The sequence below is a fragment of the Ochotona curzoniae genome, unplaced genomic scaffold, assembly GCF_017591425.1.
Source record: "Ochotona curzoniae isolate NIBS_2020 unplaced genomic scaffold, NIBS_Ocur_1.0 contig_3819, whole genome shotgun sequence".
Classification (NCBI taxonomy): domain Eukaryota; kingdom Metazoa; phylum Chordata; class Mammalia; order Lagomorpha; family Ochotonidae; genus Ochotona; species Ochotona curzoniae.
Genome location: NW_024466004.1, coordinates 55,961,779 through 56,032,116, shown reverse-complemented (window position 1 = coordinate 56,032,116; position 70,338 = coordinate 55,961,779). Strand labels below are relative to the sequence as shown.

Genomic DNA, 70,338 nt, shown 5'->3' with positions numbered 1-70,338 from the left:
TTCCCATCCAGCTCCCTGCCTGTGGTCCAGGAAAGCAGTCGAGGCAGCCCAAAGCCTTGGGACCTTACATCTGCATGGGAGACCCAGAAGAAGCTCCTGGCTCCTGGCTTCAGAAAGGCTCATGTGTGACCATTGTGACCACTTGGGGAGTGAATCAGCAGATGGAAGATCTTTCTGCCTATCTCACCTTCTCTGTAAACCTGCCTTTCCAATAAAAAAGAATAGATCTTAAAAAATATATTACCTGCCTACCTTATTCCTCACAAAAATAAACCAGGAAATTGAGAAAAATAATTTTGTTCTTAGGATACCATTTTTTGCAAATCGAACCTAGCATAAGTGCAATTTGCCATATTCCCCTCTTGTTTAAGGAATCAGACCTGACTTGAGGCCAGGAATGTCAGCCTGGAAGTACACAAGGATTTAGGAGATGCTCTTTCCAGATGTGTAGGAGTGAGTGAGCAGCGATAGCTGGTGCTACATCTGGCTACAGTGCAGTATACACAGGGGAAGATAGAGGGCAGCTCTTAGCTCCAGCCTGGTCTTGCTTAGGACATTGCGCAAGTGTGCCTGGGCCTGATAAATGGGAGTGCAGGGAGAGCCTGGGATTCGGATGCAGAGAAGGGGATGGTCATTGGAAGTGAATGCTTCCTGTTGCGGCTTCTGCACGTAAAGCACTCAAGAGCTGGCACTCTTGCCCCTGAAGAGCCAAAAGGTGGACAGGCCACATCAATGACTATTGGGCCCATTGGAGAATTAAAGTTTGTAGGGTCAAAGCATCCCCAAGTTTTGGAGACAGTGCCAACATGGATTAGCAAGAATGAAAGTTACCGGAGCTATTAAACCTGTTCATGGAAATGTGAATGAGTTGCTGGAGGATTGCAGCCTTAGGGCAGACCCTGTGTTCATGGCCTCTGTTCCAACACGAGAGCCTCACTGTGAAATCCAGGAAAAGGGAATCAGATGATTAAACTTTGTGAAGTAACAGCTAGAAAGCTTCTTAGCCAGAAAGACCTACTGCCGGATGAAAGCTTATACAAGTTGGGAGCTGGTCACTTTTTTTAAAAAAGATTTATTTTTATTGAAAAGGCAGATTTACAGAAAGAAGGAGACAGAGGAAGATATTCCATCTGCTGGTTCACTCCCCAAGTGGTAGCAACAGCCAAAGCTGGGCTGATCCGAAACCAGGAGCTTCTTCCAGGTCTCCCACGCAGGTGCATGGTCCCAGGGCTTTGGGCCATCCTCACCTGCTTTACCAGACCACAAGCAGGTAGCTGGAAGGGAAACAGAGAAGTCAGGACATGAACTGGCACCCATATGGGATCCTAGTGTGTGCAAGGTGAGGATTTAGCTACTGAGCTGTTGTGCCAGGTCCAGCTGGTCATTCTTGCTATTCTAGCCTTCCCTGCTGCTTGCCTTCATATCATGCCCTAGAAAGAGAAGCAGTCAACAGTGGTCAGGCCTTGGAAGAGATAGGTCAGAAATGTAGGAGCCAGGAGCCACACTGTGGGGGGAGCACCTGTGATGATCACAGCCCTACAGGAATGCAGGCCTACAGGGGCCTGCCTGTCCCCTGCCTTGATACCCATCTGGTGGACTCCAGTGCGGGTCATGTGGATAATGGTTGAAGGCTCCTTTGAGGAGGAGTCCTTTGGGAAAGCCAAGGTTAAGAGAGGGGCAAAAAGGAACAAGAGGGGAAGCCCCTGGTATCCATGCCCCCCAGAAGGAGCACCAGCAATGTCCACAGTGTCACCCAGTGACATCTTTGGCTTGCCCCATTAACATGATGACTCAAGAGCAAGAAAAGACAGTGTGAAGAGGTAAAGCAATCAGAAGTAGAGTCGGCTGTGTCTCCACTTGGAATTACCAAAGTTGGGGTGGCACGGTGTAATGAGTAAAGCTGCTGCCCCATTTCATACTGGAGTGCCTGGGCTTGAGTTCCACCACCTCTTGTGCCCAGCTTCCTGCTACTGTACCCTGGGAGGCAGCAGGTGATGGTCCTAGCACTTGGGGTTCTGGTACTCATGTGGGGAGACCTGGAGTTCTTGGCTGCTGACTTTGGCCTGGCCCAGCCCTGGCTCTCGCCAGCCATTTGGAGAGAGAACCAGTGGCTGGAAGATCCTTCTGTGGGTCTTGTTCTTTACTTTTCAGATAACCAAATGAATCATACATGTCCGAGGTTCTGATGGGGGTACAGGGCAGTAAGCAGGCATCTTACAGGATGATTGATTGGCCACTTGGCATGCCTGCTTCCCATTGTAGAGTGCCTGGGATTGAGGCCTGGCTCTGCTCTTCCTTCATGCTTCCTGCAAATTCACACCTAAGGGGGCAGCTGTGACAGTTCAGGTATTTGGTTCCTGCCAGCCACATGGGAGACCTGGATAAGATTCCAGGCCCCAGGCTTCAGCCTAGCCCAGCTCTAACTGTGGGCATTTGGGGAGTGAACCACTGGATGAGCAATCTTTGTTTTTATCTGTATCCTTCTATTTTCAAGTAAGTAAAATTAATTTCTAAGAAAAAAAAAAGATTGCTATTTGGACCTGGTGCGGTAGCCTAGTAGCTAAAGTCCTCACCTTGCACGTGCTGAGATTCCATATAGGGGCCAGCTCATGTTCTTTCTGGCTGCCCCACTTCCCATCCAGCTCCCTACTTGTGGCCTGGGAAAGCAGCCAGGGATGGCCCAAAGCCTTGGGAGCCTGTACCCAGGAGACACAGAAGAAACTCCTGGCTCCTGGCTCTGGATCAGCTCAGCTCTGGCTGTTGTGACCGCTTGGAGAGAATCAGCATGTGGAAGATCTTTCTCTTTGTCTTCCCTCCTCTCTGTATATCTGACTTTCCAATTAGAAATAAATAAGATTGCTATTAAAAAGGTGCAGTTTGCAAGAAGAGATGGTTATACAGGGGCATAGATAGTCTCACAAGGAAATTCTCAGAATCCAAAAGGACATAATAAAAATCAAATCCCAAAAGTAGGAGTGACAAAAGATTGCAAGGGACTCGGGGAGAGCGGACATGCTTTAGTAAAAGTGAGTGTGAAGATAGGTCAATAGGAACTTCCTACGTTGAGCTGCAAAGAGAAAAATAATAAATACCCAAAGACAAATTGTTTTACAGGTGTAGCATACATGTAACTAATACTGCAATAAATTGGTTTTTCATCTATTTGAAAAAGAGAGAGAGGAAGAGACAGAATCCATCTGCTAATTCATTACCTAAACAGTTGTAACAGCCAGAGCTGGGCAAGGCAGAAGGCAGAGCTCCATCCAGATCTCCCCGTGTGGGGTACAGAGCCCCAAACACGTGCGCTGCCATCTGCTGTTTTCCCAGGCACATGAGCAGGGAGCTGGCTTGGAAGAGGAGCAGCCAGGACCCATATGGGATGGTGGCATGTCAGGCAGCGGCTTTATGGCTTTATGCACTGCACCAGAGCACTGCTTCCTCTTGTGTAATTTTGCGTGTTTCAGGTTTTAAGAATTTGATACCCAAATAGAGATCTTTGGTACAACAACAACAACAACAAAAGAGGTGAAGGTGCCTTGGTGTGACAATCCGCCTTATGGGAAGCAGGTTATGGGTGTTTGAGAGGAAGAGAAACCGAGGCTGAGGTTTCAACCGTGGCCCTTCACCTGTGCTAATATCGCACTGACTTCTCAGAGTAACACTACTTGAAGGATATTTTCCTTTTTTGACTAAGACAGGAACTGGGTCAGAGTTTGGCACACCCGAGGTCACCGCCAATAAACATGAAAAGAGGTTTCAAACCCAAGTCTTTGTGCTAATAAAAGCTGCAGGTGTTCCCCGGATGCTGCCCCTTCACCACCACCATTAGGGATGCAGGCTGCACGACAGGTTGGCCAACAGCCCTGGGGAGCAGGGCTGGGCCAAGGACAAGCAAATGATGCAGAGAAGTTGCTGTAAGGTTGGATGGGGGTGCAAACACTGAAGCTTTGTCCGCCCACATCCTGACCCTTTCATGCAGGTGCTTGGGCCTTAGCGAGTCCTAGCCATGCTGAACCGGTTGGTTTGCTCGTGGGCGTGGGTAAGGGGGAAGGAGAGTTGGGTGCGGTTGAGCTGCACTGCGGGATTTGCTCTCCTTCCTGAGGCTGTGATCCAGACCCCCCAGGAGCACAGCAGAGAGGGTTGACCCTTTGTGTGCCGTGCCACACACACTGCCTCCGGAGTCTCCTCTTGGGGGCAGTAGGTGTAGCTGTCAGGAAGCGTTTTGCAGTTCCGCTGTCACTGTCTGGTTGCTTGGTTCCTGCTAGACTGCCTGCCTGGTCCCTGTGGCCTGACACGTCAGGGTTCTGTGACAGCATTCCGGAGGGGATTGTCCAAAAGTGGCGTGCTAGACCACAGGTCCTCAGGGATATTGTCTGGCAACAACATGAATGGTGCAACTTCCCTGGGAGATGACTGAACACAACAAAACCATGCAGTCAGCAAAGCCTGTGGTACTGGCATCCCACACAGGCCCCTGCTGGAGTCCCAGCTGCTCCACTTCTGATCCAGCTCCCTGCTGATGCACCTGGGAAAACAGCAAAAAATGGCCCCAAGGCCTTGGGACCCTGCACCCATGTGGGAGACCCGGAAAAAGCTCCTGACTCCTGGCTTCAGCCTGGCCTGGCCCAGCCCTGCCTGTTGCAGCCATCTGGGGAGTGAACAAGCAGGTGTAAGAGCTTTCTCTTTCATCTATCTCTCTAAATCTGTCTTTTAAATAAATAAAAAGTCTTTTTTAATCTTTAAAGGAAAGAAGAGAGTTAAAAAAATTAGAATGCTCAGAATAGTAGTTTTGCTTTGTTCTAAGTCTGCTCTTTCAATGTATATTTACCTCCTGTAGAGGAGGAGAGACAGAGAGGAAGATCTTCCATCTGATGATTCACTCCCCAAGTGACCACAACGGCCGTTGCTGCGCCGGTCCAAAGCCCGGAGGGGTCCCAAGGTGAGGCTGTCCTCACCTGCTTTCCCAGGCCACAAGCAGGGAGCTGGATGGGAGGTGGAGCAGCCAGGATATGAACTGGGGCCCATGTGGGATCCTGGTTGCATGCAAGGCAAGAACTTTAGCCACTAGGCTACCATGCTGGGCCCAAAAAGAGGATTCTGCTTCCTTTTCTCATTCCAACAACATATTCACATACTATGTACATAGTATTTATATAGTTATTATAGATTTAATATATATCAACATGTTATATATGTATGAATGTATAATGTTAACAGTATGAATATATTTATTATATGATGTATAAAATGTGGTATATATAATTAATATACATTTGTATGTTAGGCAACCGGTGCCGCAGGATCACCGACAAGGGCTACAAGCACAAAACTGACTCCCTTTCAGAGTATTATCCACATTCTTGGGATTCCAGGAGACAGGAGCTAACCACTCACATTGTGTAATTAGAGGAGAGTTCAGGAAAAAATTGTCTGCAAAGACAAGGGCAAGACATGCAGAAGCTACAAGACATGCAGAAGCTACAAGGACTGGCCCTGATGCTTGGTTCAGGGGAGCTGTGGCTACCTGCTGGCTGGACGTGCGGCTCCTGGGAGAAGACACTCCAATGGGAGCTGTGGCTTGGACTGGAGATAGACTCTGTGCAAAGAAGAGCTGACTTCACAGCCCCCTTTCCTGCCAGTCTCCTGGATTCCCTTATGGTTACGCCTATGGAAAGCCTGGAGAACCCATGGGTGCCATCGGCAGGGGTCATGGTTGATTCAGTGGGGACAGGACACCTGTCCTGATTATGGGTGGGGCCCACTGACAAGTGAGAATCTGCCCTTTCAGAAAAGATTAATTTATTGGAAAGGCAGAGTTACAGAAAGAAGGGGAGAGAGGCAGAGAGGGTCTTTCATTAAGATTTTTTAATTGGAAAAGCAGATATATAGGGAGAAGGAGATACAGAAAGATCTTCTGTTTGCTGGTTCACTCCTCAAGCGGTTCCTGGCCAGAGCTGAGTCTATCTGAAGCCAGGAGCTTTTTTTTGGGTCTCTCATGTAGGTGCAGGGTCCCAAGGCTTTCACTGTTTTCCCAGGTGACACATAGGGAGCTGGATCAGAAGTGGGATAGCCAGGACATAACCGGCACCCATATGGGATGCTGACAAATGTAAAGTGAAGATTTAGCCACTAGGCTATTGCACGGGTCCCAGATAGGTTCTTCTAACCATTCTTCACTCCCCAAATGACTGCACCGGCCAAGGCTGGGTCAGGCCCAAACCAGAAGCTTCTTTCAGGTCTCCCACATGGGTGCAGGAGTCTAAGTATGTGAGTCACACCATTAGAAAGCAGTAGAAAATGGTCCAAAGGTTTGGGCCACCTGCATGGAAGATCAGGATGAAGCTCCTGGCTCCAGGTTTCAGTCTGGCCAAGCCCTGGTCATTGTAGCCATTGCAGAGTGTAGTGGTAGATGGAAGATTGTGTGTGTGTGTGTGTGTGTGTTTGTCTCTATCCCTCTCTGTAACTGTCAATAAATCTTAAAAAAATAATAATTAAGAAACGGGCTATGTGGTGGCACAGTGGGTTGAGTTGTTGCTTTGCAATGATGGTATTCAGCTTTTCTAATTCTGATCCAGCTTTTCTACTTCTGATCCAGCTTCTCTACTTCTGATCCAGCTCCCTGCTAAGACACCTGGGAAAAAGCGAAAGATGGCCCAAGTGCTTGGGCCTTGCACCATGTGGGAGACCTGGATGGAGTTCCTGGATCCTGGTTTTATTCCAGCCCATTCTCAACTATTGTGACCATTTGGGGAGTGAACTAGTGGATGGGAGGTCTCTGTCTCTCCCTCTCTCCATAATTCTGTTTTTTAAGTAAATTTAAAAAAATAAACAGTATAAATGTAGATGGGGAATCAAGATGGCAGAATATGGTGACGATAAGTTTAAAGAGACAGAGAAGAATTCAAAACAGTTGTTATAAAGCTTCCTTATAACAATGAGAAGCATGTAATGCAGGAGTTCAAGGAATTTAAGGAATATGTCACACAGGAAATGAATCAAATGAAAGCTGATATATCAGGCCCAGCGCAGTGGCGCAAGTGGTTAAGGTCCTTGCCTTGCACGCCCGAGATCCCATGTGGGCGCCAGTTCTATCCCCGGCAGCCCCACTTCCCTTCCAGCTCCCTGCCTGTGGCCCGGGAAAGCAGTCGAGGACGGCCCAAAGCTTTGGGACCCTGCACCCGCGTGGGAGACCCGGAAGAGGCTCCTGGCTTCGGATCGGCATAGCATCAGCCGTTGCGCTCATTGGGGAGTGAATCATCGGACGGAAGATCTTCCTCTCTGTCTCTCCTCTCTGTATATCCGCCTTTCCAATGAAAAAATAATAAAAATAAATCTTTAAAAAAAAAAAAGAAAACTGATATATCAGAAATGAAGAATACAGTGGAACAAATTAAAAGTACAGTGGAGAATCTCCATAACAGAATGAAGGAGGCAGAAGAAAGAATCTCAAAATTGAAATATATTTCCTGTCACTAGGAGGAAACAAACAAAAAACTGGAGGGCTTGGAGGGCTGGTTGTGTAAACAGGATCCCTCACCCCATTAGCCACTTCTGGCTTGGGGGGCGTGGCCTAACCTGGCTGATTTGGAGCAGCTTTGGCCATCTTGACTTGGGCAGTCAGAATGCCAGTCAGCACTGGGCTTCACCCGCTGGCCTGGGTGAAGCTCTGGGGGACTTGAGGGTGACGAATTACTACCTAGGCACATCCATGGATAAAGCCACAGTACATGTAGATGAGGAGTGAATCCTGAGGGACGCCCAACAACAGGGCAGCTGTACTTGCAGGTAAGCAAGGGGATTGAGACCTGGTGGTTTGGAGGGTAGAGACTAGAAGATCTGTATGGGTCAGACTGACTCACCAGCCCACATGGGAGTCCTGAGATGGGCTTGTTAGCTCAGAGCATCTCTACATGACTCCATGCGAAAGCTAAGGCTGGGAGCCTGTCTAGCCGAGCTAGACCCCAGTACCTGAGTGTCGGAACAGGGGATGGGTCACATCAGACAGGGCCATGACACTAACCAGCACATGAGAGAACTAGGTCTGGGGGTAGATTCCATGGGGGATAAGTGGGCCCAATCCTGTGGGCCAACAAGTCTCACTGGTTAACTCAAGAGTTGGGGTGGTGATGGGCTGAACTAGGTATGAACATAGAACCTGCTGACACATGTACTGGGCCGAGAATAGGCTGGGCAGGTCCAAGCTGCAGCACCTGAATGTGCATCCTAAAACAGGGTATGGGGTGGGCTGACCCACAACATCCACCGGCTCATCCAAAGGCCAACAAGGAGGAGGCAGGCTAAGGTGGACAAGAGCCTAGCACCTGCTGACACATATGAGATCTATCTGGGAGTCAAATGGGGGAACCTAGAAAACTCCCCTATTGGGCCATAGCTCCTATTGGTGAGCACATGGTCCAGACCTAGGGGTCAAGCCAGATAGGCAAGGTAGCCCATCTATTGGCAAGTGTGTTGGTTGGTTTTGGATGGGAGTGGACCGGGCAGAGCTGAGCAATCTTAGCCCACTGGCGTGGGCAGAAACCAGGCTGGAGTGCAGGTCATGCCAGGGTATGGATCAGGCTTGGCTGGGCTGCAGCGCCCAACAACAAGAACTGGAATGGGTGAGGGCCAGTCGGGAAAGGCCACTGTTCCTGTGGGACAGGAGGTGGAGTAAGCAGGGCTGGCCTATGGACCCACTGGTGTGTGTGAGATCTGGCATTGGGAGAGGTTCTGATGAAGGAGCTTGGGAAACTCCTCTGTTGGGACATAGTCCCTGCAGGTGAGTGCAAGAACCAAGAAAGGGAGCAGGCCAGACCAGGCCAAAATATGGTACCCACCTACATATATATGGCACAGATTGGGGGCAGACAAGGCTGGGTCAGTTCATATCACCCACTGGCAAATCTGAGTGCCATAATGGAGTGTTGGTTGGTCCAGGTCAGGGCTCAATACCAGCCAGTCCACATGAGGGTCAGGACTGGGGGCTGGCAAAGCTGGGCTAGGCTGTAGCCCCCACCAACATGAGCTGGAATTGGGGGTGGACCAGGCTCAGCCAGGCTACAGCACCCACTGGCAAATGCCTAGGTGAAGCAGGTTGTACCAGCCTGGGCTGCAGCACCCAACCACCACATGCGGTAGGATGGACCCAGTAGTGGGGCTGCAGGGGTCCCTACTGGGCCACTACTCCCACTGGTGAGCATGCGAGCTGGGATGAGAGGAGACAAGGCTGGGCAGGGCCACAGCATCTGATGGCCTACATCTGAGCTTGATCAGGGAAAAGCCAGGTTGGGCTGACTGTACCTTCTTGTATATACATAACCCAGAGTAGGTGTGGGTGGGTTGGGCTTTGCTGCAGCATCAACTGGCATATGCTGGCATGGGGGACAAATTCTGTCAGGTGCAGACATGGCTAGACAGATGATGGCACCCGCTGGCACCAGTGTGGACTGGATAGTGCGACTGGTTGGGATGAACTGTGTTTCAATGCCCATTGACATGCACGAGAGCTGATTGGGATACGGGACAGACAGGACCAGTCTGCTGTACATACTGGCAAGCATGGGAACCAGGGTAGGGGGTGGGCCTGGTGGGAGTAGTATGGATCACTCCAACTAGGCTGCATCTCCCACTAGTTTATGTGAAGTCTGACTATGTGGTGGGCAGGATTGAGCTGGACTCCAACACCAATTGGCTTGCGTAAAACACGGGGCTGGAGACAGAACTGATGCAGCGATTGCAACTACCAGTGTGTGCATAGGCTGATTTGGGTGATGGACTGTACCAGATCATATATTGGCAAACACACAAAAATAATGTCTGGGATGGCCTCAGATGAGACTTTGGTGATTCCCGACCAACTGAACTGCTGGACTCAGAACCCCAACCATGGAGAAAATTGCAGGTTCCTTGGTCTAACTGTGGAGTACATGTGTCAGAGCTTGGCCTTCTCAGTGGCTCAGACGGAGCAGTGGACAGCATATCCAGATGCACATAGAGGATATGGCAGCACGTTGGAGCCTCCAGAGCACACCTGGTACCCTGACAGAGGATGGAGGACAGAACAAATTGGTCAACTACTCCAACCAAGTATTGACAGTGAATATCTGGGGATATGGAGACTCTAAGGTGGACCATAGCAGCCAGTGGATTTGGGAGAGATTTCATTGCGATTGGAGTGGCAGGCTCGCCAGCAATTCGGGACTGTTGAACTATCAAAACCTCTTGAGAACTTCATATCATTATAAAATTTCTATTTTTTTTCCTGCTGTTGATTTTGTACTGTGGCTTTTCATTTAAGGGGATGTATAGTAACTGTATAATGGAGATTATCATACACAGATGTGAGGGTACAATGCAGTATGCATCTCTACTTCCAGATCAAAGATGGACTCCCAGTGAAACCATTAACTATATCTTGACAATAAAATGCTGGACTCTGCCATTGTCCATGCCCACAATGATGGACATATGACTGTGTATGAAGAACTATACTATAGTAATAATATAGGGGAACTCAGTGGTGGGGGAAGAAACTTGAGGAAGGGGCAAGCGAAATCCCAGGGCCTATGGGACTGTATCATAAATTGAATACAATAATAATAAAAAATCAAAAAAGGCAAAACTGTAAAGAGTTGTGTTAGAAGGGTGGTCTGTGGGTATTTTATTCTGCCTCCAGATTTTCTTAGTGTTATACCTAAAAGATTGGGACACCCACATGCCAGGTCAATGAGCCTGGCTTCAGGTCTTGGCTCTGTTCTTAATTCCAACTTCCTACTAGTGCATGCCCTGGGAGCAAGCAGGTGACAAGCAGTTGTGACCCTGCCGCCCAGGGAGGGAGAACCAAGTTGAGCTGTGGGCTCCTGGCCAGGGCTTGGCTCAGTCCAGTGGGCATTTAGGGAAAGAACTGGCTGCCTTTCAAACAAAAATGGAAATTTCTTTTGATAGTGTGATAATATCATATTTCCAATAACACAGCTATTCGCTCATCCCCTGCTCTATGTTCCACGTATCCACAAACAGAAAATATTGCCCAGGTCTTGCATACGTCAGAGTCCTGGAATGGAAGCTCAACCTTGACCAAGGTCACTGTTGGTGCACAGCTGCCTGCAGCTAAGGGTCCTGGGCAGCCAGGCTGGCAGGCCTTGCTGTGGGCATGGTTATTGTTGATGAGGGTCAAGTGGTCGCTAACCAAGCTGGGTGGGAATGCATCGCTGCTTAGGTAGGTCTGAACAGCTTCAACCCCATTTCTGGACTGAAGATGATCCATACTCACCGCCCACCCCTACGTGACCTCTCTCAGGCTGCACAGGATAGTGGGTCCTCTGGGGGCCAGCCTTCAGGATAGGGACCCCTCGGGCTAGCTGCATCCCCTAGGGGAGCGCCTGGGTTTCCCATGTTGCTGTGTGTTCTATTCTGCACATGCTGGGTGAGAGGCAGTTGTTATGGCTCTGATGCCTGGTCTTCCACCTCCTATGTGGGAATCCCTGGTGCAGCTGCTGGCTGCGTTCTCTGACATAGGAACCAGTGGCTGGGAGATCAGTCTCTGTATGTGTCTGTCTCTGCATTTCACATTAAAAAGGAGCAGAATCCTCTCATCATTCTCCATGCAGACCTTCCTCTGGCTGGCAGGGAACTTGGGGCGGGGGCAGGGGTGGACCAGAAGTGGCTTCCTCATTTTGACATTCTGGGAAGGCTCCTCTAGCTAAGCAGCCTGGCAGGGGCAGAGGGGTGGGGAGGGAGGGATTGGAAGTCAGCACGAGGGGGTGCCGCCCTTCCCTGCCCCGGCTCTCCCCCTGCTCCGGCCTCCCCACAGCCCCTGGATGCTCTGCCCGGAATCACAAGCTGCTGCGAATTACCAGAGGACTCTTAACTCCGCTTTGCAGCCCCTTGATTGATAGCACTGGTGAGTAAAATTATAAGCCTTAATGATCACGTTAATTTCGGGGGAAAGGGAAGCGGTCAGAAGAGGTTCTCAATCAAAGGCGCCACAATCAGCTGGGTGAGTTCAAGGGCAGGGCCAGCGCAGGGCGAGAGAGAAGAAAGCATTAACTTCCTCAGAGGTCACCCATCGCCGAGGACAGGGGGCGAGCTCACTGCCGGGTGCAGAGGGGGCCTGAAGACCCCTGGCAGGTTGGGCTGCTCGTCCTGAACTGCATGCTGGACTTGCCTTAGAGAACACAGCTGCTGGAATCCCAGCTCAGAATCCCTGGTGTGCAGGGCTGGGCTGCAGTCTGGCTGTGGGAGAGATGGCACAGCTCCCCAGGTGCCACCGAGTGGTACTTCATGCAAGGCTCTGGCAGCGTGCAGCTAAGACACTGAGCACACTGGAGACTGTTTCCTGTTTACATCCCCATCTTACCAGCAGTGGTCTTTCCCTCTGGTGATCTCCTGGGCCCCGTCAAGTGTAATAAGAATGAGATTTTAGACCAGGAGGGCACATAGGCATCCCAGGTACAAACCCAGAGGTGTAGGGAGGCACAACCAGAGGGGCAACTTGACCCGGCCAGTGCTCCCACCACCCTGGGGCTTGCTACTGGGGTGGACAGAATGCCATGGGAAGAAGCCTTTCCCAGGCACAACCACCCACTTGTGCTTTTTCAGAAGTGCAACACAGCACGATTGCAGTCACTCACAAGCCACAGGGTATGTAGCAACATTCTGGTTTCTGCCCCGGTATGTCTCCGTGCCATGCTGCTGACAAGCCTAGCTAAGCTGACTGTGCTGCTGGGCCTCCGAAACAGTGATGTTCAGAGAAGAGGGCTCCTGCGTGGATAAAAATGGATCTCAGTTCAGAATGTCACAAGTGGTGGCTTTTACCCTTTATGTTACAATACTGGCCCCTGCTTGTTTTTTTCATTTATCCATTTTCTCCCAACTGTAATTGTGATATGGATACTTTCAAAAGTCCACCAAAGTACCTAAGTTGATAAATTTGGAGAACCAAGCCATACCTGAGGATAAGGAGCGAGGCCTACTTACCTAGTCTAGCAGGTACTGTCGCAGGAGCATATGCAGAGCAGAAACACATATACTCTTTGTATTTAAAAGAAGTTTATGATTTTCATCTACTTGAAAGATGTCTTTCCGTTGTTCTCTGATTCTTTTTTATTTATTTGTTTTTGTAGGAAAGGTAAAATTACAAAGAGAATAAGAGAAAGAGAAAAAGTCTTCTGTCCGATGATTCATTCCCCAAGTGGCCACAATGGCCAGAGCTGAGCCAATGCAAAAACAGGAGCCAGGAGCTTCTTCCAGGCTTCCCACATGGGTTCAGGGTCCAAGGACCTTGCACCATTCTCTCCTGCTTTCCCAGGTCACAGGCATCTGGGAGCTGGATGGGAAGTGAAGCAGCTGGGACACAAATTGGTGCTCATATGGGATCCCACACTTGCAAGTCACTAGCCACGAGGCTATTTGTAACCCTTTCAAAAAAAATGAATAGATTAAAAAAAACCAAAACAGGGCCTGGCGGCATGCCCTAGCAGCTAAAGTCTTCGCCTTGAACACCCCGCAATCCCATATGGGCGCCAGTTCTAATCCCCGGCAGCTCCACTTCCCATCCAGCTCCCTGCTTGTGGCCTGGGAAAGCAGTCAAGGATGGCCCAAAGCTTTGGGACCTTGCACCCGTGTGGGGACCCGGAAGAAGTTCCTGGATCCTGGCTTTGGATCGGCATAGCATCGGCCATTGCGCTCACTTGGGGAGTGAATCATCGGACGGAAGATCTTCCTCTCTGTTTCTCCTCCTCTCTGTATATCTGACTTTCCAATAAATAAATAAATCTTTAAAAAATAAAAATTAAAATTAAAAAAAAAATGTTAACTGTGAGTAAAATAATTTTGGAATCAGAACTCAGTTCCTGAACTCACTCCCTATTTTCTATCTTCTTTTGCATCGAAGAACGATTGAACATAGCACCTAGGCAGGCATTCGCTGTAGTGCAGCAAGTTAAACCACTGCTTGGGATGTTCACACCTCATATTTGCCTGGAATCAAGTCCCACCTCTACTTCAACCCAGCTCCATCTTTGTGCCTGAGAGGCCAGAGTGCCTGGTTTCCCAGAGCTCATGTGGAAGGCCTGGAGGGAACTGCAGGCTCCTAGCTGCTGTCTGATCCAGCCCATGGCTCTTGTGTGAAGTTGAGGAGTGAACCAGCAGATGGAAATCTTCCTCTTTCTCTGTCACTGTGCCTTTCAAATAAGCAAATTTTTTTTTAAAAAAAAAAGTAATTCAAGGGCCCGGCACGGTGGCCTAGCACCTAAAGTCCTTGCCTTGAATACACAAGGATACATATGGGTGCCAGTTCTAGTCCTGACAGCTCCACTTCCCATCCAGCTCCCTGCTTTTGGCCTGAGAAAGCAGTAGAGGACAAACCAAACCCTTGGGACCCTGCATCTATGTGGGAGACCTGGAGGAAATTCCTGGCTCCTGGCTCCTGGCTCCGGATCGGCACAGCACCGGCTGTTGTGCTCACTTGGGGACTGACTCATTGGATGGAAGATCTTTCTCTCTGTGTCTCCTCTTTTCTGTATATCTGACTTTGTAATAAAAATCAATAAATCTTTTTTAAAAAAAGTAATTCAAATAGAAATTGAAGGCTCCATGGCTGGTTGTTAGAATATATAAATAATCTTTTTTTTTTCCAAAATGATTCTCCCAGATTTTTCAAAAAAAAAAAAAGCACTGAACACATTTTTATTTGTGGTTTTTTTGTTTGTTTGTTTGTTTGTTTTCTGCAGGAATCACATGGTGGGGCTCATCTTCTCATTTGTACATCCCAGTTGTAAATCTTGTATCTGTGCATTTGTGGCCCACAAAGATGCTCCCCCAGGCCCACCAGCCATGGAGGACGTCTACCTTAACTGTGCACAAATGGCGACCCCGTGCAATAACCTCAGGCGCACATTCTAGGGCTGCCTCTGGCATGGCCCTCAATCCCTATATATAGTTCCAGGATTTCTCGGTGTTGAATGGCAGGTTTCATTCTCATTGATAATAGCAGTGTTGTCCCAAAGGCAATTCCAGTGGGAGTCATTATTTTGTGCCATGCCATGGCAATCCCCTTCCCTTTTCATTTTGCTGACACTGTTTAAGAGGATTTAAAGTCAAGTATGATTGTAATAGATAATTTATTTATTTCTTTGAAAGGCAGAGTTACAGAGAGAAAGAGGAGGAAAGACACACAGAGGTCTTCATCGGCTGGTTCATTCCTCAGATGACTGCAACAGTGGACAAAAGCCAGGGGACAGGAGCTTCGTCCAGGACCCCCACCGCAGGTCTGGCTGGCTAACAGAGACTCAGGCACTGGGGCCATCTTCTGCTGCTTTTGCAGGCACAGCAGGGAGCTGAGTTAGAAACAAAGCAGCTGAGATTCACACTGGCAGTCTGATATGGGATACTGGCAACGCAAGAGGTGGCTGAACGTGCAACACCACAATGCTGGGCCCTCGTCTTTACTGATAGACACTTAACTCATTAAACATAAACAGCGGGGCAAGGTACAAGTGCGTGGCTGGTAACCTGCAAGGCCATTTTAGCCAAGAGCAAGAGCAGCTCAAGTTGGAGCTGTCATTCAAAAGGAGGGCAGATGGCCCCTAGGCCTGGACACTCAGACCCCGGCTGCTGGTCACTGGCTGTGGGGCTGGCGCCCTGAGGCAGGCTGAACACATCTAGATGATCTGTCTACAGCTCCTTCCTCAGCTAACTCACCGACAGAATCTTTCCTGCTTTGTCTTTTTGGTCATTAAGTGATTTCAAGTTCCTGGTTGGGATTGAAATGTTGGCAAGAGAGTTAGAAACAGAAGAGAGGAGGAAGACAGTTAATCTGCCTCTTTCTTCTTCATAAAGCAATTTTTCTAACAGATGCAATTACATTTGAGGGCTGCAGAGAACAGAGTCTGATGTTTTATTTCTTGATTCATTATTTCACAAATGGGATTCGCTGTAAGGAGGAAAATTATCTTTGTCGTTCCTTTCAGCTCTGGACTCAGCTTCGTTTTCAACAGCAGCTGCTGCCACCTTGGATCTGATGGGTGAGGAGTAGCTCGCAAGGGAGGCGAAGGAATCAGGATACAGAGCACGGAAATTCAATATATCTTTATTCTTTGTAAATACAATGAGTGACAACCTTCTGACTTCACCAATCCGTTAATCCGCTTTGTACAAGAGAACTTTTTAACACATCCTATGACAGTCCAAGTGCTCGAGTTTTAGCCTTGGGGCTAGTACCTAAGAAATCAAAAATGTGAAAAGTACAGCAGCTATTTAAAACTGTTGGCTTCTACGTTTCCAAAGGATAGATCCGTTTCGAAGGAGCAGCTTACAGTGTAAGTGTGCGTGTGTGTGTGTGTGTGTGTGTGTGTGTGTGTGCACTCAAGGCTTTACTAAGAAACCAGAGTTTCCCGAAAGGTATCTTAGTCTCAGGCTTATTAGCAACAGGTCCACCTTGAAGTTCCTCCCAGCATGTGCCCATGATGGGTCTGGTGTGACTCCCTGAACCCCGAGTGCTGGGCCCTACCTGCCTTTGGTGTCAGCACTGGGTTAGCAGGAGAGCAGTCCCCTTCTCTCCATCACTCAGCTCCACTTTATTTGGTTTGGCTATTTTTTTTATCCACCCTCCCTCAGCTCATGTTCTCATCATAAAGCTTATCGAGTTCTGAGATGTTATCCAACCTGAAGTCCTGGTCCACTAAGTTCTTTGACAAGGTTGCCTGGCCTATGGTATTTTTAAAATAGCAATAGAAATAGGGGGAAAATGAGGTGAGAAAGAACAAAGGGAAAAAGGAAGAAAGAAAAATGAAGAGAAAATGCCAATCACACAGCATAAGCTACTTTTCATTCATTAACTTTGTTCCGAAGGCCACTTGATGATGTATAGCAATGCATGGGAACTTTTTAAACGGTAACTGAAACTCCAACCATTATTTTTAGGATAAGTGCTCCAATAAAACAGTTTGGAGGGCCGCATGACAATGCTGGGCTCAGAGCTCTGTTTAACTGCGTTTGCTAAGAAAGGAAGGAAGGTACTAGCTGGGCCTCACCCTCATATTCCAGGGAAGAGGCAGAACTGCGCAGCCTGGGACGACCCCACTGGACCCCTCCCAGGGCAGGGCAACAGGTGATCCCACTGCTCCTCCCTTTCCTTCCCAGGCCGCAGGTGGCAGCTACGTGCAACGGCTTTGTGTCAGCTGGCATCTGGTCCTGAAGGCTATGCATTCCCGGGTGTGTTAGTTGAGGCTTGCTCTCCACGGGTACAAGTCCATCTGATGCACTCCTCAGACTGCCAAGCGGGAGCTTAGATATCACTGGACTTGTACATGTCTGACAGCAGTCTTGTAATCGGCACGTTGCCGATGGTTTTTTTGAAAAACACCTCTTCTATGGTTGATGGGCTAATGGAACGTAGAGCCGGCAAGAGCAGCAGTAGTTTTCCAAAGCGACAAGGTTGAGTGGGGTACCTGGCATTAGGAGAAACAGTGAAGGCAAGGTCAGAGTCCATTATTACCAAAGAGAAACAACTTCCTATGATGGGATGCACATCACCCCCAGAATACTTTCCTGATTTGGGCATCTTGAATTGAAATGGGCAGTGAAGCCCTGGACAAGCACGAGTGTCCATGTTTTGTACACAGATAACTGGCGACCTGGAGAACATTAACTGTGGTACCAAATGCACACGGTGACTCTCTCTTGCACATGCTCTATCTCTGTTATAAAAAGATTACATCTAGTTTGGAGAGAAGAAAACCCCACACCACTAATCTTAAACCAAATAACAAACTTAAGGTTGTCACTATAGAAAAACATCAGGGTGGCTATGACAAATGTAGCAATAGAACCCATCTTTTAAAATTCTCCAGATTCCTTTGCAAGGCTTGTTCCAAAAAAAAAAAAAAAAAAAAAAAAGCCTCCTTTTTTCCAAGCAGTTCTCCAAATGATCATTCAGGGACTACACTTAATCGCTCTCGGGAATAATTCCATCCTTATCACCCTGTAACTAAAGACCCAGTTCTGTTGGGTGGCAAGACCACCCAACTTTTATGTCAATGAAATTGGCATACAATTAAATTTGTGAAAAATTGCTGAACAATTTCCTCTTTTGGTGTCCAAAAGGCATCTGTGCTCATGTGCACCTTCAATTGTCTGTCATCTTCAGGTGCCTGTGCGCCACCTCCTTCCAAGGACCTGCTGCATCCCCAGCCAAGAGCTTGGGGTTGGAAGTTAGTGTACCCTATACTGAACAAACACCTGAAACACCAAGTCCCAGGGACACACCTCTGTGACTAAGCCAGTGTCCATACACGCCAGCAGGTGCCTACATTCCTTCAAAGGAATTTGGAAGTTGTGTTGCACAGGCTGCTAAATCCACCTTACATGCAGACTCTAGAACACCCTTGACCTTGATATTCATCTCTAGCTCTGGGAATGCGAGAATCTCTCTTTTCAAGTGCATATGATGTTTGACATTCATCCTGGGGCTCTGGGAGGGATGGTTGGCTCTCTCACTGCCTTGCATCATGATCACCCATGGACAGGGGCTACCAGCCTACATTTAATCATGTGGTATGGAGGTGGTGAACCGTACCTGCATTTGGAAGAACATATGAAATCTCACCACTTGCTCTCCTTGCTGCAGGCACTTCCTTGTGTTTCCAGAAAAGTCTTCGCAAACCCTACATCTTCTTTATACCCTGGACATTTCCCAGTCTTAACAGCTGTCTCCCTCCCAGGCCCAAGCAGAGAAGAGAGCTACCCCTAGAGTGGGAGGGGAATGGTGCTAGCCCGTACATTGGCTGCCCAAGACTGTTCATCCGTCCTGGGTGAGATTACCTTTCAGAAGGACAGGCTTTGGTGAATCCATAGACAATGAACTCTTGATTTGCTGTGAATCAATGATGACTCATCCACTCACCAACATCTTTCATTCTTTAGTTGCCAGTTACCAAGGATTGCCTGGTACCTGTGGAGCACGGTGCTCCAGACACACTAACAATGTGTGATAGGACAATTGATCACGATAATTTTTAAGAATACCTGTGCCTTGACTTTATCCACCAGCATGGGTAATTGAAAGCTTCTCATCAAGGTTAAGTGTTTCAGGACTAGCACAAAATGGAGTACTCAACCTTCAGTTACACCATAGAGTCTGATTAAAATGTCTGTCCCAGGCCCAGTGCAGTAGCCTAGCAGCTAGTCCTTGCCTTGTACATGCCAGGATCCCACATGGGCACCAGTTCTAATCCTGGTGGCCCTGCTTCCCATCCAGCTTCCTGCTTGAGGCCTGGGAAAGCAGGTGAGGACAGTCCAAGGCCTTGGGACCCTGCATCTGCATAGGAGACCCAGAAGAGGCTCCTGACTCCTGGCTTCAGATCGGCTCAGCTCTGGCTGTTGCGGTCATTTGGGGAGTGAATCAGCAGATGGAAGATCTTTCTTTCTGTCTCTCCTACTCTCTGTGTATCTGACTTCCTAATAAAAATAAATCTTTATTAAAAAGACTGTCCCTACATTTCTCCTTATGCCCTTAGTTAATTGCAGAAGGAGCTCATAGAGCTGTAACATACAATTAGCTCAGTGCGCATGCTCACATTTCATTTTAGTCCAGGCTGTAATTTTTCTAGCCAGAAAAGTGCTGGAGAAAAGAGCATTCATTGATTGGAAGGAGCTAAGAAAGAAAGCAAAGTAATTTTTGTCACGTGCATGATCAAGACATTTATACATGAATATTGGATTATTGCTGTAGTGGAATTCCACTCCAAAACGGAAATGTTCCTTTCCCAGATAATGTCCTCGTTTAGGGGTAAGGGCAATGTGGCATACCTGCTGGTTCTCTGAGACAGATTGCTGTGAGTATTAGGTGTTTAGCCCAGTGCTTAGGATGCTTGGGTCCCATGTTGGTGCACCCAGAGCTTTATAGTCAGCTCTGGCTCCTAACTCCAACTTCCTGCTGACAGCAGCTCAAGTCGTTGGGCTCCCAACCCTCTGTGGGAGACCTGAGTGGAAATACTTCAGTCTGTGCTAGTCCCCAAACACTTAAACTTGAAGAGAAACCTCCAATTGCTCATGCTAATGAGTGAAGTCAGGGCACAGGCATTCTAAGAAACAATTGTGAGCAGGGGCTGGCATGATGGCTTAGTTAGCTAATCTATCTGCAAGGGCCGGTATCCGATATGGGCATTGATTCATGTGCTGGCTGCTCCACTTCCCATCTAGCTCCCTGCTAGTGACCTGGGAAAGCAGTGTAAGCTGGCTCTGGTTCTTGGACCCTGCACCCACGTGGAAGATTAAGAAGTTGTTTCGGGCTGCTGTCTTTGGATCAGCTTAGCACCAGCTGTTGCAGCCATGTGGGGAGTGAGCCAGCAGATGGAATTCTGCCTCTTTGTCTCTCTTTTTATTTCCAATATAAATAAATAAATTTAAAGATTAATTGTGATCAGTCAGTTTGTCACTCCTTTCTGCCTATAAATTGGACTAGCCCCAGTTATTGAGGCATATGCTTATGAATCAGCAGATGGGAGCACTCTTTCTACATAGTTTCTAACCAAGGTTATAGTTAAGTAAAGCTGACATCTCTCTCTCTACCCATTGATCTGGGGTTGAAATTTGGGTCATCCTATCAGTAGCTCCTGATATGCCAGGCTCCCCAACTCCCATCACCTATCTTCCTGGTACCCCTCATTGCACCTCCACCTGCTCCCCACTGCTTCTGCATTCAGACCTTCTGCCCTGCAGAACCCCTGCCACCGTTCAAGGAGCAACTCACAGACCCCTGCATCAATTGGCCTTTCTGATTTCCCTCACCCTTCACCCCTGCAACTGGAATTGGTATACCATTCTCCACTTTACATTCTTCTCTCTGCTTTGGACTAGACAACATTTCTACCCACTTGGTCCTCTGGTAAGGGGTCAACCCTTGGTTCTTTCTGGCATCTCATGATGCCCTTCTAGTTCTTTGCATGTCACAGGTAGGTACTCAGCAGAATCTGGACTGAATCCATTAACTGCCTTGCCATTCTCTTCTTGTATTGCCACTTATACAGGAATGGCTATGAATATCAACAGTCAGCTATGAAAGGCAAGTTGGTATTTAGTGGGGGAAACAAGTGTCCCAATTATGGACTGCTCCCTTCTTACGATGTTGAACAAATATCAATGGGGCTATAGGCATGTTCTGTACTCAGAGTAGAAAAACATGTATATGTGCACGATCACCCAATAGTCCCAAAGATATCCCATGGGCAGAGAACTGCATTATTCGTTCCATGATCTCAAGAGGCTTTTTGATACAAATGAGACTTAAGAAGCAACGGTATCACGTGCCACAGAGATAGGGACTTGAGATTTCTGAGGGTGCTAAGATGAAAGGAGGTATTAGCACAAGGTGGGGGCTGAAGCCGAGATGATACAGCTGGAAGACATGGGTCCTGTTCAAGATCAATGAAGAGAATAAGCAAGCACAGCCCCCTCTACCCTAACTTCAGATCTACCACAGTCCTGTGGAAGGTTCTGGTGCTGTTCAAAAGCCTGGCTTTCTCTCTCTCTCAACTGAAAATGGAATCAGAAAGTCTATACTTTGCTGGAATCACAGAAATTAAGACTTTCCATGAATAACCAAGGACAGCCTGCCCTGCTTGGCCAGAGTGTGTTGGGTCCTGTCTTGAAAGACCACAATAGACACCAATCACCAGAGCCAAACAGCAGTCAGGACAGAGGTAAAGACAGTTTCTCTGAACATTTCTCTGGTTCCTTAAGTAGTACTGATCCCAATTTGGGTGCAGCTCCACTTCCCATCCAGCTCCCTGCTTGTGGCCAGGGAAAGCAGTCAAGGACGGCCCAAAGCCTTGGGACCCTGCACCCGTGTGGGAGACCCAGAAGAAGGTCCTGACTCCTTGCTTCAGATCAGCTCAACTCCTGCCATTGCAGCACTTGGGGAGTGAATCAGCAGATGGAAGATCTTTCTCTGTCTCTCCTTCTCTCTATACATCTGCTTTTCCAATAAAAAGAAGATAAATATTTAAAAAGAAAAAAGAAGGCAAGAAAAACAGTAAGAAAGAAAAGCACTTGCCTTTTATTTTCAGAGGATATGTGACTACTCTCTAATGTGTCATTCGCAATCCTCTGGCCTTCAAACTTGACCCTTCCCATATCCACTCACACAAATGTATTCTACTGGTTGGGTGAACTGATTTGTTTGGCCAGCACAGCTGTGACATGCCTGCCAATGCTTTCACTGAGGTCCTCTAAACTGATTTACTCCTTCTGCCCACCCTGGGAAATAAGTGAAGCTGTGGATTCTAGGTGAATGGGTTGGCAACAGGATCATCAGTCACAATGTCTGAACTGGCTTGCTACCGCCTGCTCACACATTCACAAGGGAAGCAATTCTCTGAAGTCCATGTTTAAGCCAAGCAAAGGTCACCTGGTATGGATGTAGCTGTTGAGAGTTAGCTGAGCCTCGTCTTGAAGAGCTGCGATGGCGGCAGCATTCCGGAAACTTCTCAGTTCAGAGCCGCTGTGTGTGGGAACTAGAAATGGAGATCAGGAAACGGTGACAGGTAGCACAGGAAACGCTGGAGGCTGCTCCACTCTGGAAGTGGGTGCTCATTAGGGGAATGAACAGGTCCCTATTGCTATCAAAGATGGCGCCGGACCCCTAGGAGTGTCAGCTCCCTCAGGTACCATCATCTCCTTTGGCGAAGGTCAGTCTGGACTTTCAGTGAGGTGACAAAAGTGGGGCAGGAGAAGAGCCAGGGGTCCATGTCTGCTTACCAGCCTTGAAAGTGACGATGCATTTCAGACAGGCAAATTCAGTAGCATCTAACCGGAGTTGTCTAAACCGAGCTACCACCTCTTGCAGAGCCTGTATTTCAGATATGATCTTATTCAGCTTCTGGGAATCTGTATTGTCACCATTCATGCCTAGAATCAGAATAGGAGAGAGATACTTTCCCAGGAAGGCATTTCCATGATTTAATATTGATTTTTGACCAAATTCTGCATATCAAATATCTATTCAATTGTCACTCTAAGATATCTGGTTCCATGTAAACTGGCTATCGTGTATGAAAGTTAATATAAAATCTTCTCTTGGATGATAACAAACACAGTAATTTGCATTTAAATAACAATGCAAGCAGTCATGAATACAACAAAACAACATTATTTGCATTTAAATATAGATTTAGAAATGACAGGTAGACTCTATTGTTCCACAGGAATTTGTTATTCTTGACATGTTGTTCTTTTTTTCAGTAATGTATTTTTATGGTAATTTCTACAACAAAGTCATTAAATGGTGCAATTCTTACCAGATACAGCCAGTAGAGTGTTAGCATCCACCGGGATGGCCCATTGTGCTATTCCTAGAACAAACAGTTCTCTCCAAGCATCTTCCAAAAGCATCAGCTGCCATACAACAGATGTATAATATAATACAGTGTGTCATTTATAGATTTATAAACAATTTCAATAGGTAAATTTCCACTATTTTCAAAAAGTGTTTTGAAATGCTTATCTTGATAAAATTAAATTTTTTTTCCTGAATATTTTGGTTTTCCCTTCTGTTTCTATAGGTTCCATTTTGCAAAGGTGCCTCCAGCCCATACGCAGGCATCTGAATGTCAGCCTTCCCAATTCCCCCCAGATTTGTCAGCCTTCCAGCTCTGCATCTGCCTGGCTGCTGACCACTCAGAGACTTCCTGGTCCTGGGCTCCAGGAACTGCCCTGGCAGGTGGCCTCCTCCCCCTGTGTCAGGGTGAAGGAGGACTGGGGGGCTGGGCTTGGGAAGGGGACCAGGAGAGAGGAGCACTAATTCCCCAAGAGGCAGGCAGGGAAATCAGGCCGTAATTATGGTAATGGGGTGTTGCGGAGTTTACCTCATCTCGCTGCCTGATTTTTCTGACTCATAAGTGGACAACATCAAGGTGCTTGTCATTTTCATCCTAATAAAATGTGGTCCTGAATATTTAAACTGAGAATCTGTCTCATCCACATTAATAGACCGGTTTCCACTTCACTATTGTTTGCTTGTTGTCTAAAGGTTTCCACCAAACGGTTAAGTGGCAGACAAAGTAAATTTTGTTTGGATTAGAGTCCACAAATACTTATTTTTTTAAAAAAAAATAGGCAACTTACACATACACACAGAGAGAGAAGGGCTACAGCCAAGTAAGCTAATCAAAGTAAGACCCAACTACATTGGAAAATCTGTTTTTGAAAAACCTCTCAAAACTCAGCCAATTCTGGATGGTTTTTTTTTTTTTTTTTCCTTTTAGGAGCCGAGAGCTGCATCCTGAAGGCTTGTGAAGAAAATCAGCTTAAGACCTAAAGGTCTTATTTTCAAATGCTTTTAGTTTTATTCCCTTAAGCATAGGAAATAACAATTTCATATGAAAGGTAAATACTGTATCATGCTGGTCATGTCTGCAAGTTCACAACATGAAATGAAAATAATATCTCATGTTGGAGGTTGTAATGTTTCCAGCACGTTGCCTGATCTTTCTGTGGGCAACTGCCTCATCTAAGGGGCACTGCTATGCTTTCCTTGGGACCTGAATAAAGCAGCTGAAGAAGCAAACCCTCTGCTCTTAGAATCATAGAGTAGCCTTTTGGGGGGAAATGTGTCATGAACTTTAGCGAATCTGCTGGTAACAGCCTGCAATGGTGGACATTTCATTTTCCTCTTTTCTCCTTAGGTTAGAAAAAAATGCTGGCAGAGGCCCTGTCTGGGACTCCTCAACAACGAAATGTCTGAATGTTGGTCCAATGCAATTTTTAACTGCACATAATTCTCCTCTCTCTGAATGTCATTTATTAACCACTGCAGAATTATGCAAAATACCCGTGTATTTATGAAGTCTCTAAAAGCCCTTAAAGAATCCAGGCGGATGCTGCTGGGCCACGGGCGCTGTGCAAAGCATCCAGCGATTCCACAGCCCATAGATAAAACTCACAGTTGAGAAGACAGACTGGAGGACGCAAACCAAAGAGACCAAGGTCTGGTGCACGGGCAAGCGCAAAAATCTATTTCTCCTGAGTGCCTTGCTCTTGGAGAAACACTGACTTACAGACCATTGCAAAGATCTTTAGAATAGCAAATTTTGAATAAAATTTGATGATTTTGTAAAAGAAAGGGAGAGAGAATATTCTATGTGTTCCTCAGAGACCAGCCCCGGCTTCCCTGAAATGACATAGACACTTCTGATGAAGGGTCCCCTAGTAGAGCAGCTGGTGCCGGGCGTCCTCCAAGGCAGCCTGGGAGCGCGCTGAATGGCACTGAGCTAGTCCGGGCTGAGCTCGCTTCCCTCCCAGTCCCGTGCTACCTACCACGGGACCACAGGGCCCTGCCGGTCGTACCTGGTCTTGCAGAGACAACGTGGAGAAGGCGGGCACGCTCTTGGCCCACTTGATGCTCATGAAGAGCAGCCGGGCCGCCGACTCACACACAGACTCGGTGGCCACTTCGTAAAGATACATCGGGGTTCCGTTCACTTCATGGGGGTACTGCGAAGGGAAGACAGAGTGACGCTTTGAAAGTGAGGAACACCACAGCTTGGCCGAAAGAGCCGGCCTCTTCATTGTCTAATTAAAACGAGGAGGACCGGGAGGGGAACCAGGAGGAGTTAAGGAAACTTGGACACTCCGCTTCAAAGTGCGCAGGTGCCAGAGGTGGGTCAAAAGCGAACCCAAGTTTTTCTGAGTTTGGGAATCAATCCCCAGGGGGAAAGAAGGCCCACTCCCACTCCCTGGAGGCCTTTCTCCCTTTTCTTTCCCTACAGCAAATGGTTCTTGGGCTGAGCTAGGCCTGGATCCCAATTTAGACAAGAGCTGCTTGCATTTGTGTAAATAAAAATAGATGTGAAAAAAGTATAAATTAATAGGCATCCCAAACACAAATATGCATACGAGTATTTTTAGAAAGGATTAGTATATTATGGAAATATTTCAATTAGACATCTTAATCATTCACAGAACATTCCCATTCATAACTGACAACATATTCATAACACTACTTCCCCGAGCTTATTATACACATCAAGGGTAGGAAAGCAATATTCAACATTGCATGTGTGTGCGTGTGCCCAGGTGTTTGGCTTTCCTGCAGGGGGTGGGAGGGCTGGGGGCTGCAGCTGGCCCTGCTCTGGGGGGCTGGGGGAGGAGATCTTAGCTGGAGTCACAAAGGGTAGTCCCTAGGTGGCAGCCTTACCAGATGGTTCAGCCAGTGTCTCTGCTAGGAGCCCCGTGGCTCTGAAGTGAAGGAAAGGAGTGGGGACAAGGAGGCTGATTCCAAAGCCTGTGCTAGCAACAGGTGTCAGCTCCACGGGTGGGGATGTGATGCTTGGGGTTAGGCCATCACTTGCCACCGGACACACCAGCATCCCATCTCCTACTGCTGACTCCTGAGTTCTTCCTCAAGTCCACGCTGCTCCACTTCCTATCCAGCTCCCTGCGAATGTGTCTGGGAACTCAGCCAAGCATGGTCCAAGTGGTTTGGGTCCAGGCCACTAGTGTGGGAGACCAAGAAAGAGTTCCTGACTCCTGGCTTTTGGTCTGGCCCAGTCTGGGATGTTGCAGATATTTGGGGAGTGAACTAGTAGATGGAGGTGAAATCAGACACTCCCTCTTTTTCTGTCATTCTGCCTTATGAACTGGAAAAAAATCGTATTTAAGAAAAAAAGGGGGCGTGGTAGGGAGGGGAGGAAACACAGCAACGCTTTTCCCAAACAGTGGAACCAGGAGATCTGCAACCCTGTAACTCTTCTCTTCCCCGCCTCCAGGAACACCTACCGCCTTTTTCTGGGTTTATGTAGGACCCAACCCACCACCTGGCACCAATGAATGTTCCCCAAAGCTGCAGGCTCCACAGCAAATTCACTGAACGAGAACGTCACGGGGAGTGCACACTGGCAGCTGCTCTGAGAAGTCCCCACCCTTCGCCAGGCGCTCCGTGCACGAAGTTAGGAATTGTGGGGTGAGGGCCGGGGTTGGGGGTGAGGCTGCCCGCCTGACCTGAACGTCGTCCCGGGGCACTGGGTGCGTGCCTCTCCCCACCCCCACGCTCCGCCTCGGCAAGACCACTGACCTTGGGCGTGGGCTGAGCCAGGCTCACGAGGGTTTGTCGCTCCGGCGTGGCGGCCACCGCGGCCAGCTCCAGGCCGTGGGGCTCGAGCTGGGTGACGGCGGTGAAGAAGGCAGGCGCCGGCAGCGCGGCCGAGGGGAAGTGCGCGGCCGCCCCGTTCTCCTCTTTGTGCCCGCGAAAGTAGAGGGCCACTTGCTTGCGGATGGTGGACGTCCGGGGCCCGCGCTCATGCTGCACGGCTGCGGAGACACAAGGACGCACGTGCGGCTCTGATCGGAGACGCCGAGCAGGTGGAAGGACCCTGCTCCGAAACCAGCCCCTTCGGGACGGGCAAGGTCACTCAAAGGGAGATGAGAGGAAAGGAAAGGAGACGCGAAGGCGGAAGGCGCCCCGAAATGGCCCACCCCACAAGCCCCGTGGGCTAGGAAGCAGAGGCGCGGTGTCCCAGGTGCTAGCAGCGTGGCCGGGCTTCACAGCGCCCTAGGTGCCTTCTCTGTGAGTTCGGATCTCCTCCCACCCAGGGACGGTTGGGGACGCCACAGACCCCACCAGGCCTGCGGAACGTCGAGCACAGCTAGGCACACGCATTTTCCCAGCTCGCTCAGGATTCAAGGTCTCTAATTTGCAATGTTACAGCGATTCCTTCCCCCCCCCCCAAAAAAAATTATTGGCTCCTTTATTCTGAAGGCGCCAGAAGGAAGAGAGAGAGAGAGAGAGAGAGAGAGAGAGAGAGAGAGAGAGAGAGAGAGAAAGCCGAGCCCCGGGGACGCGGGGAATGGGACCAGAGAGACAGCATGTCTTGGAGAGTGCTGGAGGAAGGCAGGGGAGATGTGACAATTACTACCAGCAGTTTAAACAAACAAATTAATTCAGGGCAATCTTCCGCCCGCCGAGCTTGACAACTTGTCAATACACAGTGCAACAGGTTGGACGCTCGCTCCTGCTTCCTGCGCTTCGGAGGACAGAGCTCGGCCTGGTCGCCGCGCAGCCTTCCCGGGCTGTCTTCTAAGCTCGAGTAGCGGTCGCGGCTGCCACCGCCGCCTGCGGGCTGCACTCTGCCCTCCCACCCAGAATCTCCGTCCCCCAGCCTGGGGCGCCCTCGCCAGGCCACGACGGGGACGCAGCTGGACTGCATCCTGGTCACCACGTTCGGGCTTGCGCCCCTTGAAGATCTCTGCGGGAGCTGGGTATCCCACGCACCCCTTCGGCGTCCGGTGGCCCCTCCAGCCCCCTTTCTGTCTTTCCAAATCGGCTTACTGGGCGCACCGACGTGGGCATCTAGGTGCATTCGCCAACGAGGGCTCGAAAACCCCGCACTTTCGAGCCTGTGCCCTCTCTCCTCCTATACACCGTGGTGCCTTAGTGCCCATCATCCACTTCTCTGGAGACTCTCCAAGACTGCCTAGCCCGCGGAAGGCTAGCAGGCTTCGAAGGAGGCCACGAAAGGCTGCAGCCAGCGAGGAGAGCGAGTTCAGATGAGAGACAGGACATGCTCAGGGTCCCCAGCAAGGGTCCTCCTGTCTGAGCTGGTGGGGGTGGCAGGCATGAAGCTCGCTCACCGCGGGTACCTGCCGAGGGTCGTGGAGGTGACTTGCGGCACCCGAGGCCCGTCCCCAGCGTCTGGAAAGACTTGGCTGTGGCGAGATGATTTCCATGCACAGGAATGTCGTGTATTTTCTGTACATCTAATTTACTTACTACTCAATCAACATTACGAGAAGAAAGAAATGCACTGATTACCATCTTTGTTCATGTTGACTTCCAAACACTTCTTCAGGCGACACGCCCTGCACTGGTTTCTGTGTGTCTTGTCCACCGGGCAGCCTCCCTGGAACAGAGCGCGAGCGTTCAGAAGTTCCCAAGGGGTTTTAAACAGGAACCAGGGGCGGCAGCAACCCGAGCAGGGGGAAAGGGCGTGGGGGCAGTCCCTGGGTCGGATCGGGTCGGGCCCAGTCGGGCTGCGGGTCGCTGGAGCTGTGCGCCCCGGCCTGCGCACCGCGAGAGCTTTGGGCCAGGGTTGGGGGGCGGGGCGGCGGGTGAATCGGGGTACAATGGGCCGGGACACACCCCCTAGGCTTTTTAAAGCGGGCAGCCTTCGACCCCAAGGAATCCGAGGAGGAGGCAAAATTCTCCTCCAAGTAACCAAACGCACGGTTTGCCAGACCCCGCTGCCCGGAGGCGAATCACTAGAGGAACGTCTCCTCGGCAAGATGCAGAATGGTGGGGCGGGGACCAGGGTGGGGTGTTCAGGACCCAAGACAGCGACCCGGCCGGGAGCCGCGGCCTCTGAACCCGGCTGGGAGCGGACTGGCTGTCAGGAGCCAAGCCTCGACCTCTTCTCCCACATCACCACTCCCCGCTCCCTGCTCCGTTCTGTCAAGTCTTGGGTGTACCCCCTGCTGTTACTTTTTGGGCGAGTCCTATCCCCCACCACACACACACACTTTTTTCCCCTGTCAAGTCACTCTATCCAGTGGAAATCACTCACTTCTCGTTTTGTATTTGGGTGGAGGGAAGCATCCTTCGCGCCCCTCCATCTCCCCCACACACTGGAAGGCAAAGCAGAGCGGCCTGAGGGGGGAGGCAGGTTTGCCCTGGTAGGGTGGGAACTGAGGGAAGCACCCAGGATTTGGGCAGCTCTGGAAAGGCCCACTGCGCCAACGTTCCCAAGACCTGACACCTGGGGACCGCAACAGAAAAGTTGGTGATGGATGAGAAAGATGGTTAGCACGAGAAAACAAATGCTTTACCTGGGACAGTCTCATGGGGTGGGCGGGTGTGTTGGCCATTGAAAGAGGTCATCTACAGACAAAATGTCATCCTGTATTCAGTGCCAGGTGTCTTGTCTAAGGGCACACACACAGGCCAACGGTCAGGTGTGGGAAGGTGTGTCTGCGGATCTTGTTCATAGAAAACACCCAACACGTTCAGTGCAGCCAGGCATTTGTGTAAGTTACTGCTGCTACACATGTGGTGCAGGGTAAGAGAATCCAATACGGGTTTTTAAAATTTTGATTCATAATCTCCAAAAGTCACAGACGCTGATGTGCAAGTGAGTACACTTCACCCTTGAGGGATGCCTTGGGGAACGGATGACATACTAGAATTCCACTTTAATGTCCAAGTTAAAATGTGTTAATTTTCTTCAGAAAAAGGTGGGGCAAAAGTTTCTAACAATCCAAGTATCTTTATTACTGTTTGTAAAAGATGGGCTTAATATGTACCTAGTCTCAGATTCAGAGAAAGTAAATCATTTTCGTTCCTGAGAGCGTTCTTGAGGACAATTTACTGGCTGCAAGAACTTGGTGTTAAATGGAATCTGGGTCTGTCCTCAACCAATATCTTCTACCAAACATGCAAATACAAAATGGGAACCTTCCAATCAGATCAAGCACATCTAAATATCTAGAGCCTAAGGGAAAGGAGAATGCCTCTCTCATGTCCATTTATCTTCTATGCAAAGATAGACTCCACCAGCTTGGAGGAGTCTATCATTGCTCCCTCGCCACGTGCTTGCGCTGATGGCAATACGTTTGCCTTAATAGCTGTCTCCTTTTTTAAGGGCAAGCATAAGATCCAAAATTTTGATTCTCAGATTTTTGTGTACTGCATGGAAGTAGGATGTAGTTAGTCCCCACAGACACCTGATCAAACCTAACAGTCCACATCAATCCCATAGACAGCTACAGGGAGGCATTCCTATGAATGGATGGTGTGCTGTGTCCCTGGGGTGAAGCAAAAGGATGCTGATTTGAGCAGCTACCCAATTTGACAGGTGACAGGGCTGGAAACTGCAAACTAATGGATCCATACACTAACGTCTTCTTGTTTCTGCTGCTAAGGCAGAGCTCTCCGAATCAATCAAGCATGAAGGGGCTTCAGGAAAGCATACCAGAACAACCCACCAGCCGCAGACCATGAGTGGACATATGTACATCATTTACATTCAGGATGAAAATGTTTTACCCTGTGGTTGCCAAAAATAACCATTCCTGACTAAGGCATTCTCTGGGATCTTCCCAGGAGTGCAGCTGGTCATCTCCTGGTTCTGGATCCATCTATCTGACTAAGGGAAAAGAAAAGCCTGGAGCCAGAGTTTGGTCCCCAAGGTTGAGCTGAGCCTCTGAGTGGGAAATTGGCTCTCCCAGCTTCTTCTAGAAGCTTTGGCTTTCTTTTTACCCATGCCCAGACTCCTCCATGTCTTTGAGACTGATCTACCTGCTCAAGACAAAATTGAGCCAACCAGAATCAACAGACCAACAGAAAAGCTTCAAGGAGCTACAGCTGCACCTTCCCTTTCAGCTTGTCCTGCGTGGACAAGTCCCCACCCGCGTGCGAGGCTGCCCATTTCTGGAAGCTGTGAGGGCACAGTCCCATCCGCAGAGCACCACAGCTGTCTTCCGTGGATTACTAGAGTGGTGAACTCGCCTCAGATGCCAGAAATACCTTTACTTTACACCCCAGGCAGTGGTGGGGCACGTAAGCTGAAATGGGAGTCAGAGGACAAGCAGAAAACATCCCTTCTCCTACTGGCCACTTGTGGTTTAGACGCCAAAGTTTTCCAGGTGTGGACCTTATCTAAGGTCAAGTTCAGTCCAATGATGGAGAAAAAAAAAATATGGAGATGTTGGATTTCAGATTTCCTCCTATTCACCTGCCTGGAATGACCTTAGCTCATCTGTCCAGAAGCCAAGGGTCTCTGAGATGAGGTTGGCAGGGGGAAGCAGGAGGGAGAGGTCAGAGCCCCAGGTCTTGCCAGAGGCACGGGAAAATCAGAGGTGGCCTTGGCACGCACGGAGGAGGGGGCGGCAGCGGAGCGTCTCGGGCAGGGAACGCCCCTGGAGCGCTGGCGCAGGTACCTGATTTCCAGATTTGCAGACATACGTCCTGTTCCTTCGGATACTCCTTTTGAAAAACCCCGAGCAGCCGTCGCAGGCGTAGACGCCGTAGTGCTTGCCCGAACTGCGGTCGCCGCACACTTTGCAGGGGATGTCTAAAATGCGGCCTGAAATCGCAAGGAAGGGGGAAGGGGAGAAGAGGGTGGGAGGAAGGGGCGAGAGGAGGGCAGAGGAACGGGAGGAAAGAGGACAGGGGGAGAAAGACGCTAGGCAATCTGACCTCTGAAAGGATTAGCACCGAAGCTGCGGTAAAAGCAAATAATGAAGTGATTTTATAGCCAAACTTTTTTCCCTTGAGCAAGTGTCAGTTTCCTACAATGAGCATTATTCATGCACCGCTACGTGTATTTGGGTCTCGTCTAATCGCCGAGACCCATTTTGGAATCAAAGATTACAGCAGGGCCGGGGAGGCAACACGGCCCAGCCCGCTGCCTTTCTGCTCCCCGGCCAAGTCTGGCTGCCTCCTTTCCTCCCTCCCTTCCACCCTCCCTCCTTTCCTGGGCTCTCGCATTTAACAGAGCAAAGTTGTTAGCGCGCGGAGACAAACTTGAAATGCAAAAGGGAAAAGAAGAAAAACAAACAAGGCTGGAACCGGGGATGGCAGCTGGAAGGCAATCGAGTTCTCTCCGAGCTTTGCCGGGCGGTTGTTATTATTAGGATGATTATTGTGATGCTAATACTCAGATTATTAATGATAATCAGGGTGATGGTAATTGTCTAACTTTCTCTTTACCTATTACGAAGAATGCTGCGTGGATCGCTGGGGGAGAAATCATTTTTTTTAGGGGGGGGGATGTCTCTGCAGAGCAGGGATCGGACTGGACAAGGGAGAGGACAGCGAGGCGAGTGGCAGATTCCCAGAGAGCTCGGGTGGACCGGAGCCGGCGCCCCTGCACCCCTAACGTTTCCCCCTAACGACCAGCCTATACAGCTTGGTCCTCAAGGGTCTTTCCGGGTTTCCCGTCGCTTTTAGAGAATCTAACTGATCCGTCTAGACCCCAAGGCTCCAGGCAACTTTGCCTGGACTCCCCCGCTTGACCGCCCCCCCTCCCCCACCAGCCTGCGTTTGGCCAGGGACCCCAGGCCGAGCATCAGGACAGGGTCGCCAGAGAAACGCATCCCAGGAATCTCGCTTTCTTTCTCAAGTTCAGGAATCTTACAACTGCCTAAAGCGTTCCTGGGGACCTGGAAATTCCTTCCTCCCGCAAAACCAAAGCGTTAACACCTTTTAAAAAAATCTTTTTTAAAAGCAAGAGAGGACTTGGAACTACTCGAATTTCCCAGGGCTATCTGTCCCAGAGCCTGCAATTTGGGTCTGGCCCAACTCAAGGCTTGAGTGTTGCGGATCTAGGTGGGGAGAGGCTGGAGCCTCAGGGTCTGGACTTGGAGGGGGAGCCGAGGCGGAGGCGGGAACCCGCTCCGGGCTGCAGGCCTCAGGTGGGGGGCGGGGGGACCGTGGGTGGAGGAGGGGTTGGGACCGGGCGGGAGGGTGGGGGGCGCTCGGTAACGACCAGGCTCGGCCCGGGTAATTACAACCCTGCCGCAGCACCTGCCTATAGAGCCACCAGTGACCCGTCAAAAAGAGTAGCATGGGAATCCGGACGACCACAAAGGCCGGCGGGGGAGGCGCGCGGCGCGGCCGCCACCAACTCGGCGCCCCCTCTCCCCCCACCATCCCTGCCGCCCCGCGGTGCGGGAGAGGGGAGGTTGTGGCTGGCAGAGGAAGAGACTGAGGAGGCCGTCCCCTTCTGCCCGCGAGGCCGCTGCGGGGCTCGTCCAGCACCCCCGCGGAGCCTGTCACCGCGCCCGCAGAGCTACTCCGGGTGGCCCGGGAAGTTGCCGGCTGCTGGGCTCCTGCCGCAGCGAGGAACCCGGGAGGGTTTAGCCCACTTGGGCTGTGGCCGCTGGGGTCCGAATCTGGGCCTCAACAACAACTTGTCGTCTCAGTTGGTCCCCTTCAAGGCGAGAAGAACGGATGGGAGGGAGGAGTAGTGGCCGGGGTCCCTTCTTCCACACCCTCGCATCCCAATGGGACCCGAGGCCAAGGACACATTTGCTGCAGAGCCCAGCGTGGGTAGGTGTCTCCTCCACTGGCTTCCGGGGACCAGACCACCGCAGGTCACCCCCACTGCCCCTCGGATAGCCTCTACCTCGAGGAAGCCCCGGAGCCCCCCAGCACCCACCACGTTGGAGGTCGAGTGGAGACAGCCGGGCGGGGCGCGGCCCGGGCGGGGCGGGCGGGGATGGGGTGCGGGGTAGCGGTGGGTGGGAAGACGCGAACATTCCAAGACCGTGCCAGCGTGGGTCTCTGACTCCGCCACCCAGCCACGCTGAGGTGACTTAGGGTTACGAGACAAGCTGATTGACCCTGCTCGCAGTTAGCAAGCCGAGCGAGCACCGCGAGGGGAGGCGAGCCGGAGTCCCCCTCCCTCAACTCTAGGCTGCAAAACCGTTCTTAACTTCCCTCGCCAGGGGGTACCCTCGGGGCTTTTTGTGTGTCATAATTGCCTAAAGATATATGGCAGCTTCGATTACTGTAATTACCATCAGAGGCTGTTGAAAGAAGTTAGTCCGGACTGCGGGGGTGACTGGCCAGGGTCTCGTTACCACCCAGGAAGGGCTCTGGATGACAGGGCCCTGCCCTCCAGCCTCTCCAAGCCCAGCCAAGCGGGAGACAGGGAGACCTCACGGACCTGCCCCGGGACCACTGACCCAGCACGGGGCGCACCAAGCTGCTAGCCTCCCGGGGCCGCGATTCCGGCCCCGCTGCTGCCACGGGTCTGCAAAGCGCACCGCAGGCGGCGCGGCTGTCCGGTGCGCCCCAGCAAGCCCAGCCGCGGCGGCAGGACTGGTGCCGGGCGCTGGAGCCTTCCGAGGCCGCCTCCAGGCTCTCGGGGGTAGTGGAAAGGCTCTCAAGTTTCTCCCTTGCGTGCAGCGCTGGACTTTCGGCTCTTCAGACAATCCAAAGGGTGTACCAGCCTCCCAGCGCGCAGCGCCCTCGGCGCGCTCTTTCCCTCGCCTTCCCCTCCTCACCTTTCCCTCACCCCGGGCGTTCGACGCCCAGCAGCTCCGCACCGCAAGGGAGAGGAAAACCCCGAGTTTCCCGCTCGCAAGGCCCGGGGCGACCGAGGCGGGAGGCCTGGCAAGGCCTGGAATGGTTTTCAGGGCTCGCGACGGAGAGATCTGGAAGGGCACCCGGAAGAGACTTCCTTCGTTCTGCGTCTTCCGAAAGAAGCACGCTCGTGCCGGGAAGGCGGGCGACCGAGAGCGAGAGCTCCCGGCTTCCCAGAGACCCAATGGGCAGAGCGCCGGGGTAGGCCCGAGGCGGGCGGGAAAGGCCAGTCCCGCCGAAGGAGGGGTGTCCTCTCTGAACACGGCCTTTCTGTCCTCCTCGCTCCCTAGTTCTCAGCATCCTTTCTTCCTTTTCGTTCACGTTCATTTTTTTTTTTTTGCCCTGTTCCTTTTTTTTGGTTTCCCTTCTTTGCCCCCTATCACCACCGAAGCACGCAAACCAAAACAAACGGACCAAGTGAAAACAACCCACTTCTTGGCGGAGGGAACAGGGGGAGGTGGGAATGGCATCCCACTTAGGAAGCGAAACTTCATTATCAGTCTTCAGAAGTACCGTGGACGTTCTCAACTTTTCAAAGCCCCGGGGGACAATAAGGACGAGTGCGGGGGAGGGAGCGGGCAGGAATGCACCGAGCGCCAAAAAATAAAAATTTAAAAAGCGACTGGCAAACTTCACCCGCTGCGTGGGCACTGGCTGTCTCCCCCTCTCCCCCACACACCCTCCGGTCTCGGACCCTGGAACCCGGAAGGCGGGAACTGGGACGCCCCGGGGAGACCCCCAGCAAGCCAGCCAGCACCACGGCCCGGCCGGCCCCAGGCACAGGCTCAGACCGGCCTGTCCTCCTGGGGTCCCCCCGCACACGCTGCCTCGGCGCCCGGGAGCTGGCTAGCAGGCAGTGCACCAGCCCGCCGGGGCTTCAGGAAGTTGCCGGAAGGCGAGAAGCCCGCCGAGGCAGCCCGCAGGCCGCGCACTCCCGCCTCCACAGTGCCTCCAGTCGTTTGGGATTAGGGATTTGCGCCTGTCTTTTGCTCCAGTTGGTTCGTCATACTTTAAATTCTCCAGTTATGACCTACGCGGATTTAGGATTAAAGAAAAATGTGACTTTTCAATGGGCTCTGCTTCCCACTTTGCAGGATTAGTGGGGGCGACTAGAAACGGGGTGCGCGGCATTCCATTCGCAATCCGCTTTGCACGGAGTTGCTGTTGAGCGCTGCGTGGAGATCGCAGAGTTTCTGGAGCGAATGTATTATTGTGCAGCCCTCCGGGGAGTTGCGGCCCAGTTCCCGCCCCTGTCGCACCCTTCCCACCCACCCCTACCTGGCTGCTGGATGGGGGGCAAACACGCCGGACTGGGTGGGCGATTGTACGGGTCACAACCTTCCAATCTCCATCCCCCCCCCCCCCCACACACACACCAGAGGCCAGGAGAAAAATCAGGCAATTCCGAGGCAACGAGATTGCTCTCCGCAAACTACCAAACGCTCCAACTCTCTCTGCGGGGGACCAGCAGGGCCCAGGGACACACGCCAGCCCCTGGAGTCCCCTCCATGGGGCAAGGGTGTTGCTCCAAGAGGATGCGTGGGGGCGGGGGGCGGCAGAACCTCCCCGCTTCCCCGCCCGCCCAGGCTGCGCGCCAAAGCCCCGCGGCGGCCCCCAGAGGTACCCACTTGTTGATCCGGCCGGCTTGCTCATGCTGGCGGTCCCGGGGCGGAGTGGTTGGTGGGCGCTGCCCGAGTCCCGGCCGGCAGCGCCCGCCTCGCCGCCGGGCGCCGCAGCTCTCCAGCCGCCGGGCTCCAGCCTGCGGGGCTCCCGAGCCGGACAGGTGGGTGGCGGTGGCGCGCTGCGCAGCTCCCCGAGCTCTCAGAATTCGTTCCACGGTGGAAATCGAAGCATCTTTAAATTTCTTCCCGGCTCTAGCAAAAACCGCAGCTGCTGGAGTTGCTGCTGCAGTTGGCTGCTGCTGGATATGGACACACGCATGGACAGACAGATGGAGAGGGACAGGCAGACGGATCGGAGCAGAAGGGAGGAAGACAGCCGGAGGAGTAGCGAAGGGCAGAGGGATGAAGACAGGAAAACGGCCTTTCTAGGGGGCGGCAAGGGCGCAAGCCCTCTCTCTCCTCATCCCGGCCACTCAGTCTTCGGTCTCGAGCGCTGCTACAGAGGCGTGCAGAGTGGGCAGGTCTCCGCAGCCCGGTGCTCTTCCACGCAAGACAGGAGACACGGCTGGGGTCTCAAAGGCTGCTGCTGGGCTCGGCGTCGCCGGACCCCCGCGCCGGCTGGGAGAGCCGGAACGTAGGGTCACCCTGGGAGGGAAGCGGCGGCCGGCTCCCGGCTTCCGAGCAGAGCCGCGCAGGCAGCGGCCAAGGGTCCCCGAAGTTCATCAGCCCGTGACTTTGTGCCTGTCGCTGCGGGCTGGGTCCCCCTGTAATATCTCCAGAAGCGCCCTGACAGGCAGCCGCGGGGAGGGGAATAGGGCGTCCCTGGCCCACTTAGCTTTTCCCCCAACTCCTGGCGGGGTCTGACGTCAGCCATGTGCGGGGAGGAGATGGGAAGAGGGAGGGGGTTAAATGCTAATGATATTAATGAACCTCCAAGCGGCTCGCGAAGAAAATGCAGGCGCGCTCAGAGCTGACGAGTTGAAGAGTGAATAAGGGAGCGCGCGGCTCTGTGCAGGCGCGGCGACGAGGACGGCGCGCTCTTGTAATAAAAAAAAATGAATTATTAGATTTCGTGGCAAGGGAGGAGGGGAGGGGGTGACGGGGTTTCCTCCGAACGCTTCCCCTTCCGCTCACAGAGTGCCAGGCATACAGACAGTGCTCCTGGAAGCCAAGGGGCGGCTGTGTGTTTGCGTGTGATTGTGCACGCCGAACGTGGTGGCCATGTGAGTTGGTTCATTTCTTGGTCCCGTGCCCCTTCCGTTGGTTAAAACTTGAACTGGCCCGAGGTGAGTAATTTATTTATTTTGCAACTGTGCTGAAGCGACTCAGAGCTGAGGACGCCGTGCGTGGACTTGGGGCCTCGGGGGACGGTTCTCCCGGAGGCCCTGCGCGGCCGTGGAGCTGGGCACGAGCCTCGCAGAGGGCGGCGCCAGCTGCCCCCCACGCGAAAACGGGCCCACCCGGAGCAGGGCGACGCCTCCGTGACCGCCACCGGAGTGGCTGGAAAGCAAGGACCAGCTCTCCCCCCGCGCTCGGCTTGACCTGCTCTCACGACGCCGGCGCAGGGTTTCTGGAGGGCCTCCTCCGTCTGCGCCCTGCCCGGCTAGCAGTTCCGCGAAGTCTAGAGCCCTCTCGCGCTCCGGGTGGAGCGCACGGCCGAGGGAGCTATGCTCCCCATCTCTAAGAGATTCTGTTCTAGCTCCGTGCCGCTTGAACTTGTCGAACTCGCGCTGGTCGGTCGTTGGGGGCGTGGTCCCGGCCAGAGGTCAGAGGTCACACCTCCCGCCCTCTGCGAGGGTCGTCCTAGGAAAGGAATGATGTGGGGGGACGGGGGATTGTGCGCGGCTCAGTGCGCCCCACAATTCCTCCGGACTCCGAGTCAGCTCGGATTTCCGAACCCAGTTGCGACTTGTGCAAGTGCTGGCGTCTTCCCAGTCCTGGGCGGGCGCTGGCCATCCTCCGCGCCCGCTGCCCCGCGGGGTGCTCGGGCCGCCGGCTGCAGCACGTGATCGCAACTTTTCGCCGGCGTCGATTTTGCCCGGAGCAAAAGCCTGCTTCTTCGCCGGCTGCTTAGCCGCCAAGGCGCGGTGCTACAAGTGCCACATTCCCTCGATTTGGGGGGGAGAGGAAGCCAGCCGATTATCTCCTTCCACCCACAAGTAACTCCTCCCCGCCAATTTTTCGAATTGGATTTAGGACCTTCTGGGACAAATCCGTAGCCTGGATTTTTTTTTTTTCTTCTAGGTGACAGGCAAGTTGGGCAGAACCCGGCATGTAGCACTAAGTTGAATTCAGAGCCCGCAGGAGGAAAGGGCATCCAGGAGGGCTTGACGAAGAACAATTAAGTTGCCAGGTTCCATTCTGGATGCTCGGGTCCTGGACTCCCGCCAGAAACGCACTTGCCGCTGCGGTGACCGCCACACCACGAAGCGGTCGCTAAAGGGGGCGCTTGGTGAAGGACAAAGAACTTGGAGAATCGCACTAATTGATCTCGGGCAAAGATGTGGGGCGTGGTGGGGGCACTAGACCCTGGCCGGCCACTTGGGCGGGCTGTATAGGGCGCGAGTGAGGAGTTGGGAACCCTTGGCAAGAAGGAGAACAAGGAGCTTCTTTGCGCGATGGTTTTGGGGGTAGGAGGGCGAGAGATAGATTTCTCCCTCCTCTCTTACACTCTCTCCAGCCAGGCTGGCTCCTCGGCAGGGCACCAAAACTTCTGGAAAATAACTGTCGACGCTCCCCTAAATTTCCGCAAAATTAAAACGGGAACTGGTCCCTCTTTCTCCCTCCTTCTCCCTCTTTCTCCGATTCTCAAGTGCATAAGCCAGCTTGGTGGCCAAGACCTCGGGCTTTACACACACACACACACACACACACACACACTCCACACACACTGCACACACACACACACTGCACGCCCCATTCAACCCTGGCAACAGGCAACAACAGGCGGTGGGTGCTGCTGGTACAGCACACACACACACAATATGCGTCCTGCGTTCTGAGCTCCGGCTGTAATTATCGCGGCATTTTGCATAATTCACAATGCAATTCTGAAATCATCATGATGACTTTCTGGCACAATTCGTTTTGGTGGTAACTGCAACCATGAACGCCAGAGGAGGCAGGAAGTATTGGGGGCCCAGCTAGTCAGGCCAGGTCCTCAGGAAAGCACGGAGTCCAGTACCCGCCTGCCCTTAACCCCCCTCACGTGAAGTGAAGCTGTTGCAGGCCACGAAGAGACCTTGGGACACTTTGGGCTCCTGTGAAAGCAGCTCCAAGATGTGACTTTTCCTCTCCCAGCCACTGGCCTCTGCACACCTCCTGCCTCACTGCAGATTGTACAGGTGTTGGCAGCTGCTGAAAGAGGAGGAGGAGGCAGGAGGGAGGGCCGGGACCGCTAACAACTGAAAGCTAAGAGATAGGATTCAGGCCCTAGTTCCACATAGCTGTGCAACGTACAGTAAATGACTAGACCTGTCTGAGCTTCAGATGACTGTCTGTAGGACTGTTTCCTTGTGCAACTTTAGCTTGGAAACACTCACCAACACACACACACACACACACACACACACACACACACACACACCTTTTTGACAGAGGCAAGGCATGAAGTTACAGGGAGGAAAGCTGCCTGAGCAGATGTAAACACAGCCCCTTATCTCCTCTCTAATGAAGGATAGAGCTCAACGAATACTAAAGCCTACTGCACTGGGAAGGCATCTTTCATCCAAGTGTGTGTACATTTTAGTCTCAGAGATAGACCACAAGAAGGACTGTGGATTAAGGGGTCGCTGTGTCTGTCCCAACAGTCCACCGCATCTATTCAATGCTGAGCACTCCCTGCATTCAGAGCCTGAGGTAACTAAGACAGGCTCCCTTTCTGGAAACATCTACAGGGGAAACAGATGCATAAAAGGTGATCTGTTTTATATTGGAGGCAGGTGTGGGGTGGGAGGTGAAGAGTACAGGACCTGCTGTGATGTCAGAGAATGCCTGGAGTATTTTGGGAATTTGATGCCTCTGATAACTGGCTGGTATGACAGCTCCTTCTGTGAACGTCCCTGTTTGCCATCACTTTGAGAAAGGAGTCCTGGCCACTAGGTTGTATGAGGTGGGGTCCAAAGCGACCCTCCAAGCCTCAGGCTAACCAAGTTTCATGGCACCTCTGCCAGACCCTTACTTCTCTAAACAAAAACAATGCTGTTCTTCCCGTTACCTGGCCCTGTTCCTTCTCCAAAATGAAACACAGCTAAGGAGAAAGGAAAGCTGGCTCCATCAGCAGGATAAGCTGGCATGGGACAGAGATCTCCCCCCAGTCCTCAAATCAGTGATCAGCACCATTCCACCTCTAGCGATTCATTCCTTTTAAAATGTTTTTGCCCTCCAACCCGGACAAGCAAGAGTTAAGCTATACTCAGACCCTGGTAAGGGCTGTGAAACCCTGGAGGTTGAGCTTGGCTGACTGGTGAGCTGCAGTTTCCAAACGACATCCTGATGTAGGTTTTGCTTTATTAAGAAAGAATGGACTTTCCTTGCATTTCCAAGACATGATTCAGCCTTACCATTGGCCCGGTGGCCCGATGGATGGGGATGGGGTAGGAAGGTGCCAATGCTTAGCAAAACCTTGCAAGGGACAACAGGAGAGCAGCAGGCTTGCCAGGCTTGCCCCTGCTGTGGCTCTCTCCTGAGCTGGCCTCTAACAACTCAGAAAGAATCTGCGCTGCTCCCCCCCACACCCCACCAAGGTGCTCTCTGAGCCAGCAGGTGTTTGTGGCTGTTTCCTTGTCACTTTCCAGAACTGTGCTGCCAGGTGCTTTGCTCTGTGCTAGTGGGAAGAAGATGAGGAGCAGAAACAGCAGACAGTGACAGCAGCAAGTTGATGCCACTCTGGGTTTCCCAGTCCTGTCTCTGCAGCTCCTCATGCCCTCCTCCTGTGTGGCAGAGGAGACTCATTTTTAGAGCTGGGCTGGGAGCTAGAGGTGGCAGTTTCATCACACTGTGGCATCCTGCTAGCCCCTCCCACCTGGCACCTGGTGGTCCTTGGCCCACAGCGAACGAGTAAAGCTGACCTTTGGAAGTCGCCATGAAATCCTCTATGTGTGTATATCTATCATCTATCTGTCATTTATCTATTTGGTTGTTCCTGTTGCCGAGCCTGAGGCAATGGACACAGAAGGGGGTGGGGGCAACTTCCCCAACCAGCAGAAGCAATACAGGTGGAATGACAGAGTAACTCCCCTCCAGGTGGGAAGGGTCACCCGCCTCCCCAGTAGCTCCTTTCCTGCGGATTCTGCAATCTGTCATGGTTCCCATCTAGCCCAGAGCCTCAGAGTACACCCAGAGCCCTCATCTAATTCCATTTTTTAGAAAGATATATATTTATTCAAAAGGAAGAGTTACGTAGAGAGAACGAAAGACAGAAAAAGAGACCTTCCATCCACTGGTTCACTCCCCAAATGGCTGCAACAGCCAGAACTGGACCAAACTGATCTGAAGCCAGGAGCTTCTTCCAGGTTTCGCACGTGGGTATGGGGGTCCAAGGATTTCACAGACCATTAGCAGGGAGCCAGATCTGAAGTGGAGAAGCTGGGACACGAACCTGCACCCATGTGGGATGCCTGTGCCGCATGCAGAGGTTTAGCTTGCTATTATTGTTAATGGAGGAGCCAGCCCCTCCATTGTTTAAGATGAGAAAACAGATTTCGCTGAGGTATAGTTTATCTTGGGTCGTTCTTCTGGAGACAGGGACTATCTCCACATCCCTGGCTCCCAGCGCCCTTTGGAATACTGCACTGCCCTGAGCTACCCCCTTGTTTCCCACAAGGGCTTCTAGATGTGCCAGCTCAGGCAATTTTATTCACTTACTGGTAAAGTAATCAGAACTAAGCAGAGTGTCTGGTACTACGTGAAGTGATAATTAATTATTTCTGCAACCTCAGCCTCCTTCAAGTTTCACATTTTCTTCATATTCATGCCCTCCTTGTTGATGTTTACTATTTGCCATGTCCCATGCAATGGACACCTTGTAAAGTTTCTTTCACCTTTGAGGCACTTGGAGACGAGCATCAAGTTCCTGATTGGATCAAGCACCTCAGCACTGGATTCGATCAGCCGGGATCACTCATCTAGCCTCTTTCTCCACAGCAAGCCTTGGATCTGCTTTGTCCAGATTAGTGTCTCAACACCAGCAGAAACAATTGTGATGCAAAACTGAGTGGCCTGGTTTAAATGTGGCTGACATATGTGAGGACAAGCTATGATTCCTCTTCATTACATGAACAATATATCAGGGCCATGTATCTGATTTCTGCCAATGCAGTGAAAAACATCAGACATTCTAGAATGCTTTGTTTGCTGTGGATCTAGCTCACACAGTCCTGTTGTCCTATCCCAGTAAGTAATTTCAGAATTCACATCACTTACAAAGATGCCAAGTGGCTATTTAGAGAAGTCTGATTTAAAAAAAAAAAAAACCCTTCAACACAAAACAAACCTCCCCCCTCTCATCTCCCTCCCTGCAAACCCCACGTGCTTTGTGCAAAACGGAGTCAACCAGAGGGATTCTCAAGGGGGTCCCCAAGTCAAATGCTGCAGCTGCGCTTTTAAAAAGGGCTGGATCAACTAGAGCCGTCAATAACATCTGTATCTTTGCAAGCTAAGATGATGATAGGGGTAATCAGATCTCATGCTTCAGGGCATAAGATGATTGCCCGCTGGGAGGAGGGGATTTGGTCTTGTAGGTAGGGCGGATCAGAAAGTAGGAGGTGGCCTTTGTGTCCGGCCTCTAAAATTCCAGGTGTAACTGACAGGAATCCAGGGTAAATGAGCCAGTGACTTGAAGCCGACTATTTCTAGAAGCAGCTCAGAACATGAAAAAAATGAGATATTTGAAACATGAACAGACATCATATGCCATGCATATATCTCTCTCCAAAGACAGGATCATGTGGTGTTTTTTTTAGGTTGAATTTTTTTAAAAATTCTGTTTGGTCATTTTTTTTTTTTTTAGTGCCAAGTGGATGCTTAATAAGCACTAAGCAACTACAATGAAAACTGGAACTGATTTAATGCTAATGCATACATTTATGATTTGTCACAATAATTATCATGATCGAGGCATTCATAACTGCATAGTTGTATCCTAACTGTATGGACTTCCAGTTGCATTAACTACATAATGATCTGAATTGTGTATTTGGGGTGTACCAAGAACGCGTTCATTTTAAGGATCAGATCAGTGAAAAGTTTTTTAAAAATATTTAAGTCTTGTCTGGACGAAGAAATCATGCAAAAAAAAATTAACCTTACCTTCTCTTCTGCTGTCTAATGTTTTCAAGCCTCAGGAAGGTGTACTCCAGGCCAGTTGCACAATTCCATTCCTTTTGGATCACATTTAGGCCAGCAGGATGAGCCCCTTCTGTTTGGACGTGCAAGGCCCATTGAAGGTCTGACGGCAGCCCACTGTAGTCCACAACAGGTCAGTCCCTGAAAATGGGCAATGTCTAGCAGCACCGTCCTTGTCCCTTTGGCATGAAAAACTGTCTTACTACTGCCCACCTCACTTCTCCCCAGTTCACACAGAGACTGTTCTGGAGAATTTGGTTGTTCAATGCCATTTAAAAAATCATGCTCAGAGACGTTATGTTGAGGGGTTGGGTGGGAGAATCTTGCAGCTCTGAGGCTGCAGGCAGACGTGGGAAATGAGTGAGAAGCCGGAGGTTTCTCATGCTTAATAACCATCCTCCTGTTGTCGGGAATGTTTGTTTAAATACCACTGACACTGTGTCTGTATTGGTATCTTTGCTAAATTGTAGCTCTTCAATGAGGAGATCTCGTTAAAGACCACCTAGGGTTTCCTCTGTAGGATGCTGAAGTGTGTATTCACCTGCTGGATAAACAGAAAACAGATTTTTGTTTCCATCTCCCTCTCGGGCAATGCCCTGGAGTAAAAGCAGAGATTGCCGGAGTAGCGCCGCAGCCTCGTCTTTGTATCACTCCTCGAAGTGAGAGAAAATGAACGACCCCATCAACTGATTAATACAATTCAGTTCTGCTTAAAATGCGCGGATCTGTTTGGTGGGAGGCTGGGTTTTAAAAGACTCCTCCTCGCCATGAAGTGTGAAGAAATCAGCAACTATTCTTTTCATCAACAGCTTGTTGGGTTCCTCTCTCGATTTACATTTTGCTTCTAAAGTGGGGTCATCGGCGAACCGAGTGACTCCAGGCTGGGGTTCGTGTCAGTGTGTGTGTGGAGAGGGAAAGGAAACTGCACAGCCTCACGCCCCAAGTGGAGGGCTGCTAGCTAAGGGCCACGGGCCGCTAAGCGCCTGCTCCCTCGGCAGGGATGGAGCGCAGCAGGTGGGCTCAACGGGGCACCACCAGGGAAGGCGGGACTGACCGCGGGCGCACCCTCCGCACTCGCTGCCCTCACGTGCACCTGCCCACACGCCCGGCGTAGGCGCTCACCGTTCTAGAGCAAGGCAGGGGTGTGGGCCTGACGACCCACCAGGGAGCCTTGGGGGAGCCGGAGGAGGAGCCTCAGACCCTGAGCTTCCCCATTTCCCAGATGGGGAAGACGGAGGTCGGGCTCAGCCGATGCCGTGTGTGTGCGTGTGTGTGTGTGTGTGTGTGTGTGTGTGTGTGTGTGTGTGTGTGTAGGGGGTGCCCCGGTACAGAGGGGGTCTGGAGTGAGGGGTTATGGAGAGGCTCTCCCTCCCCTCCTCCTGGTCCCCTCGGGGTGGGATGCCCGTTTCCCGCCTCAGGCCCAACTTCGTGGGGCTTGGTGGCTTTTTGCTTCCTTCCCGAAGGTCGCTTCTGACAAATCTATCTATTTGGGGCAAATTGTCAGTGAGAAACTTCCGCTCGAACTGCCCTGGACAAAACGAGCTGTTTGAAAAGGGTAAATCCCGCGGCCCGGCGCGGCCTAACAATGGGCCCGCTGGTGCGGCGGCGGCGGGGGCGGCCGGGCGGCCGCACAAAGGGCGGATTAATTGGGGCCGCGGCTGAGCGGTTCGCGCTAGCTCCACTCAGCCCTCGCCGCGGGGCGCCCCATTGACTGGGCCCCGAGCCCCACTTTTCACAAACTCCAAACAAAAGTCAATTTCTTTTTTATAAGGCGAGGGGCGGGGGAGGGGGCCGCGGCCAAGACTCCCCCCCCCCAAACCTCACCCCAGCCTTCCTCATCCCTCCCGGGCTTCTTGCTCTCCCTGTCCCGGGAGGAGGGAGGGAGAGGGCGTGGGAGGTGCGGCAAGGTGCACCGGGAGTGGACAGGCCCGCGGGTGTGGCTGTCGCGACCCCAGGACGCAGATGCGGGGCAACCCTACGGTCGCCACAGATAAGTGGGACGGCTGTGGTGATGCTGGGCCGGGAAGCCCAAGCAGGTCTCTTGTGGGAGTGGGATGGGGTGGCGGGGAGGAGGGAAAGAAGCAAAGAAAGTCGCTACCCATCCTCTGTAGGTTCGACCCCCCGTCCCTCAACCGCTTACGGAGCGCCTACTGCGTGCATGCTACCAGGAAACCAGAAGTGAGTTTGCAGGCAAGGTGAGAGCCAGAGGAGATGGGCACTGAGGGTAAGCGATAGTCCAGGAGCTGGCGGAGAAGTTACCCCTCTCTGCAGAAACCGGGAGAGGACTTGCCAGGGTGCCATATGAAAAAAAGAGAGCTAATGACTCCCAGGACAAGCCGTGCTTGGAGCTTGTCCGCGGTTTGAAAACAAACTCCAATCACCGGTCCAACCAGCCCTTTGGGGGGGGGCGGGCGGGAAGGGGGCGGAAGACCTGGGTCCCTCTTACTCCTCTCGTTTCTGAACAGAACGAGGCGGAGAGTGCTTTGCGCGGAGGCCCGCAAAGAGCAGAGAAATACACTTAACATCTCCCTCCAAGCCTGCCCGGCTGCAGCCCAACCTAAATGTGCAGTGGCCAGGCAAGAGACCCCCACCCTCTTTCACCCCACAGTGGGGTTGGCAATGCCTAGGGTGTATTCCGTGCTGAGCTTGGAGAGTGGGGAGGGCTAAAGCCATTTGCCTAGGTTTTTTACCCAGCGAATGCGTTTGGAATTTAGCGAGCTGCAGGTGCACCTGTTCCTGGCTTTGCCAGCTAGAAAACTTGCATGCTCTCTAGCGGACCAAGTGACTTTGTGTGTGGGCTGACACCAAGAGCCAAGCTTCTGTCCTTCTAAAGGCACCTGACTAGCGTATTGGCAACCCTCTGGGTGGGCCAGGTCAAACAGGAAGTCAGACCAGATCCGGAGTCTGGTGGGCTCAGTGTAAGCGGGGCAGCGGAAAACAGCTGCAGAGAGATCTAGACTGAGACAGAGGGGGAGTAGCAGCCCTTGCAGGATCTGCTGGTACATCCAATCTGGGCTGCTTGTACCACCAGTTAAAACTGTTGCTTGGGGCCCAGCGTGGCCTAGTGGCTAAAGTCCTCGCCTTGAACGCGCCCGGGATCCCATATAGGCGCCGGTTCTAATCCCGGCAGCTCCACTTCCCATCCAGCTCCCTGCTTGTGGCCTGGGAGGGCAGTCGAGGATGGCCCAAAGCCTTGGGATGCCCGGAGGAAGTTCCTGGATCCTGGCTTCGGATCCGCAAAGCATCGGTGGTTGCGCTCACTTGGGGAGTGAATCATTGGACGGAAGATCTTCCTCTCTGTCTCTCCTCGCTGTATATCTGACTTTCCAATAAATAAAAAATAAATCTTACAAAAACAAACAAAAAAACCTGTTGCTTGAGGGCCCAGAGGATGGCTTCGTGGCTAAATCCTCGCCTTTTGGACACAGGTTTGTGTCCTAGCTGCTTCACTTCCCATCCAGCTCCCTGCTTATGGTCTGGGAAGGCAGTATAGAGGATAGTCCAAAGGCTTAGGATCCTGCACTCGTATGGGAGACCTGGAAGAAGCTGCTGGCTCAGCTCTGGCTGTTGTGGCCACTTGGAGTTCTGTCTTTCTAGTAAAAATAAATAAATCTTAAAAAAAAAATAAATAAAAGAGCTGTTGTTTTATAAGCATCTTCTCTGGGCCAAGCTGCAAACCCTTCCAGATTTCTGTTGAATCAGAGGCTGTGAAAATCAAGGGCAAATATTTATCTAAAGATGTCACAACTTTGAATTTCCATAATAACTTATCTGCTAATCTCTGGGGGTAAATCTAGAACAGCTGTTGCTCCATTGTGTGTTTTGGATTGGCAAAGGCTGCATTTGGGAGTCAAAGCTTTCTTTTTCTTAGCAGATGCCTCTGCAAGAGTTTTTTGTGTTTGGGCTTTTTTTTTTTTTTTAAGTTTTACAGATTTACAGTGAGAAGGAAGGATATATAAAGATCTTCCATCTACTGGTTCACTCCCCGAATGAATGCTAATGGCCAGAGCTGCTTCTAGGTCTCCCATGTGAGTGCAGGGGCCCAAGGCTTTGGGCCATCCTCTGCTGTTAGCCAGGAGCCAGATGGGAAGTGGAGCAGGCAGTACTGGAATCTGGGCTCACATGGGATGCTAGTGCCACAGGCAGAGTTTCAGCCTAGTATGTGAAAGCACCAGTCCTATGTTTGTTGCTTTCCCTCCTCCCCTCAACCATTGGCAACTTTGAGAATGTCTGAACATGTTCCTGCCAGTGAAAGTTGAGTGAAGGTATCAAGACTGAGATTCAGCTATTAGGAAGAACAAAAGCAAAATATAAATGTGAATCAGATGAAGCCTCCTAATGGGAGGAATGTGTAGGTTTAGACAGAACTGCTGACAGGCTCTGGTGTGTCTTAATAGCAAGGTATGGGGAGAAGGAGGATGGAGGAAATGGAGGGAAAGGGAAAGCTATACCTACAAAACTGTATACATAATAAAGTAATGGGCTCAGCACACTGACCTAGTGGCTAAAGTCCTCACCTTGAACGCGCCAGGATCCCATATGGACGCCAGTTCTAATCCCGGCAGCTCCACTTCCCATCCAGCTCCCTGCTTGTGGCCTGGGAAAGCAGTCGAGGATGGCCCAAAGCTTTGGGACCCTGCACGTGTATGGGAGACCCAGAGGAGGTTCCTGGTTCCCAGCTTCTTATTGGCACAGCACTGGCCGTTGCAGTCACTTGGGGAGTGAGTCATCGGACAGAAGCTCTTTCTCTCTGTCTCTCCTCTTCTCTGTATATATGACTTTGTAATAAAAATAAATAAATCTTCAAAAAATAAAGTAATAAAAATAAATAAATGAAACAGACACTCCCAAAAAGGAAGATATTGTCACACTTCTAGGAATACATGACACAATGGTTTTCATTTCTGAAGGTCTTCAAAGAGGGCCCCTGGGGGATTTTGAGATGGTCCCCTGTGAAAGGGGTGAGTGGCCTATTCATATCCCACTTGTCTCTCACTCACTCTGGTTAGCTCTCAAAGCCTTGGGAGTTAACTCCACGTTTTTGCAAGAACCATTTTGGGGTCGTTTCATGTAGAGGAAGAAGCTCCTGGAGATCTGATGAGCCTTTGTTTATTGTCCCTTTGTTATCCCTCTTGTCCTGGGAGGCTGAGCAGACACCTCTGCACAGGAAGGGTCATGGTCTTGGCACTGCCCCACCACCCAAGCCCACGTGGCTGGGAAAGTACGGATATGGAATTTGTGATCATGGCAGAGCAGGGTCCAGTCCAGCACTAGGTCTAGAATACATCAATCATCAGCCTTGAAGAAGGAGCACTTGGGCCAGATGTCTGTTCTTGACCGGAGTCAAGATGAGAGTGAAAGGTTCTGAGGCTGCTAGAGGAAGGCGGGGAGACACAGAGAGTCTCTGTGGGTCAGCCAAGATCTCAGAGAAAGGATACATTGAACATTTGCTTGTAGATTGCATTGTACCTGGAAGATATTATCTAAGCACATCTGTACAATTAAGAGAATGAAATAGAATGAATGTTCTTAGCAGGTATGTTCAAAAGAAACCTAGATTCTTAAGGGATGTGGGGCAAATATATATATAATATGTAAGATACCTATCTATATATACACACATATACGTAATATGTAAGTTATATATATAATCTGAAACCAGGATTCAGGAGCCTCTTTGGGGTCATCCATGTGTGTGCTGAGATCAGTAATTGCAAAAACATGGAAGCAACCGAAATGCCCATCAACAGAAGATTGGATAAGAAAGCTTTGGTTCATCTACTCCATGGAATACTACTCAGCTATTAAAAAAAAAACAAAATGCAGTTCTTTGTGGCTAAATGGGCCCAACTGGAAACTATAATGCTAAGGGAAATGAGCGAATCCCAAAAGATTAGATACCACATGTTTGCCTTGATTTAACTTGTAATTTTTGTTTGGTTGTTGGTTATTTTTTGGAACCTGTCATTGATACTGTCTCAACCCGGATGTTTCGAAGAATGGAACTTGCATTATTTTTAACATATTGTTTACCCAATACTATGTCAATTAATTCCATAATGTTGTATATTGATACTGAGGTTTTGTTGGGGCTTTTAACTGACCGGATCTTTACTCTGTTAGCCCTATCTTCAGACTAGAGAAGGTCTCCCCAAGAGGCCACTGAACTTATCTGGACAATAAGACGCTGGACTTTATGCTAGATATGTGTTTGCAAGGAACGAATCTCAACTGAACTTGAACTGTGGTTATGCATCAAGGTGGAGGAATCCACCATGGGGGGAGGGGTAAGGGAGGGGTGGGGGGAATCCCCAGTACCTATAAAACTGTATCACATAATACAATGTTAACAACAATTAAAAAAAAAAAAGACATAAATGCAGGATTCCAAAGTTTTGGGCCCTTCTCAACTGCTTTCCCAGGCCACAACCAGTAGATGGAAGATCTTTATCTCTGTTCCTCCTTCTCACTGTAAATCTTAATATAAATATGTTTTATATATATATATAATTTTAGTTTCAGTAGAGATTTATGTTCTATAAGATGACCTCCCCCAAAACATAAGATGTAATCCCCACCCTGCATTGTATTTTGCTCATTTGCTTGCTCTCTTTATAGTTTTATTACTTTTGTGTCTATCCTTAAAAAAAATGTGAAGTTTTGCTTTTTTTTTGGAACTTTACACGAAGATATAAATTATAGCTTGCATATTTCTTGGTAATTTGGTTTGCTTTTCTTTCAACATTGGGTTTCATGTTCTTTTTTTTTTAACGACTTATTTATTTTTATTGCAAAATCAGATATACAGAGAGGAGGAGAGGCAGAGAGGAAGATCTTCCGTCTGTTGATTCACTCCCCAAGTGGTCACAACGGCTGGTGCTGAGCCAATCCAAAGCCTGGAGCCAGGAGCTTCTTCCAGGTCTCCCACACGGGTGCAGGGTCCCAAGGCCTTGTTAGGCCCCACGCCAGGCGTGGAGTTTCATATTCTTACTACATTGGCTGTGATACATTTGCTCATGGTTTCTTTGTTTTTACTGCTGTGCAGTACTCCAGCACGTGAATATACCACAAGTGATGAATCCTTGCTACGCTGTGTTTTGTCTCTCTTTCCTGCTGGGAGCCTCTTCAGTGCTGGCTCCAGCATGCATGTGCAAGATTTCTTCTGGTTAAGATCAGGTGGTGTGGCCTAGCGGCTAAGTCCTTACCTTAAACACACCGGGATCCCATGTGGGCACCAGTTCATATCCTGGCAGCTCCACTTTCCATCCAGCTCCCTGCTTGTGGCCTGGGAAAACAGTCGAGGATGGCCCAAAGCTTTGGGATCCTGCACCCGTGTGGGAGACCTGGAAGAAGCTCCTGGCTCTGAATTGGCACAGCACCGGCTGTTGTTCTCACTTGGGGAGTGAATTATTAGACGGAGGATCTTTCTCTCTGTCTCTCCTCTCCGTATATCTGACTTTGTAATAAAAATAAATAAATCTTAAAAAAAAAGATTTCCTTTGCCAACCTCAGAGTTAACTGAGGGAGACATCGAGAAAATGGGGGATACAGAATTCAAAACACTTGTTATAAAACTTCTTTTCACTAACAAGATGCACATAAAGCAGGTATTCAAGGAATTTAAGAGATATGTCACAGGAAATGAATCAAATGAAAGCTGATATATCAGAAATGAAGAATTCAGTGGAGCAGTGGAGAGTCTCAAAAATAGAATCAGTAGAATGAATGAAATAGAAATAATCTCAGAATTAAAAAATATTTCCTGTCACCAAGGGGAAACAAGAAAAAGCTGGAAGCAGAGCCAGATCAAGCTAAAAAAAAAAAGTATTCAAGAATTGAAAGACACTATTAACAGGTCAAATATAAGAGTGATGGGAGTCCCAGAAGGTGCAGAAAGAGAAGCTGGGATTAAAGGTATATCTAATGAAATAATAAGGGAAAATTTTCCTATCTCTGGAAAGAATTGGGAAACAACATCCAGGAGGGGCACAAAACTCCCAACAGGGTTTACCAAAAGGGATCTTCACCAAGACACATGATAATCATGCTCTCTTCAGTTGAACATAAGGAAAAGATCCTTAAATGTGCACGTGAAAAAAAATCAATTGACACATAGGGGAATGCCAATTAAATTCACAGGAGATCTCTCACAGGCAACTCTACCTGCCAGAAGAGAATGGTGTGACCTATTCCAGATTCTAAAATAAAAAAAATTGTCAGCCCAGGATAATGTACCCAGCAAAACTTTTTTCTGTCTTTGAAAATGAAACAAAATTCTTCCACAGTAAAGTTGAAAGAATATGCTTCTTCCAAACCTGCCCTATGAATTATAAAGATGTTCTCTTGACAAAGAAAAGGAATAGCGTCCACCAAAACCAAAGGCAAATGGGAACAACATCCCAATAAAATAACAACACAGGACTAAATCAATGAACAATCCATTGCTAAAATGGCAGGACCAAATTTCCACCCATTCATATTAACCCTGAATGTAAATGACTTAAACTCATTCATCAAACGTCATAGATCACTAGTCTGGATTAAAAAACAACCCATCTGTTTGTTGCCTACAGAAGACATACCTCACCAACAAAGATCAGCAGAAACTATATCTCATGGAGTTTGATGTTTTTAGCTTCATTTCTTCAAAACGGGTTTTTTTTCTCATTAAATTCTTCAATGACTCATAGATCATACAGAAGCATCATGCTCTTCAAGAAGGTTCTTGATTTCCTTTTTCATTTCTTCAGCGACACATTAGTCATTCAGTAGCATGTTATTTAACTTCATGGTATTATTAATTTCTTTTTTTCTTCTTGTTGATTTTGTTTTGTGGCTTTTCATTTAAGGGAATGTATAGTAGCTGTGTAATGGAGACTATCATATTTAGCAGCATGTTATTTAACTTCATAGCATTGTAAATTTCTGGTTTTGTTCCTGTTGTTGATTTTGTACTGTGGCTTTTCATTTAAGGCGATGTGGAGTAACTGTAATGTTGACTGTCATATCCAGATATGAGGATACAGTGCAGTATACATCTCTGCTTCCAGACAAAGATGGACTCCCAATTAAACTATTTACTGTATCTTGACAATGGGATGCGGCACTTTCTGCCATTATCCATGCCCGCAATGACGGACATATGACTGTCTATGAAAAACTACACTATAGGGCCCGGCGCCGTGGCGCAGTGGTTAAGGTCCTCGCCTTGCACGCCCGGGATCCCATATGGACGCCGGTTCTATCCCAGCAGCCCCACTTCCCTTCCAGCTCCCTGCCTGTGGCCTGGGAAAGCAGTCAAGGATGGCCCAAAGCTTTGGGCCCTGCACCTGCATGGGAGACCCGGAAGAGGCTCCTGGCTTCGGATCGGCATAGCATCGGCCGTTGCGCTCACTTGGGGAGTGAATCATTGGACGGAAGATCTTCCTCTCTGTCTCTCCTCTCTGTATATCTGCCTTTCCAATAAAAAAAAAAAAACAAAAACAAAAACTACACTATAATAATGGTATAGGTAAACTCAATGATGGGGGATGGATTTGGGGAGGGGATAAGGGTAATCCCAGGGTCTATGGAACTGTATCATAAAATGATAATAATAAAAAGAAGTAAAATTTTTAAAAAATATTATGACACACACAAAAAACTTTTAATTCCTACTTATATATATAATATATATATTAAGATTTATTTATTGTTATTTGAAAGGCAGATTTTACAGAGAGAAAAAAAGGGACCTAGAGGTCTTCTATCCACTAGTTCACTCCCCAAGTGGCTACAATAGTTGGAATTTAGCTGACGCTAAGCCAGGAGCCAGAAGCATCCTCCTCATTCCCTACATGGATGCAGGGTCCCAAGGATCTGAGCCATCCTCTGCTGCCTTCTCAGGTAATAAGCAGGGAGCTGTCTTGGAAATGTAGTAGCTGGCAATAGATACTTGCAAGTTGAGGATTAACTTCCCACGCTACTATGCCAGCCCTGAAATATGTATTTTAAAAATAACCATTTGAGATTTACTCATCCCAACTAGCAAGAGCCTTCTTCTTCTTTTTAAGATTTTTATTTATTTTTATTGGAAAGTCAGATATGTCGCGCCCACGTTTCTTATCGTCCGGCGATAAGAGGCAGACGCGAGTGAAGTCTTCTGCGGTAATCTTTATTGCGCGCACGAAGATGAGGAGGGAAAGGCTCAGATCCCGGCAGGCTGTCTGCTCTTATGTGCTGACTGGCCCCGCCTCCGCCGATGATAGGTCGGCGTCATGATTATGCAGGGTCCTGGGCAACTGGATTCGTCAGTCCCAGTGTTCATGCGCCGGCCACGCCTCAGCTCACTGGGCATGTGCTAGGCGCCTGCGCAGTACCACGAAAGCTACGTCACCAGGAACCAAGGTGTGGCTTTTCCGGCCGGCGCCATTTTGGGTACGGCATGTAGCCAGTACATGCAGATGCGGCTGGCAACACAGATATACAGAGAGGAGGAGAGACAAAGACGAAGATCCTCTGTCTGACGACCCACTCCCCAAGTGACCACAATGACTAGTGCTGCACTGGTCCAGAGCCAGGAGACGGGAGCTCCTCCAGGTCTCCCACCTGGGTTCAGGGTCCCAAAGCTTTGGGCCATCCTCAACTGCCTTCCCAGGCCACAGGCAGGGAGCTGGATGGGAAGCGGGGCCGCCGGGATTAAAACCTGCACCCATATGGGATCCCGGTGCATCCAAGGCGAGGAATTTAGCCGCTAGGCCACTGCGCCAGGCCGAGAATGCTCTTTTATCTGCTTGTTCACTCACCCAAGTGGCTACAACAGTTGGAACTATGCCAATCCAGCCAGGAACCATGAGCTTCTTGCTGGTCTCCACCATAAGTGCAGGGTGGCCTAGGCGTTGGGCCGTCCTCGACTGCTTTCACAAGGCCACAAGCAGGGAGCTGGATGGGAAGTAGAGCAGTCAGGACACAAACTGGTTCCCTATAGGATACCGGCATGGGAAAGGTGAGGATTTAGCCACTAGGCTATCATGCTGGGTTCAAGAACCTTCTTCTTTTAAAAAATGTATTTATTTATTAAAGTGAAAAGCAGAGATAAAAAGAGACACATGTAGAAACAGAGAAATCCTTCATTTGCAATGCCCTCCTCAGATACCTACAACAGCTGTGACCAGGTTAATGTGAAGTTAGAAGTCTGGCTCTCAACCAGGGTCTTTGACATGAATGATAGTGACCCAAGTCCTTGAACCATTCTCTGCTGTGTTCCCAAGTTGAACATGACAGGAGACTAGGTCAGAAGTGGAGTTAGTACTTGAACCCAGGAACTGCACCATGGAATGGGGCCACCCCACATGGTGACTTCACTGCTGTGTCAAACTTCCAGTCCTGGTAGGAAACATCTATCCTTGTGATGAGTGGACATAAAGCGTCCAATTGTAATACTAATGAGAATAGCAAGAGCAAGAACAAAATGAAACCACAAGTAGTATCTCTTTTTGATTTTTGACTGTTTGTTAGAAACTATGCAAAATTTCAACTCTATTTTTCCACTAACGCTCACACCTGCCCTATAAATCTTTTGCTGCTTTTATTCCATTTTACAGATCAGTAAAGAGAGGACACCCTCCTCATGGAGCTCACAGTTGATAGCTATGCAGAATCTTCATTCCATTCTACTTAAATGACTGCCAAAATGCAAATCAAATAAGAGAACATTCAATCTTTTTTTTTACTTTTATGCATCTGCTGTCCTCCCAGGTACATTAGCAGGGAGTTGGATTGAAGTGGAGCAGCTGGGACTTGAACCAGCATTCTGATGTGAGATGCTGATGTCTCAAGCAGTTGCTTAATCCATTGTGCCACAGTGCTAGCCCCTGTGTCATCCTGTTTCTCTAAGTGGCTGTATCATTTACATTACCACCAGCAATGTCTGTGGGCTCTAATTTCTCTTCATCATCACCAACACTTGCTATTGTCCATCTTTTTTAAAAATTATAGCCATCTTTTACTATAGCAGGTGAAGCTGATATCACATTGTAGTTCCATTCGTATTCCCCTAGTGACTAATTAAGTTGAGGAGGCACTTGTTTTTATGATTTAAAGTAACCTTGATTGGGGAGCATAATAGAATCATTTAGGGAACTTTTCATAAAATACAACCTGGGCTTCATACCACTTGAAGTGGTGAAAATATTTGCCAGAATAGTCTATTGATAAGGTTGAAAGAACAAGAAAACTTATTATTTCATAGAGCAAGAAGTCTAAGATCATGGGATTATAGAATTGTTTCATAAAGAGTTCAGTAATACCATTGAGATCCAATTGTTTTCCTTTCTGCTAGTGCAATCCATTTGCTCATACACTTACAACCTTTGTATTAGTTCCAACTTGACTACTGGGATTCAGAGTTCTGGATCTAGATGGAAAAGTGCTCAGTAGAAAAGAAATTATTTCCGGAAGTCTCTGGCTATCTTTTCTCTTCTTTTTAAAAGGTTTCTTTATTTTTATTGGAAAGGCAGATTTATAGAGAGAAGGAGAAAAAGATCTTCCATCCGTTGGTTCACTCCCCAATAGCTGCCATGGTCAGAGCTGATCTGACCTGAAATCAGGAGCCAGCAGCTTCTTCTGGATCTCCCAAGTGGGTGAAAGGGCTAAGGAACCGGGCCATCTTCTGCTTTCCCAGGCTACGAGCAGTGAACTGGAAGGGAAGTGGAACAGCTGGGACATGAACCGGTGCCCATTTGGGATGCTGGCACTGGTAAATGGGGATTCTGGCTGTATTTCTTATGTCTTATTGGCCCGAACTACATCACATACCCAAATCTAAAGTAATCACAGGCAAAAGAAGTGGGAATGCAATGAATATTAGTTAAAGAGAGATGGACTCACCCTTAAATTGGAGCTGGATGGAAATTTTGCTAACAAGGGACCAGGGAGAAATTGTTGTTGGGCATGCACCTGAGTGTTTTTGCTACAAACTACAGCATCTTGGGAAGAACTATGAGGTTGAATCCTGAAACTGCTGCTAGTGAACCACTGACACATGGCTAATCTCATAGAGTTCAATGCAATGATTTCTCATGCTGTTTGGACAGACAGATTGGACTGAGGTGAGGGGAAAGAGTAATATTGACCTACGTTCATTTAGTTCAATCACTTACATAGTTCATGAAGTGTGAATCACTTAAACTGATTGAAATAAATCAGACTCTGGTGGGCAGAAAGAATTTGCATGACAGATCTTATTTGATTTCTTTATCTCTTTCTTGGCATATCTCAAATGTTAGGAAATAGTCCCAGAATTCCAAGGCCCAAAGAATTTGTCCTGTTGCACATGCTGAAGCTTATGAACATGCAATCTTGACAGCGTGCTGAATTTTCAAATCACAGAATTCATTTTCCTGCTTTCATTAAGGAATGTTTAAAAAATTGGAAGTGTATCTCTCCTCCGAGAGTTATTTAATGTAAGCAGACTTTGATTTTTTTTTGAAAGTTTTCTTATTTATTTGAAAGGCACAGTTACAGAGAGAAAGAGAGAGAGAAATGCAGACAGAGAAATCTTCCATCTATTGGTTCACTGCCCAAATGGTTGCAATGGCTAGGGTTGAGCCAAAACCAGAATCCACTTCTCGGGGCCAAAACAGCTTGGGCCGTCTTTTGCTACTTTTCTAGGCAGATGAGCAGGAAACTGGATCATAAGTGCAGTAGCTAGGACTCAAACCAAAGCCCATATGGGATGTTGGTTCTTCCTGTGGTTACTTTATGTGCTTGGCCACAGCACCAGCTCTTAGACTATGAAATATAGTGTTTAACATATGAAAATAAACAGGGTTGGGCCACAACCAGCCAATTCACACCAGGGCTGGGGCAGGGGGCTTGTTGGGCTGGCATAGGCTGCTGGTTGTGGGGGTGCTGGGGTGGGGAGGTCTGGCAGGTCGGGTCACCTGGCCCTGATTCTTGGGCCTGTATGTGCAATGGGTGCCAGGTCCATGAGCCCCAGGGGAAGGGGAACCTGGGCCGCCTGGCCAAGTTTCTTGGGCCTACCTGTAAGAACTGGTCATCCTCAGTGGAAAAGATGGAGTAGTGGATGGCTGGCCCAGATTCACATAGAGGATACAGCAGCCCATTGGTGCTTTGGAAGACATCTGTTACCATAACAGAGGGAGGAGAACAGAACAGATTGGACAACTCTCCCCGCCCAATGAAGACAGAATGTATCTGGGAAAATGGAGACTCTGAGGTGACTGTCTGCCAGTGGACATTGAATGTGTTTTCTCATCCTAGGATCGGTGAGATTGACAGCATTTCAGAACCATCGATATAGCTGGACAGAACCCTTGGAGCATATGCCGTATCAGGCCCCTGGGGTGATATTGGGTGGCCGTTCCACATTCCCTGGTACTTGGGCAGTTGGGAGGCTGGGTGTGGCTTCTCTTGTCTCCCCAGCCCACCCAGATACAAGAAAAAGAAATGGAAAACTTGAAAACAATGATCACACTAATTTTTTCCCTGACCCTCAATCCTTCCCATTCTGATCAACTTACATAAGCATCATCTAAAATAAAAAATTTTTAAAAGAGAGAAATAGAAAAAAAGATATCTTGAAGAAGCAAAAATAAATAAATAAATAAAAGTAAAATGAAAATTACAGTGAAATTTCTGCTTTCTTTTCCAAAAATCAACTCTTGGAAGAAGAAAAGTTATATGCCAAACTCCTTTTCCCTACAAATGGTGGTATACTTTATACAATATACTGTGCCTTTTATTTCTTATTTGACCTAACAGGCTATTTATTTATTTATTTATTTATTTGAAAGTGTAGTTACAAAGACAGAGGTAGAGACAGAATGATCTTCCATTCTGGTTCCTCCTTCAAATGGTGGCAAGAGCCAGCCAAAGTTGGAACTGGGAGCTTCTTTTGGTCTTCCACATGGGTGGCAGTGGTCCAAGCCCTTGGACCATCCTCTGTTGCTTTCCCAGGCACGTTGGCAGGGAGCTAGATTCAAAATGCAACAGATGGGACTTGACTCAGTCTGCCTGCATGGGATGCTGACACTGCAGGTGGCAGCTTAATTTGCTGTGCTACAACACTGGTCTTCTAACCAGCTATTTTTGGAGACCATTCCAAGTTCATCCTAATGAGCAATCCCACCTAATTATTCATGGCTGCATGATATTTCAGTTTATTGAAGCATTGGATTTCTTTAGCTCATCTCCTGTTGGTGGACACTGAGATTGGTTCAGTTTATTGTTATTGGGAATGATTCTGCAAATAATTGTTTATTCAACTTAAATATCCCTTGACTGAAATGTTAGGAGCAGAAGGGTGCCAGGCACAAAAGAAGCCTGGAGGTCCACCCAGGTCTCTCATATGGGTGCCAGGGGCTTTTCTCACATGGGTGTCTGTGGCCTTCCTAGGCTTGTGATTGCAGGAAGCTGGATCCCAAGTGGAGTGGCTGGGACCAGGTGGCAGCTCAACCTGCTATACTTCACACTTGCTCTGTTCCTGGATTTGGGGTGGTGTTTGCACAGACTCTTCTTGCTGAACACCCTTAATGCAAACATCTCGCATCCGAAACTGTGCATTTCAGAATATTTGGATGTTAGGATTGAAGCATCTTGTACCTGTGCAGATATGCATCCTGGGAAAAGTCCTGGAGAAGCATGACTGTGTCAAAGGATGCACACTGTGATTTTCAAAGATAATGCTACATTGCCCTCCAGAGAGGCTGCAGCCAGCTAAACTCCCTGGCATGCAGGAGGCCACTTGTTTTCCCTCACCCAGGAGTCAGAAGAGAGAAGTCACCAAATTGCCCCTCATTTCCAATATGTCCATGTAAGCAAGACCAAAAGGGATCTTGCTCCTATTTTTAATAACACAGAGTACTGCTCCTGGGATGGGGATTAAGGGAATATAAAAGAGGAAGGATGGGAATGGGACCTGTGTCAATATTTTTGGGTGCCAAGAAAAAGGAATGGCCTTGTAGACTCAAAATAGAAGCAGGATGTAAACATTTGTACCTTCCTACAACTGGCTCTAATTCTGCAGACAAGATCACTGTCTCCAGGCGACTGCCACGTGGTTCTATGATTATGAATCTCATTCCCCGGCTAGAGGTGTCAGGGAGGCTCCCTTGAGCATACATGGACATCTGTCTGTGGCTCCTTTCTTGGCTGGTCACCTACTCCTCCCTCACAATTTCAAATGTGCCCAGGATCTAGAACAGCACCTTAGCTTGTCTGCAGAATCTGGCAAAGCCACCGGCCACCGACCAAATAATCTACTAGTAGGAGGGGGATCTCATTTTTTTTTATGGTAATGTTAGTCTTCTATATATTTACTTTCTTTTTTTTTACATTTTATTATTATTATTATTATTATCATTTTATGATACAATTCCATAGACTTCTGGCATTTCCCTTATCCTTTCCCCAATTCCCTCCCCCCACCTAGTTCTTCCTCTATAACCATTACTAAAATATATTTCTTCATCCACAGTCATATATCCATCATTGTGGGCATGGACAATGGCAGAGAGTCCAGCATGTTATTGTCAAGATATAGTGAACAGTTTCATTGTAAGTCCATCTTTATCTGGAAGTAGAAATGCATACTACATTGTGTTCTCACATCTGGATGTTAGTCTCCATTTCACAGCTACTGTACATCCCCTCAAATAAAAAGTCATAATACAAAATCAACAATAGGAAGAAAAATAGAAATTGACAATGCCATGAAGTTAAATGACATGTTACTAGGTATGACAATCTCCATTACACAGCTACTATACATCCCCTTAAATGAAAAACCAAAAAACAAAATCAACTTCCGGGAGAAAAAAGAAATTAACAACACCATGAAGTTAAATAACATGCTACTAAATGACTAACGTGTAGCTGAAGAAATTAAAATCAAGACCTTCTTGAAGAAAATGATGCTACTCTATGACCTACGAGTCATCGAATGATTTAATCAGAAGAAAGTGTTTTGAAGAGATGAAACTAACAGAAAACAACAAAACCCATGTGATATAGTTTCCACTGATTTTTGTTGGTGAAGTGTGTCTCCTCCAGACAATAAACAGAGGGGTTTTGTTTTTAAATCCAGTCTACTAACCTATGATGTTTGATTGAGCTTAAGCCATTTACATTTGGGGAAAATATGTATGGATGATACTTTGGTCCTGTCATTTTAGGAATGGGTTGTTCATTGGTTTAGTCTTCTGTTGTCATTTTACTGGGATGTTCTTCACATTTGCCTTTGGTTTTGGTGGACGCCATTCCTTTTCTTTGTCAAGAGAACATCTTTATAATTCATAGGGCAGGTTTGGAAGAAGCAAATTCTTTTAACTTTTCTTTACTGTGGAAGAATTTTATTTCATTTTCAAAAACAAAAGAAAGCTTTGCTAGATATGTTATCCAACAATTTTTTTTTAATTTTAGAATCTAGAATATGTCACTCCATTCTCTTCTGGCAGGTAGAGTTTCCTGTGAGTTTAATTGGCATTCCCCTGTGTGTCAATTGATTTTTTTTTCACGTGCACATTTAAGGATCTTTTCCTTATGTTCAACTGAAGAGAGCTTGATTATCATGTGTCGTGGTGAAGATTGCTTTTGGTAAACCCTGTTGGGAGCTTTGTGCCCCTCCTGGATGTTGTTTCCCAATTCTTTCCCAAGATTAGGAAAATTTTCCTTTATTATTTCATTAAATACATTTGCAAACTCAGCTTTCTTTCTGCACCTTCTGGGGCTCCCATAACTCTTATATTTGGCCTCTTAATAGTGTCTTTCAATTCTTGAATACTTTTTTTGGCCTGATCCAGCTCTGCTTCCAGCTTTTTGTTTGCTTCCCCCTGATGACAGGAAATATATGCCAATTCTGAGATTCTTTCTTCTGCTTGCTTCATTCTATTTTGGAGACTCTCCACTATACTTTTAATTTGCTCTACTGTGTTCTTAATTTCTGATATGTCAGCCTTGATTTGCTTTATTGGTTCTTTAAATTCTTTGAAATCTTGCATTAACTTCTCAATTTTGATCAGAAGCTTTAAAATGAGTTTTAGGAATTCTATGTTCCCCTTTATCTCGATGTCTTCCTCAGTTAACTCTGAGGTTGGCAAAGGGTTTTGCTCCTTTGTTGGGGAGTTTTCAGTAATATTCATTGTGCTTTTGTCTCTTCTTTTGCTCTTGGTCATTGTATTTCTGTTTATCAGATTCTTCTCCTTGGGGCAGATTCTAAGTTGTGTCACCCACAGGTCTACAGTTAGATTTTACTTACTGCAGTTGGTACCCTGCTCTTTGCTTGCAGCCACTTGTGCCACAACTTCCAGCAAGTTCCAGGTTTGGGTTCTTATGTTAGATTTTCACCATGGTCTCCGCAGACCCAGCTCCTGGCTCACCTATCTCCACCTCTTGTAATAGCATGCTGAGGCTGCACCGTTGTCTCTGCAACCTTTCTCCCACTTCTGGTTGGAGCAGGTCCCAGAATTAGAGAGACACCCGGTGTCCTATATGGCTAGGTTGTTGGTGGCACTGATCTTGTTGGAGCCTGTTGGACGTTAGATCTGGGTGCCACGTGGACCTATTTTGACCAGTATGATGCCACAGTCTGTATTATTTTCCTGTGGGACCAGTGCAATCCACGGACCTCAGTGAGTTCTCGTGAGCTCAGCACATGCACAGCTCACTGTTGTCCCCTGCAGTCCTACAGCTATTTCCACAGTGTACAAAATGGCGCCTGACGTACCACTACTAGAATTCTTGATCTGCTGGTCATCAGGTTTGAGGGCTACCCAGACCTTTCTTGGGTGGATGCCACCCTGTAGATGCCACATTGATGCAATTCACTGAGTCAGAAATAAGTTCACTCCCAGCTCAGTGTATGCTCAGTCCTTTCCCTTGCCTTTGCCTTCTTATGCAAAATGGCGCCCAATTCAGCTCTAGGGGGCTGACCAGGCTGTGAAATCCACCCTGTTCACATACTGTCAGTCTGGGATCTGCTGCTCTGTCTCTGCTCTTAGTCAAATCAAATGGACCAGCAGGATGGACAGTTCTTTGTCTGGGTTCACCTCCCAAGCTCCCAGTGAAAGTTCCTTCCCATGTGGTTTTTGGAGGAGTTCCGGCTGCTGGTAGAGTTCAGATCACTGATAGCTGAATGCCGCTGGAGTATCAGTCACTGCAACACCACACCATGTGTCCTCTGCTTTCCTGTGTCTGTCAGTCTCCAGGTACCCCTCTGCTGTTGTTCTGTCCTTTCCTATTTCCTGGAATATGTCCTCTCTGCTTCATCTTGATTAAATGTTTTTCTGTCCATTTAAAATGTTCTTACCCTATTCCGCCATCTTGATTCCAGCGAAGGGGATCTCATTAAAAAAAATTTATTTATTTATTTATTTTTTAATGGAAACTCAGATATATAGAGAGGAGAAGAGACAGAGAGGAAGATCTTCTGTTTGATGATTCATTCCCCAAGTGGTCGCAATGTCAGGAGCTGTGCCAATTGAAAGCCAGGAACCCGAAGCTTCTGCCAGATCTCCCATGTGGATGCAGGGTCCCAAGGCATTGGGGCCATCCTCAACTGCTTTCCCAGGCCACAAGCAATGAGCTGGATGGGAAGTGGGGCTGCCAAGATTAGAACGGGCGCTCTATGGGATGCCAGTGCCTGCAAAGAGAGAACTTTAGCTGCTAGGCTACTGCACCAGGCCTGGGGGGTCTCACTTTAAAAACAAACACCAGTTGGTCTGCTCATCCATTTCATTGCTCTGGGCACCATGATTTTTCATTAAGACTGCGAAAAATAGTTCTGAGCCTCCCTTCCAAATCCACTCTGGCCAGAAACAGTTCTGCTTGTCTGCTAGGCGACAGCCCCAGCCAGGGTGGGACACTTGGGCCTTGGACCCTGTTTGCACTTACTGCACATTAAGAGTGATCGCTGTTGCAAGTTGTAATTTTCTCTCTCAATCCAACTCCTTTTGTTGGCTTGCAGAAGCTCACATCCCCTTCCCCCTTTAAAAAAAAAGTCATTGAAGAATGCTGCTGAATTTAGCTGCATTTTGCTAATTTGTTTTTATTATGCACAGAAATATTGGCATAAAAGGTGTTTCAATTATTTTTTTTAAGGGAGGGAAGGGGAGGCATTCTTTACAGCCACAAAGCTTCTAAATGGAGTTATTTTTCTCGGCCTCGAATCGTTCTCCCTTTTAAGTACCCCAAGCAGAAAAAGTGAAGTTTACTGCTCCCCACACAATGGGCCTCTTCACTTTTTTTGGGTTTGGGAGACCTGGGTGACCTACGAAAGTTAATTAGAAGGTTAACAAAGCCCAAGACAGAGTCGAAGCCACCGCCTCTCTCCTGCAGCCCAAGATGTCATCCATTAATTAGGGAAATCGTTAAGGTGGCCTTCACGAAATCCAAAGAAAAAATCTGGGCTTTTGGCGGTGGACAGTTTTGATCAGATTTTCGTCTCCCCACGGACGCTGGCGTTAAAAAGGTGCGGCAGGCGGAGGTCCTGGGGCGGGAGACGTGCGTTTCAGAGACTGTACAGTTAAACAGCCGCCCCTGCGGACCGCCTTCGCTTCTCAAGGCTGCCCCGCATACTTGCGCCGTGATGTAATCCCCATTGAACCTGGAGGGCGAGGGAGCGGGTGGGAGGCGGCTGAAGCCGCTGCCTCGACCGCCTCGCAACCGCAGGAGGCCCGGGAGTTAATCGCGCCAGCCCCCGGGGAAGGCTGCGCCCTGAGCTGCCCGGTACCAGAGCTCGGTGTGGGGCCCGGGACACTGCTTCTGCTGCTCCCCTGCCTGACCAGGTCTTCCCAGGTTCTGTGCAAGTTCTGTACCAAGGCCACTGCGTTCTGACCAGCTCTTTGCAGGAAACAAAGTCTGGACGTGGACCATAACCTGCAGGGCGACGAGGGGCGGTGGCGTGGGAGCTCAGCCATCCCATCTTCTGCCTCCTTCTCTTACATGTTTGAGCCTGGGATTTCCGATTTAGCTTTAGATCCGTTTAGGAAAGTCAGTAGGAATGCTACTTTTTAAAGACAACGCTTCTTCTCCTCCTCCTGTTTCTTCTTTTAACATTTATTTATTTGAAGACAGAGTTACAGAGAGAGGAGAGTGCTTTCATCTGCTGATTGACTTCCCAAACGGCCACAACTTCTGGAACCGGGCTGGTCCGGGCTGGTCCGAAGCCAGAGCCAGGAGTCTCTTCAGGTCTCCCACCAGGGTGCAGGAGCCCCACATACTTGAGCCATCCTCTTTTCCCAGGGGCACTAGCAGGGAGCAGGACGGGAAGTGGAACAGCCCAGACCCAAACTGGTGCCCACATGGGATGCCTGCCTGCAGGCAGAGGCTTAGTACACCATACCGTGGGCCCATATAATATTACTTCTGACCATGGGATGCCTTCATTTTCTGAACGTGACTTTTTTCTTCCCCACTCCATTTCAAAGGGCACAGTTCAGAGGCACTAAGGCCATCCCTCTTGGGTGCACATTTCCAAAAAGCGTGTGCATCTTCCTGAAGGGTGGCTTCGGGTGTGTGGTGGAAATTGTATATGTAACTGCACATGGAATGTTGGCAGAAATACAAGCGTTAAAGGCTATTCAATGAGATCTGAGAAATCAATGAGACACAGATGATTCAGAACTGGAGGAAAGGTGATCTTTACAAGGCTGTGTAGAACTTCACTGAGCTGGGTCCTATAGCTTCAACAAGGTATAATGTGTAAACAATTAACTCAAAAACTTAGCAGAGGAGATTAATTTTTGACAGTTTATTTGAAAGGTAGTAATAAACAGAGACTATGTCAGGCAGTGAATTCTGAAGAGATTTCATTTTGCTTGGAATGGCGAAATTGGCAGCAATGCAGAACTGTTGAACTATCAAAACCACTTGAGCAGTGCCCTCGGAGCATGTCCTATGTCAGGGACCTTGGGATGGGTGGGAGGCTGGGTGGGGCTTCTCCCTTTATCTCCCCCCACCCCTTACCCCAGATATAGAGAGAGAAAAGAGAGAGAATGTGGAAGCAATGGTCTTACCACTTTCCTGTATTTCTTGACCTTATGTGTCTGAGTCTACTATGTGAAGATTATCAAAATAAAATAAAAATTACAAAAAAAAAAAAGAAAGAAAGAAACAAAGAGATGTCCTCTATTGCTTGGTTCACTACTCCAAATACCTGAAACAGTTACGCTGGGCTGGATTGGCCATGGCCAGGAGCCCAAGACTCAGTCTGGATCTCCCATGTGGGTGGCAGGGAACCAAGTACTTGAGCTGTCGCCCACTGTTCACAGTGTGTGCATTAGCAGGAAGCCAGAATCAGAAGTGGAGCCAGGACTCAAACCCAATGGGGAAGCGAGTATCCTAAGTATGATCTTAACTCCTCTGCCAAGCTATCCTCAGAGGCTATCTCTAAAGCAAAGTATGGAACGTGGGGCATGGCTCTCTTCATTACTTACAACAAAATACAAGAAGAGAGAAATGGAAATATTTTGAAAACTTCTGTGATATTCCATATTGTAAAAATGGAGACAATGTGTTTGAAAACAACACCAAAGGTGTGACCAAGCAACCATCTGATGGATATGCAAAGGCAGGTGGGAACTCCAGTCCGCACCAGTCACTCCAGCCAAAGCCAGACACAGAGATGTGATTACACGGAGCAGAGATTGAGAGCTGGCAGACAAGAGACAGAAAGCAGAGACAGGGAACTCTCTGGACTGAAGGGTTATTATTTTTTATGATCTTCCTTTTTTCCTGAGCATTTTCTTTTTTCTTATATTTTTTATTATGATTATCATTGTTACCACTTTATGATACAGCTCCATAGGCCCTGGGATTTCCCCTACCCCTTCCATTCATTCCCCCATCATTGAGTTCTCCCATATCGTATCAACTGCATATTTCCTCATAGACAGTCATAAGTCCATCATAGTGGGCATGGACAATGGCAGAGAGTCCCAAAAACATCGTCAAGACACATCCAACAGCTTCACTTTCAATCCGAAAGTAGAGATACTCAGTGCACTGTGTCCTCAGATCTGGACATGTAAGTCTCCACTACACAGTCATTATACATCCCCTTAAATGAAAAGCCACAGTACAAAATCAACAACAGGAACAAAACCAGAAATTTACAATGCTATTGAAGTTAAATAACATGCTGCTAAATATAATGGTCTCCACTACACAGCTACTATACATTCCCTTAAATGAAAAGCCACACAACAAAATCAACAAGAAGAAAAAAAGAAATTAATAATACCATGAAGTTAAATAACATGCTACTGAATGACTATTGTGTCGCTGAAGAAATGAAAAAGGAAATCAAGAACCTTCTTGAAGAGAATGATGCTTCTGTATGATCTATGAGTCATTGAAGAATTTAATGAGAAAAAAAACCCGTTTTGAAGAAATGAAGCTAAAAACATCAAACTCCATGAGATATAGTTTCTGCTGATCTTTGTTGGTGAGGTATGTCTTCTGTAGGCAACAAACAGATGGGTTGTTTTTTAATCCAGACTAGTGATCTATGACGTTTGATGAATGAGTTTAAGTCATTTACATTCAGGGTTAATATGAATGGGTGGAAATTTAGCAATGGATTGTTTATTGATTTAGTCTTGTGTTCTTATTTTATTGGGATGTTGTTCCCATTTGCCTTTGGTTTTGGTGGACGCTATTCCTTTTCTCTTCCAAGAGAACATCTTTAAGTATCATTCGTAGGGCAGGTTTGGAAGAAGCATATTCTTCCAGCTTTTCTTTACTGTGGAAGAATTTTGTTTCATTTTCTTCTTTTTTTTTTAAACGAAGTTATTTACACACAAGTTCCTCTACCTCTTTTCTTTTCTTTTTCTTTTTCTTTTTTTTTTTTAGATTTTTAAAAAAAATTTTATTGGAAAGGCGGATATACAGAGAGGAGAGACAGAGAGGAAGATCTTCCGTCCAATGATTCACTCCCCCAAGTGAGCACAATAGCTGATGTTATGCCGATCTAAAGCCAGGAGCCTCTTCCGGGTCTCCCACTCGGTTGCAGGGTCCCAAAGCTTTGGGCTGTCCTCGACTGCTTTCCCAGGCCACAGGCAGGGAGCTGGAAGGGAAGTGGAGCTGCCGGGACCAGAACCCCAGCACCAGCACCCATATGTGATCCCGGGTGTGCAAGGCGAGGACCTTAACCACTGCACCACCGCGTCGGGCCCTGTTTCATTTTCAAAGACAAAAAAATGTTTTGCTGGGTACATTATCCTGGGCTGACAATTTTTTGCTTTCAGAATCTGGAATAGGTCATACCATTCTCTTCTGCCAGGTAGAGTTTCCTATGAGAGATCTCCTGTGAGTTTAATTGGCATTCCCCTATATGTCAATTGATTTTTTTCACATGCACATTTAAGGATGTTTTCCTTATGTTCAATTGAAGAGAGCTTAAAGATCATGTGTCTTGGTGAAGATTGGTTAACCCTGTTGGGAGTTTTGTGCCCCTCCATTTGTTTCCCAATTGTTTCTCTAGATTAGGAAAATTTTCCTTTATTATTTCATTGAATATACCTTTAATCCCAGCTTCTCTTTCTGCACCTTCTGGGACTCCCATAACTCTTATATTTAGCCTGTTAATAGTGTCTTTCAATTCTTGAATACTTTTTTTTTTTTTTTAGCTTGATCCAGCTCTGCTTCCAACTAGTGACAGAAAATATCTTCTAATTTTGAAATTCTTTCTTCTGCTTGCTTCATTCTGTTTTGGAGACTCTCCATTTTACTTTTAGTTTGCTCCACTGTATTCTTCATTTCTGATAGATCAATTTTCATTTCATTCACTTCCTGTGTGACATATTCCTTAAATTCTTTGAACTCCTGCATTACATGCTTCTTGTTGTTGATAAGAAGTTTTATTACAAGTGTTTTGAATTTTGTATCCCCCATTTTCTTGATGTTTTCCTCAGTTAACTCTGAGGTTGGCAAAGGGCTTTGCTCCTTTGCAGGGGAGTTTCCAATAATATTCATTGTGCCTCTGTCCTCTCTTTTGCCCTTGGTCATTGCACTTCTGTTTATCAGATTCTTCTCCTTGGGGCAGGTTTCTAAGCTGTGTCACTGACAGGTCTACAGTTAGATTTTACTTATTGCAGTTGGTACCCAGTTCTTTGTTTGTAGTCTCTTGTGCCACTCTCTCCAGCAAGTTTCAGATCTGGCCTGTTCTGAGAACACCTCAGACAAAGTTTCTTTGGAGATCTCCCCAATCAAAATGCTGGACTCAGAACATTAACCAAGAAAAGAGAGAAGACAGAACAGGTCAACCAACCATCTTAGCTATATCTTGGCAGCGAAATACCGGGCAAACACAGACTCTATGATGGACTATGTCAACCAATGGATTCTTCAAAGACCTCATAGTGCTTGGAGTGTCTTGATTGGCAGTGATTCATAACTGTTGAAATATCAAAACCACTTGAGCAAGAACCTCAGAGCATACCCTACTTCTGGGACCTGGAGAGGGTGCGAAATTGGGTGGGCCTTCTCCCTTAATACCCCCCTTTAAACATGAAGGAAACAATATGGAAAAAATAATAGTCTTACCCACTTTCATGTAACCCTTGAACCTTTTTACCCTAATTAACTATGTAAAGACTGTCAAAATATAACAACAAAAAAAGATTATGTATTTTAGTTGCAAAGTCAGATATATAGAGAGGAGGAGAGACAGAGAGGAAGATCTTCCATCCGATGATTCACTCCCCAAGTGACTGCAATGGTCAAACAGCCAATCCAAAGGCAGGAGCCAGGAACTTCCTCCAGGTCTCCCACATGGGTGCAGGATCCCAAGACTTTGGGCTGACCTTGACTGCTTTCCCAGGCCACAAGCAGGGAGCTGGATGGATAGCAGGGCAGCTGGGATTCGAACCAGGGCCCCAGATCTGGGCTCTTATGTTAAACTTCCAGCATGGGCTGTGTAGCTCAGCACCTCCCTTTCTGTGATCCCATGCTATTGCTGCACTGTTGTCTGTACAGTTCTCCCTGTTGTAGTTCACACAGTTCCCAGGATGATAGCACATGCACAGCTCACTGTTGTCAAAGTCTTGTCACACTATACAAAGTGGCGTCTGATGTGAAACTTGATCTGCTAGTTCGGTCTGGGGACTATTCGTACCTATCTCGACTGGAACCTGTAGGATGCCACGTCGTTGCAATTCACTGAGCCTAAAATTATTTCGCTCCCATCTTAGTGCACGTGCAGTTTTGTCCCATAGTCATTGCCTTCCTACACAAGATGGCACCTTATTGGGTTCTAGTGGGGATTTGGGCTGTGATAGCCACCCTGTTCCCATGCCATCT

The 70,338-nt window shown here is 48.7% G+C and overlaps 1 protein-coding gene across 1 annotated transcript; it reads right to left on the bottom strand.

Annotated features, from left to right (window-relative positions):
• Nucleotides 1-17,224: 17,224 nt before the first annotated feature.
• On the bottom strand, nt 17,225-37,048 carry NR2E1 (nuclear receptor subfamily 2 group E member 1). The gene is made up of 9 exons (XM_040983126.1): nt 36,703-37,048; nt 31,924-32,069; nt 28,805-28,892; nt 27,068-27,303; nt 25,342-25,488; nt 23,295-23,391; nt 22,756-22,905; nt 22,406-22,511; nt 17,225-17,447 (listed from the first exon to the last, which is right to left on the bottom strand). Exons 1-9 carry the CDS (start codon nt 36,725-36,727, stop codon nt 17,285-17,287), a joined length of 1,158 nt encoding a protein of 385 aa, XP_040839060.1. The 5' UTR covers nt 36,728-37,048; the 3' UTR covers nt 17,225-17,284.
• Nucleotides 37,049-70,338: the final 33,290 nt, after the last annotated feature.

Excerpts from the sequence above, each read along its gene's own strand:
- NR2E1 (XM_040983126.1), bottom strand. The coding sequence starts at position 36,727 with ATGAGCAAGCCGGCCGGATCAACAA. Across the intron at positions 23,392-25,341 it reads CGTTGTCTCTGCAAGACCAG|CTGATGCTTTTGGAAGATGC; the intron begins GTACGACCGGCA and ends GTTGTATGGCAG. Across the intron at positions 17,448-22,405 it reads AACAGCTACATCCATACCAG|GTACCCCACTCAACCTTGTC; the intron begins GTGACCTTTGCT and ends TCCTAATGCCAG.